This window comes from Schistocerca nitens, chromosome 4 (assembly GCF_023898315.1).
Source record: "Schistocerca nitens isolate TAMUIC-IGC-003100 chromosome 4, iqSchNite1.1, whole genome shotgun sequence".
Taxonomy (NCBI): Eukaryota; Metazoa; Arthropoda; class Insecta; order Orthoptera; family Acrididae; genus Schistocerca; species Schistocerca nitens.
In genome coordinates, this window is record NC_064617.1 from 126,084,787 (window position 1) to 126,156,875 (window position 72,089).

Sequence of the window (72,089 nt, forward strand, 5' to 3'; positions counted from 1 at the left end):
GGCATCCAAAGATTTCTGTCATCCTATCGATTAGTCCCCGTAAGTAACGAAGAGGTTGTTAAAACGTATGAAAGGTGCTACTTTTGTGGTGACCAAAAATAAATAAATAAATAAAACTATTGTGACATGAAACAGTTGCAAAAGATTTGTTTGCAAGCAACACAGCCACAACATTGTGACTTGTAATGACTGCAGAACTTCTCCAGAGGTACAAAGTGTGTGGTTCTTGATGTGTGTCCACGATATTTTTTTCTTAATTGGATGTCTTGTTCCTTATTATGACTATATAGTATTTCCGTTTCTCTTCACTAAACGTTTTTGAAAGACTTGCTTTAATAAAGGCTTATAATAGCACTGAAATCTGTGGTTATAATGATCTTACTTGTAGCTCAAAACCGCTTGTGTAAATTCTACCAGAAAACGAAAAAATTGTCAGTTAAATGGTGTTTGATGTTAGGCGGCGCTGAGTGTCGCACGCGCCCGCTGGTGTAATTATCTTCAGCGCGCCTGCAGCAGGATTAAAGTAAAAAGCTTTGTGTTCGTGGTTCGTGCGCCGTGTGGCACGATTTTGAACTGAATACTTGTACGAGTATTTACAAGCTTGTTTTCTTTTCTGTTGTTGAAATTTCGTAAGTGTCTTCAATATTAATAACAGTAACAAAAACAAGTGTGCAAAATTAAGTGGGGCAGCATTTCGCAAATTAGCTAAGAAAATGCGAGAACGAGAAGCCAACGTCCTAAAAACGCTTGGCAGAGTAGACAAATTTTTCACAAAAAATGTTGCTGCTTCGACTTCGAGTTCCAGCAGTACTCATGATGGGTCTAGCACTACATCTGTAGTGAAAGAAGTTAGGTGTGATTTAAAAATTATATAGTTGGTATGTAAAACATAGTTTTGGAGGGCATGTCTAGGGGAGCAGTTTGGCTTTAGAAAAGGTAAAGGTACGAGAGAGGCAATTCTGACGTTGCGGCTGATAATGGAAGCAAGACTAAAGAAAACGCAAGACACGTTCATAGGATTTCTCGACCTGGGAAAAGCCTTCGACAATGTAAAATGGTGTAAGATGTTCGAGATTCTGAGAAAAATAGGGGTAAGCTATAGGGAAAGGCGCGTAATAGACTATATGTACAAGAGCCAAGAGGGAAGAATAAGAGTGGATGACCAAGAACGAAGTTCTCGGATTAAAAAGGGTGTAAGACGGATGTAGCCTTTCCCCCCAACTGTTCAATTTGTACATCGAAGAAGCAAATAAGAGAAAGGACCAGAAGTTGAATTAAAATTCAAGGTGAAAGGATATCAATGATACGATTCGCTGATGACATTGCTATCCTGAGTGAAAGTGAAGAAGTATTACATGAACTGCTGAACGGAATATGGACTGGCGGTAATTCGAAGAAAGACGAAAGTAATGAGAAGTAGCAGAAATGAGAAAAGCGAGAATCTTAACATGAGAGATAATGGTCATGGAATTCAGCTATCTAGGCAGTAAAATAACCAATGTCGGACGGACCAAGGAGGACATCAAAAGCGGACTAGTAATGGCAAAAAGGCCATTCCTGGCCAAGAGAAGCCTACTAGTATCAAACGCCTTAATTTGAGTAAGAAATTTCTGAGAACGTACGTCTGGAGTACAGCGGTGTATGGTAGAGAAACATGGACTGTGGGAAAACCGGAATACAAGAGAATCGAAGCATTTGAGATGTGGTGCTACAGACGAATGTTGAAAATTAGGTGGACTGATAAGGTAAGGAATGAGGAGGATCTGCGCAGAATCGTAGAGGAAAGGAATATGTGGAAAACACTGATAAAGAGAAGGGACAGGATGACAGTACATCTGCTAAGACATGAGGGACTACCATGGTACTATAGGGAGCTGTAGAGGGCAAAAACTGTAGAGGAAGACAGAGATTGGAATACGTCAAGCAAATAATTGAGGACGTAGGTTGTAAGCGCTACTCTGAGATGAAGACGTTGGCACAGGAGAGGAATATTTGTGGCGGGCCGCATCAAACCAGTCAGAAGACTGATGCTCCCCCCTCCCCCAAATAAAAAAATCTTAGATAGGTCCAAGGAAGGCAATGCTTAATTAATTGCAGAGCTATCAGTTACAAATGTTGACTGTGTAGGACGAGACAGGAATGACAGAGAAAATGTCGAGTTTTAGTATATACTGCATCCAAATAATGTATAGAATAGCACTGCAGTGTGCTGCCGCCTTGCGGGAAAACGTTGTACAAAATAATGAGGACAATGTCAGCCAGCGGGTGCAATAAAAATTATAATATTGTAGCTGTGCTCAAAAATCGAGCAAACACGCATGCGGCGCCCGCGGGCGAACTGGACCTGTTTGACGTTGTGACAGAGGTCTGTCTGTGGCGTATCGAATTAGCGTGTGCAGCAGTCCCGTTGTACTGTACTATAAAGCTTTACTAGATGATCCGAGCCTGTTTGAAACAATTCGTAACTCACTCACGACGACGACACTTGGAAAGCCCCCTTTAACAATTTTGAGTGTACAGTAAATTGTAAACATGTAACTTAATGATGTATTATTTCTTGTTACGGTAGGTCATTGTGTAATCTGAGTCCAAGTAGATGGGAACTTAATCTCAAAGTATGCATTTCAAATGCATTTAAATCACTTGGTGGCTACTTCATTTGGATGGACAAAATATGATATTACGTTTAACTAATTAACGGGTAGTGAAATCACAGCAGCCAAATAGATTGAGTCCTCAAAGAATGTGCTGAAAAAGCTAGCGTACAAGCTGGTTTTGAAAAGAAAGTTCATCGGCATCACATTTAATATTCAGAAATTAAACACTTACTATGGGCAAATCAAAAGAGTCCGACTCTTCAAGTGTCTCAGTGTGATCGTAAAACCAACAGGGGTGGAAAAGGAAGTACAGAGGGTTAGATTACATAATCTGATGACAGCATACAGTCAGACACATGACATCGGCAGCAAAAAGTGCTTAACCGCACATACAAAGATTAAACGTTATAACACATTGATCAAACGTAAAGTTCTGTACGCTAACGAAACTTCTTCACGAGAAAAAGTGATGTGGGAAATATCTTAGAGAAGGAACGGAGGGTTACGAGGCAAATTTTCGACACAGGAAAAAATGACTGACGGATACAGAATGAAACACCTAAAAGCGATAGGGAAAGTGTCAAACACGGCAGCAGATTTTAGAAAATTAAAGGTTGTACTATGGATCCAGAAAGTTATAAAGGAAGTCGAGGAAACTCAGACAGAAATAGTGGACAGGAAATGTTCAGTCAAAAGATAAATCACTGAATAGTACAATCAGAAAATAAGATTTAAAAAAAGAAAAGAAAAACAGGAACCAAGTGGATTGAAAAAAAAAAAATAATAACTCAAGGATGGAGAATGAGACCAATGTGGAAGAAAAGAAGAAAAGTAACAAATGAATCTAAAAGGCACGCGGGATCAAACAGGATCCATGCGCCAATAGTAATAATAATAATAATAATAAATGGGGCAGAGACCGACGAGGAATCATTTTAACGAAGATAGGCCACAAATGGGGAAATACACTGACATAAGCGAATTCCACATGTACAGATTGTCATGGTCCGGGGATTAGGAAAGATCCCGTGGGTAAGTGAGAAGCTCTTCCGACTCTGTAGCTGCTCGATCAGCGCGGAAGATTGCTAAGCGAAGGGGGCCGGTTTCGATTCCCGGCCGGGTCGGAGATGTTCTCCGCTCGGGGACTGGGTGTTTGGTCGTCCTTACTTTCGTGCCGTTATAAGTGACATTAGTACTGAAATTTCTGAATGGGCTCGGCTCGAAAGCCAAAAATGAAAAGAAAAAAAACCGCGAAGCTGGTCAGCTATTCGCGTGCTACGGTCTTGAGGATCTATGGGAAGTGGTTAAAGGAAGGTGATACCACGGCAAGGTGACAAGATGTTGGATGTCCACGCCCCATCATAGGACGCGTATCTTGGAGGCTTGCCCCTTCTGTATGCGGTGGTCTGTGGCAGGTCTGACAACAGAGTACATTGTTGGTGCAGTGCAGGTGATTAGGAGCACACCGTTCAGCGTACATTGTTGAACATTGACCTCCACAGCACACGACCCCTATGTGTTCCTATGTTCACTCAACGGCATCGTAATTTGCGATTGCTAGGGACGGGGGATCATCGAGACTGAACAATGGATCAATGGTATCGTGTCACCTGTAGGATGAATCACGTTCCTTGCTACACCAAGAGGATGATGTGCCAGGATCATCCAGGATTGCGGATGTACGAAACAATCACTGCTTCACAGACAGAGGCCAGTGGAGTCTTTATGTGCTATGGGGTCAGTCACCTGCGTTCCATGGGACCTGTGGTACAGTCAAAGCCACCAGGACAGCTATTGTGCATTAAGTGAATATTACTGCAGACCATCTGCGCCTCATCCAACAGCCGTGCCATGTTGGTAACACTGATTCTCGCCCGATTACCGAGGTTCAGTAACGTTGAGTCAGGCTAGTACTTGGAAGGATTACCATTCAGAGAAAATCAGGTACTTTTGGTTTTAAGGACACGCAAGTCGCCTAAGTGCGGTCCACTAGAAAGACTTACAGGCCGTAGTGCTAAAGATGTTTTTATCTGCATCCCTTCGTAACGCCGGCAATGCATATCCTCCTATTTCCATCTATTGTACTATAAATTTGTTTTTCCTTATTTTGTTATCTGAAGATATAACACTTCTGTGTCTTTATATATTGTAATTGTTTTACTGTTTGTATATATATATTTATGCATTTATGTCGATTTATAATTGGTTTATTTTGTGAATATTATTTGTATTTATACGCTGGGTCTGGCCTAGGGAAAACTATACTATCGAACGAATACATCGATAGGTCGTGTGGAGAACCTAAGTGTTTAGGATCTTTGGTAGTGTTAACTCTGCCGCGTGGAGCGCGGGCAGAGCATGAGAGAGTCTGGCGGGAGTAGTGAGTGGAGTAGGTGTGTTGTGTGACGCTCCCGCGAGTTGCCGCGCTTTCGGGGTTGGGCAGCATGTAATTGCGCTCGACTTGCTATAATAGTTTCTGACACGGTGTCGCGGACGGGAAGCATTAGCTGGCGCACATCAAGAGCCCGTTTCGCCTGGTGACCGTGTCGAGAAGAAGGCGCGCGAACATCCAGCTTCTGCAACAGCGACAGCCGGCAATGAGTGACTGTCGCCACCTCCTCGATCGACGGCTTCAAACCTTCAATCAACCAACAACGAAGACTGGAAGCACGTAAAGTTTTAGAACTGTATGGCAGACCTCAGCTTTTCAAACTGTTCCATTTTCGTAACTGTAATTGCAGCAACTTAGCATGAACATTTGTTGCTCATTGTCCCAATTGCATTACCAAGCAGGGTCCCTTCCTTTTCCGGAATGAACCCGAGTGTCGTTGAAATTCAAATGCCAGCATTAAAATAATATTATTCCATTTCACTGCTTTAATTTCAAAGTTCAGTAAAGTATTCATAGCTGGCTACAATATTTAGATTACACAAGCACAAATTAAGAGTGCGAGTTTTGTTACCATATTTTAGCTTACCTGTGACTGCAGCTCAGCTTGGTACGTACTAAATTTTACTATTGTTAATTGTTCAGAATCATTTAATTCAAGTTCGAAGTTAAATCTCTTATTTCTAAATTGCGTAGATTCAAGTTGCTTTTGAAATGATTGTTGAGGTAGCCCAAGACTAACCGTATTACACTGAATTTCGATGTGCTTCAGAAAGAAAGCTCACTATTAACTTCAGTCACTAAATTAACTTTCGATTTTCCGGTTTTATTAATTCTTTTGCTAAATTAAGTCGGAATGTAGCGAAACTTATTACTTCTGACAGACTTTCAGTTTTCACACTACACGTGTCAACCTTCAGTTGCCACGCTTCTAGTGCTAATTATATGTGTAATAACCTTTCTTTTTCAGTTACTATAGTAATTGTCCTTAGGACTGGCGACCGTAATTTCCCCCAAATCTCAAATATCTAATTACCGCTAGTTAATTGTTAACGTAACGGCCGCACATTTACTTTCTTTATTAACTTTACCCCTTTTCAAAATTAATTTCCACAAGTTTCATTGGCATTTTTCCTTTCATAAAGATGTAACCCTTTCCTCCCTCTTTACCGACAGATTAACTTCGGTGACGATTGCTTTTCCCAAATTTCCATTAGGTACACGCGGTTTAATTTTTCACTGTCATTAAGGTCGATAAGTGAGGGGGAGGTTACACCTTCTTGTCCGGAAACGTGCTCCAGTACTTTGAGGAGCATGATACTGAAATTTGGAAATTTGTGGTAAGTTCCTATAGGACCAAACTGCTGAGGTCAGCGGTCCCTAGGCTTACGCACTACTTAATCTAACTTCAAGTAACTTATGGTAAGAACAACACACACACCCATTCTCGAAGGAGGATTCGAACCTCTGACGTAGGGAGCCGCGCAAAGTGTGGCAAGGAGTCTGAGAACGTGCGTCTTCCCCGCGCGGCATGATACTGATCTGATGTTGGTCCTAGCTACCAAATTTGCCTGGTCTGAACCTTCTAGAACATATCTGGGACGCTATCGGGCGCCAGCTAAGCTCCCGTAAGCCATCGACCCATAATTTACAGGAGCCACATATCGTCAGAAAGCTACGCATAACCGCTGCTGTGTCGTGTTCTATATGTGGAATGTGCGCCAGCACGCTGTTAAGCTGGTGGCGATGAGTCCGTGCTAAAAGTCGTCAGGCGCATTTTCGCGGGTGCTTCTTAAACTCTTGGTTTGTTGTATAAGTTCGTAACGTTCTTCCATACGTTTAATAAACTCAGAAAATACACATAACAGAGACTTTAATCATCAATAAGATATCCTCCTTTACTAATTACAACAGGCTCCAAACGTTGGGATAACTTTCCGATTCCGCGACTGTAGTATTGACATGGTTTCGAGGCGAGGAACTCGTCGAACCAGTTTCCGAGCGCATTTTCATCCGGAAAAGAAGTTCTCTGAAGGCTGTTCCATAGACAGCGGAAAAGGTGAATATGCGATGGTGTAAAAATTAGCATCACTATACGCAGTTTTCCTGGTCTCTGTTCTTGGACTGCTTCTGCAAGACGTCTGAGTTGTTGACAATAAGTGTCAGCAGTGTGGGTTACACCTCGGGGAAGCAATTCGTAGTGCACCATATCGTCCCTGTTCCACTAGATGTATAACATTATGTTTTGTGGGAGCTCCGAGGTCTTCGCACGGGGAGTTGCTGCTTTTCTTTTCCTGATGTTAGCACAAAGACACAATTTTTCGTCACCATTAACGATACAGTAGAGGACTGGTCGGTGTTGTTCACGAGCCAACTCATGACGAGCAAGCAGACACGCGCACGTGGCCAGCAGTTGATTTTTGTGATTGTGACTTAGTGCATGTGGTACCCAAAAGTTCGATTTTCGAACCTTCCCAGTTGGATGCACGAAGGTGGAATGATAACAGGTCATCACGTTTGCCGGTTCTCGAGTGCACTGACATGGGTCATTGTGGATTAACGCGTTTAAATAATCTTCATCAAAAACCTGTAGGTCTTCCTGAACGTGGAGAGTTACTAATGTCAAAACGATCCTCCTTAAAACGAGAAAACCATTTTACTGCTGTACTCTGTCCAGTGGCACTATCCCCATGCGCGGCACAAATGTTTCTGGCCGTCTCCGCTGCTGTCGCCTTTCTATTGAACTCAAACAGAAGAATACGTCGGAAATGTTCCGATTTCTCCACATGGCACTCCATATTCTAGCGCCCACAGCTCCACTCACTATCTCCAAACGACAAAATGACAATATCTAAACTCAAACAGCAACTTTGATTTTATCCATACTGGATGAGAGGTCGTGGTTGTGAACGTCAATGTTAAAAATACATCGGCTCAACCACTTGTTTATAGTGTAAAACACTAAAATTGACGCGTTTCGGAAGTCAAGCTTCCATCATCAGAATAATAATGTTGCAGCCGTGTCTTCCAAGGTTTTGACGACTATGTGGAGATGCACCTTGGAAGACACGGCTGCAACAAGGGAAGTAGCCACGATGTTTTAATTTTATTATCAATTTTATTGTGCCTGGTGCATGTTCAATTTTAGCGAGTTTTAACGGGTTCCTTTACTTTTTATTATTCTGATGATGGAAGCGTGACTTCCGAAACGAGTCAATTTTAGTGTTTTACACTATAAACAAGTGGTTGAGCCGATATATTTTTAACATCCAACAGCAACAGTGGGCTATAAATGAAAAGTGACACTCGATGAATAAACCCATGGCAATCAGAATACCAATATGTAAAAGAAAAACGCTACAAACTTAATACTTGAAACTTTCTTTTGTGCAATGGTGGAGTCAGTCCAAACAAATACTGTTCATCAGGACTGTCATGCGAGTGGTTCCTAATTAGGGAAGTGTGAAATTAGTTTCATCGATATGTTTTGTGAGGAAGTTTGACAGAGAACTCTGACATGTTTTGTGATCCTAGAAGTCCAGGTTCGCCGGAAACCTATTTCCTACTTTCCATAACCTGTTGACAGGTGAATTAGTTACCACCTTGTGTATTAAGCACGAGTACAGTACAGTAAAACACGAAGAATAGCCAGTACTCCAGCAGTGATAGCACCCCATTGGCCTGCGCTTGGTGTCAGCGTATTGCAGCAACGCTGCTCAGTCGCTTCTGGAGTGGTAGTTACTCTTCGTGTTTACTGTGCCTGTTAATATGTAATGATGAAACAAATATCGAACTAGACTACCTTAGGATCGCTCTATGGAATGGGGACGTGAAATTCCGCTTTAAATGCCATTCTGTTTGTAACAGGAAACACACCGATGTTTTCCTGCGACACTGGGCGTCGTTTGAAAGACTTGATGAGCATTATTTGTTTGATCTGACTCCAGTTACACGTTAGAAAAACAAAATTGCAATTAGCTGCCGAAACATCGGAGAAAATGTGCCTGACTACTCTTAAGAGAGACATACGGTATATACCGGTGTGGGTTACTATTTTCGTAACTGGTGTCTCCCCAGGTGGTGGACAGGGGAACGCCCATCAGATATTGTGGGGACAGAGAACATAAAGTAGTCCGTGTGGGCCAAAAAATAGTGCAGCAAATCCAAGCGCTTCGGTATCCAGAATGGATGGCTACCTGGTCAGCGTCTGTCTGCCCAGAGGGAGCACATGCAAAGAAATGCTCCACGAACTAGCAATTCATAGTTCTAGTTCATAGTTCTAATCTCCCTGTGGAACATTAGACGAACGAGATTACGAGCAACCATGACCTTTGTGCTGGGTTTAACAATAAACACGGTGCAACAATGGAAATGTAAATCGAATGAAAATAGCCAATTCCTATCAATTCTAATGTTCTGATCGCGAATATCACAGAGAAAATTCAAAATTAGCTCTAGTTTTCATTTTACACTCTTTTATTAAAGTGAGATAATTATACACGGATTTTTATGTTAAATTTAAAAACAAATATTACAGTGGTTTGTCAAAGTCATAATAACTATTAATAATGGATTACTCGTATTATTGTCCCTGGTCTTATTTGTGTACAATATTTTGGATATAAACATTTTGATACCAATTTTAGTGATATTTTTGTCTTCCTCCTCTTCAACTTCAGTGAATTTCTTAATGCATGTAATAATTTTGGCACATTTGTTTCCAGATTAACTACGTGTTGTTCAAGTTGACTGCTATTGAAGTGAACAAAAATGCCACGAGTTTCTGTTAACAGTGCTGACACATTTTACGATGTGTGTGGAGAAGTAACGTTTGCTTCACAAAAACAGCAAATAACTCCATTGATTAAAAAAGTTTATAGTTGTTATTTTAGTTGTTATTTTGGGTGCAGAATAGATGATCAAGATAAACCCTGGGCTCCACATGTGATATGCAACACTTGTGCCAGCAACATCAGGAATTGGATGCATGGGAAAGGACGTTCAATGCCCTTTGCAGTGCCCGTGATCTGGCGTGAACCAACTAACCATGTCAGTGACTGCTACTTTTGTATGGTTCCTCCTATCAAGAAGGGAATATCTAAGAAGAAGATGCCAACAATGATCTGTTCTTCCATCTTCCATACGTCCAGCTCTACATGGGGAAGGATTGCCAATACCTGAACCACCGACAGAGTACGAGATTACTTCTGATGGGGATTCTGAATGTCCTGAACCATGTACATCACAAGATGCAGAGCTTCTTCCAAATACATCATCAACTGATGATCCACAAAAATTGTCTAAAAATGAGTTAAGTGATCTCATTAGAGATTTAAAGCTCTCTAAAGCTATGGCTGAGATTTTAGCATCAAGATTGCAGCAGCACAAGTTTCCATTACTTAAGTGATGCCTAAGTAAATTAGGGCATCTTTGTAGGCCCACGGATTCGAGAGCTTTTTGGAGACCATACTTTTGATGGAATCATACAAGATGATGAGAAGTTTACAGTTCTTAGGGAACAAACGAGCAATAAATTACAAGGAGATTGTAGACAACATGTTGTCATCTTATGAAAAACTTGGTTGCAACATGTCATTGAAAATGCATTTCTTACACAGTCATCTTGACTTTTTCCCCAAAAATTGTAGTGCAGTAAGTGATGAACATGGAGAGCAATTTCATCAAGATATTGCCATATTTGAGAAGAAGCATGCCGGAAAGAGGAGCCCTACTATTTTAGAAGATTACTGCTGGACTGTCATAAGGGATGTTCTCGAGAATGTGCATAAACGTCAAGCCAAGCGAAGAGCGTCATCTTCTGAATTTATCTCTGAACAAAATTGCATACACTGTACATATGGATATTTAACATTTGTAATCCTTTATATACATTTGTGACCAGTTAATTTATATATTTTCTTTTGTGCTTTACAAAGTTCTTGTATAAAGTAGAATTACAAAGTATTTTCATTCATGTAATATTATCTTCATTTTTTCTTAGTATTTTACTTTTGTACTCCCAGAATGACACTGAAATTCAGAATGACACTGAAATTTATCAATGCATAACATGTAATATAATTCAAGTAATTATTCACTTAAACTTTGTTATGCTAAATCTTGGAACATGAATGTATATTTAGTTAGTAAGTTATTTATACAAAAATTTAGATTACTTAAAAAAAACTAGAGCTAAATATTTATGAAGATGATGATTTTGTATCATTTTACACTGAAATAAACGTAAGTAACTGCAAATCATGGAGTTTACACACTTTCACTACAAATTTGTTGTTCAGTGTAATACCCCACGTGGTAACCAACCCACTCGTCAACAGTCGGCAACTAGGTAGTCGAATTCTGGGAAATCTGGACTTACATGATCACAGAAAATGTTAAAGTTCTTTGGAAAACTTCCTCACGAAACTTCCACATTCTTTGAAACCTCCAACATAAACTAGTTAAACCAGGAAAACTGCGGAATGTAATGAAAGAGCTCAATAAAAAAAGGATAATGACACTTAACCTGCAGGAAACAACCATAACAGATGAAGATATAATGGATTCTGGAAACTACCATATCCTCAAGAACAGGACAAAATAACAGATCGTCAGTGATACTCCATTTCTGAGCATGTTCTTCATGGTACACAAGAGGACAATCAGTTCAGTCAGAGAAATCACCCACGCAAACAACAGGCTAAGGATAATATGGCTACACTGCGAAAACAATAAATACTCCACGATAAACGTGAATGTCCCCAGGAACGAAGATAAAAAGACCCCAAATCAACAGAAAAATTCTGGGCAATATTAGGAAAGGTAAATGGCCAAGATCTCCAAAGATGACATCAAAATTGCATTAGGTGAATTGAGAGCACATGTCGGTAGAAAAAACGCCACCAGAGAACTGTGGAAAAGTTCTCGCACACAAATACAAAAACAAAAACGGCATGAGAATCATCGAGGTATGCCTGCAAAACAATCTGGAGACTATATCAACATCCCTCAGGAAATCGCAACGAAAACGGAAAACATGTAGGTCACTCATACAACAGACGAGAAATTCCATGTAGCTATTTCCTATCCAGTCCCAAATTAGATCCACGACGTTCAAGTCTGAGGGCGTGCGAACATTGTTCCTAACCACTACATAATTCCATTAAAAATAAAACACACAGGAAAATCCGCCAGGAAAGTACACACATAGAATAGCTCGATACGAAAAACCAGGAATGAGAAAGACAACAAGGAATCACATGGGAAGAATTTTATACAAAGATTGTACAAAAAGTGAAAAGGATAATACCACGGACATGTGAAGGGATCCACAAATACTTATGAACACTACACTTAAACTGAAAAAGCAAGAGCGCATCTGATGGAGAATGGACCATGGAGGAACTAAAGTTTCTACAGGAGCTTACACAAATAAACACAGCCATCTGGCAAACTGAAAAAAGTTTGTGACGAATGGAAAAGAGCACCTATCCTTTTGCTGCTCAAGAAAGGAGATAGGGCGAGTGTGAACAACTACGGAGCAGTCTTCCTGCTACATGTCACCAAAATGTTCTCTCAGCATGCTTACTACAGTGAACACAACAACAATTTGAACACGAAATTGGCGAATACCTGGAGTGCTTCCACTCTGCTCGTTCATGCACAGTACAACCTTAAGTCTGAAAATTAATGTAAAATACAAGGCAATCAGGAATGCTCACATTATTTGCATCCTCATAGATTTCAAGAGGGTTCACGATTTCGTTGACTGATAATGCTTGTTTAACATCTTAGAAGAAAAGTAATTCGACCCAAAAATACTGCGACTGATCAGAGATACACAGTTTGACCCAACACCAACAGTTAAATTCATGGGTGAAATCTCTGATCCCTTCATGATCAAAGCTGGATTAAGCAAAGGCGTATAGTTCATCCTATTGCTAGGCACAATAATGAGGGAATGGGAAAATAAAGTGGAAATCCAAAGCCCGCAAAAAGCAGGACAAAATATAAATCTGAAACATAGCTTTTTCAGACGAATTGACCATACTCTCAACAACAGCAACCAAGCAAACAAACACTAAAAGAATATACAGAAAAAGTTGGCATGCAATTCTGTTCCCAGAAGTCTGGACGTAATCTCGTATGACGACAGTTGGAACCGCATACACTGATGAACCAAAACATTATGATCACTTGCTCAGTAGCGTCTTTGCAACGAAATACATCACGGATTCTGCGTATCAGGGCCCGACAGTTTGTTGGTAGGTATGTAGCATTAGATGTGTAATGATTTGCGTACGCGGTTATAGCGCCCAATAACGACCGAGATGGGTTCCGTAGGATTTACATCAGGTGAATTTGGTCGTCGAGACATCAACGTGAGTTCCCTATAGTGCCCCTCAAATGACTGTAGCAAGGATCTGGCTCCGGGCCACGGACAGATATACTGCTGAAAGATGACAGTGCCATCGAGGAAGACATCAAGCATGGAGGGATGCATGTTGTTCATAGTTGTCAGCGTATCTTCGATTATTACCACAGGTTCCATGCAAGCGCAGGCGGATGTCTCGCTTAGGATAATACTGCTCCCACCAGCGTGCGCCCGTGGAGCGTTGCACGTTTCGAGCCGCGGTTCATCTCGATGACGGTGTTTGAGGAGACGACCCAAGACCTAGAACCGACTGGCTTCCATTGATCGACGGTCGTATCTTGATCCCGTGCCCATTGCAATCGTAATTGACGATGTCGTTGGGCGGACATGTGAACAGGGAGGGGTGGTCTACTGCGGTGCGGTGTTCAACAATGTACGATGAACAGTGTGCTCCGTAACACTTGTGCGTGCACCATCATTGTGTTCTTTTGGCCAGAAATGCCACAGATCACAAACTGTCCTACGTTACAAAGGAGACGAGCCTCCGAACCCCGCGTTGTGCGAAGAGTTGTGGACGTCCAACCATTTAGTGCCTAATGGTAGTTTCACTGTCCTACCTCTTTCCACTAACGCTCACGACAGTAGCACGTGAATATTCGACCAGCTTCTCCGTTTGAGGGATATTCGTTCAAAGGATCTGAGTAATAATAAGTCACTTATCTCAATGGATTTCCCAATTTTCAGCCCGTATCTTCACTAGGGCGCTCCCCCGTCCGTGTCTGCACCGATTACATACTTTTGTTACCGCATCACGTGACCGTAACGCCACCTGGCGGCATCCAACGTTGTGGTGGGCAGTACTCGTAATATTTTGGCTCATCAGTGTAATGTACCCAGGAACATTGTCGAACATGATTGTTCTCGTGTTTCAAGTGTTATGGTGTCGGGAGGCTTGATGTTGCATTGGCTTTCTGACCTCCACATCTTTAAATATGGTACATTCACCGGCAAAGGCTATTGTGACTCTGTACTCCTCCACGTGCGTCTTTTCAGAGGTGCACCCGGCTCTGTCTTTATTCGTGTGGATGACAATGCGCAACCGCTTCGAACATAACTGGTGGAGGAACTCTTGGAACGAGAGGATGTACGGCGAATGCTCTGGTCCATCCATTCCACCGATTTACATCCAATCAGACACATGTGGGATGCGTTCGGGAGACGTATTTAAGCACGTACGCATGCACCAACGACGATCGAGCATTTGTCAAGCATTTGTTAAGAACTGCCTGGCAGCCCTGTGGCCAGTACAGGAGCACGTTGCATATCATGCACCGCCGTCTGTGGTGATCCACTCCGTATGAAGAACCATGTCCCGCCGTTTCCAATATCCAGAAGACCGTCATGAATCGCAGGGACTTCATTGTACTTATTGTTTTCGAATAAAAGTGTCATTTCTGTTCTTCCCATTGCGTATTTCGTTCAGTTACCTTCTACGAGGGTTGTCCAGAAAGTAAATTCCGATCGGTCGCGAAACGGGAACCACTGGGAAAATCCGGTAAAGCTTCGCACACATGTGTTGAGTAGTGTCTCTAGTATGCCCATAGATCGTGTCGCGTCGCTCTTTTCGGTTTTGAGTGAACAGTGAGCACGTAAAGATGCGTATTGAATAGCGTCTCCCGCCAACTATGAGGGCCTGGTTAGAGATTTCGCCTGTGTCATGCAGCCCACATAACACAACTGTCGAGCAGTTCCTTCTTCTTTCCAATTGTCAGCCGCACACTGCAGGGGCAATGAAGACGCTCCTGCAGCGTTTCCGATGAGAAGTGTTTGATCACCCACAATACAGCCCGTAGCTGGCTCCCCCTGAGTCTCACCTCTGCTCACAGGAACCGCTGGCTGTGAAGACAAACTTTTTCCACAGACAACGAGCGGCAGGCCAGTGCAGATAACTGGCCGAAAGCACAGGCGGCTGCTTTCTATGACGAGGACATTGGAAAGTTGATACAACACTACGGCAAAACTCGAAGTTGGAGCGGCGACTATGTAGAGAAGTAGGTGGAAGGTGTACCTAACTGTTACAAATAAAACGTTTTTGGTTTTCACTGTGGTTTCCATTTCGCGACCGATCAGAACTTACTTTCTGGACAACCCGCGTATATTTTGACCATTCGTGGAAAGAACTGCTTAGTTCTTTCTTTGTATGGTCCCAGTTTCACCGAGCTATATTACTTGGCACAGTCATTGTTTTGTTTTCTTTTCCCAAACTAGTTTTAGTGACAGCACTGCCATTATCACTGCATTTTTCTTCATTAGCATCGTTACAAACATTACAATACGTTATTGCATACACTCCTGCAAATGGAAAAAAGAACACATTGACACCGGTGTGTCAGACCCACCATACTTGCTCCGGACACTGCAAGAGGGCTGTACAAGCAATGATCACACGCACGGCACAGCGGACACACCAGGAACCGCGGTGTTGGCCGTCGAATGGCGCTAGCTGCGCAGCATTTGTGCACCGCCGCCGTCAGTGTCAGCCAGTTTGCCGTGGCATACGGAGCTCCATCGCAGTCTTTAACACTGGTAGCATGCCGCGACAGCGTGGACGTGAACCGTATGTGCAGTTGACGGACTTTGAGCGAGGGCGTATAGTGGGCATGCGGGAGGCCGGGTGGACGTACCGCCGAATTGCTCAACACGTGGGGCGTGAGGTCTCCACAGTACATCGATGTTGTCGCCAGTGGTCGGCGGAAGGTGCACGTGCCCGTCGACCTGGGACCGGACCGCAGCGACGCACGGATGCACGCCAAGACCGTAGGATCCTACGCAGTGCCGTAGGGGACCGCACCGCCACTTCCCAGCAAATTAGGGACACTGTTGCTCCTGGGGTATCGGCGAGGACCATTCGCAACCGTCTCCATGAAGCTGGGCTACGGTCCCGCACACCGTTAGGCCGTCTTCCGCTCACGCCCCAACATCGTGCAGCCCGCCTCCAGTGGTGTCGCGACAGGCGTGAATGCAGGGACGAATGGAGACGTGTCGTCTTCAGCGATGAGAGTCGCTCCTGCCTTGGTGCCAATGATGGTCGTATGCGTGTTTGGCGCCGTGCAGGTGAGCGCCACAATCAGGACTGCATACGACCGAGGCACACAGGGCCAACACCCGGCATCATGGTGTGGGGAGCGATCTCCTACACTGGCCGTACACCACTGGTGATCGTCGAGGGGACACTGAATAGTGCACGGTACATCCAAACCGTCATCGAACCCATCGTTCTACCATTCCTAGACCGGCAAGGGAACTTGCTGTTCCAACAGGACAATGCACGTCCGCATGTATCCCGTGCCACCCAACGTGCTCTAGAAGGTGTAAGTCAACTACCCTGGCCAGCAATATCTCCGGATCTGTCCCCCATTGAGCATGTTTGGGACTGGATGAAGCGTCGTCTCACGCGGTCTGCACGTCCAGCACGAACGCTGGTCCAACTGACGCGCCAGGTGGAAATGGCATGGCAAGCCGTTCCACAGGACTACATCCAGCATCTCTACGATCGTCTCCATGGGAGAATAGCAGCCTGCATTGCTGCGAAAGGTGGATATACACTGTACGAGTGCCGACATTGTGCATGCTCTGTTGCCTGTGTCTATGTGCTTGTGGTTCTGTCAGTGTGATCATGTGATGTATCTGACCCCAGGAATGTGTCAATAAAGTTTCCCCTTCCTGGGACAATGAATTCACGGTGTTCTTATTTCAATTTCCAGGAGTGTATATTCTGTTTGGTTCCAAATAGCGTATTGAGTGAATAGTTTTATAATACCTTATTTACTTTCAGGTACAGCATGGTTTCTGCTTTTGTTGTAGTTTTGGCTGTCATTAACAAACATGAAAATGTGAACTTACGTACTTCAGTGTGTACTAATGCGAATTGCGGTAATGTTGTTGCAAAAGATTTGCAGGGCGCTGGGTTGTCACATAGCTTGTGATGCACTCACGTTCTTTGGTCAGTCTTCAGTTGGTTTCGCCAGACGGAAAAACGTACCTTGACCGTAATTGAAAACATTACGCCATCTTGCTGCTCGCGTGTGCCGAGGGAATGTACGATCAGACAGATGGAACGTCAGACAAATTCAGCAATGCAAGAATATACCAACTCGCATGCAATTCCTGTCAAGACCAACACGTAGGCAAACAAGCAGAAACTTCCGAACAAGGTACACAGAGCTAATGAGAGTTCTGAAGAGTGACAGTACAGATTCCACATTCGCAGAGTACTTAATAAATAAAAACCATCACCCTACCAAAATCGAAACCGATCTGCCCATCTTGAGACACATCAACAGCTTACACCGAAAACGAACAACAAAGGAAAATTATTAAATGCAAAAGGCTATAAAGCAGTCCGTCTTCAGGCCGTAAGTGGCCCATCGGCACCATCCGACCGCCGTGTCATCCTCAGCTGAGGATGCGGATAGGAGGGGAGCGTGGTCAGCACACCGCTCTCCCGGTCGTTGTAATGGTTTTCTGTGACCGGAGCCGCTACTATTCGGTCGAGTAGCTCCTCAATTAGCATCACGAGGCTGAGTGGACCCTGAAAAATGGCAGCAGCTCATGGCGGCCCGGATGGTCACCCATCCAAGTGCCGGCCACGCCCGACAGCGCCTAACTTCGTTGATCTGACGGGAACCGGCGTGTCCACTGCGGCAAGGCCGTTGTCCCAAAAGGCTATAAGTAAAGGGAAAAGGGAAACACGTAATAAATAAAAACACGGCCTTAAGTGAACTTATACAGGTCGAAGAACACACACACACACACACACACACACACACACACACACACACACACACACGCACGATCACACCCCTATCACTCACGGAGACGTAATAAGGAACAGAAGTCGTCAAACTTTCCGCTACATTTTTCAAAACCCTCTCTCGGTACGCCATACATTCTCTCGACACACGCAAACAGCAAGAAGCGTAAGATTCTTAATTACGGCCAAGGCGCAAAAGTTACGTTTTTCTGTCTTTAAAAAGTAACTGAAAGCTGACAAACGAACGTCAGTACATGACAGATTACGGCGGCCGGAGTAGCCGAGCGGTTCTAGGCGCTACAGTCTGGAACCGCACGAGCGCTACGCTCGCAGGTTCGAATCCTGCCTCGGGCGTGGATGTGTGTGATGTCCTTAGATTAGTTAGGTTTAAGTAGTTCTAAGTTCTAGGGGGCTGATGACCACTGTAGGTAAGTCCCATAGTGCTCAGAGCCATGACAGATTACATAAAGACCACCGAGCGAGGTGGTGCAGTGGTTAGCACACTGGACTCGCATTCGGGAAGACGACGGTTTAAACCTGCGTCCGGCCATTCTGATTTAGGTTTTCCGTGATTTACCTAAATCGCTTCAGACAAATGCCGGGATGGTTCCTTTGAAAGGGCACCGCCAACTTCCTTCTCCATCCTTCCCTAATCCGATGGGACAGATCTCCTCGCTGTTTGGTCCTCTTACCCAAATCAACCAACTAACGTAGCAACCTAGTTTCCACCTAAAATTGTATCCACAACACTACCGCAGTTCCCCGTACTATAACGCTAACGTATGTTAAATTCGTATTTTCATATTTGTTAATAACAGGCGCTCACACAGTCGCAGCTGATACGCTGCATGCCGAAGAAATAGCAACAAAACACGAAAAATATGTCGGAAAACGGCAAAAAACGTAAAAATCATGCTATGACTTAAAAGTAAATAAGGTATTATGACTATTCACACACTAAAAGCTTTGGAATCAAACAGTACACATGCAAGAATAATGAAAAACTCACTAATGATGGCGATATTGTCCCTGAAACTAGTTTCGTGACGAAAATGAAACGAAAGTGTTTTGCATCAAGGGGGACCCACAGTCCCGTATCATTTTGCTTTTGTATGTTCATCCTTTTAGCAGGACGTCTATGGGACAACGGCCGTTTACTATCGTGACAAATAAAAACACCTACAGCCGTCCTTATGATTTTATTTTATTTGGTGTGCTGACCCCACGCCCCTCCCATCCGCATCCTCCTCCTAGGATGACATGGCGGTCGGATGGTCCCGGTAGGCCACTCGTCGCCTGAAGACGGAGTGCTTTTTTTTTTGTTTTTGCTACCAGTTTCGACGCTTCATTGCGTCATCTTCAGGCCGTTTTTATGCGGTACAGGTTGATACGATCCCCATGCATAACCCATCAGTTGCCAGAACTACTGGATGGTTGGAGTGCTGACACGCAAGTTTCAGATTGTCTGCACTGTGTCAGCACTTCAACCATGTTGATGGTTGGAGTGCTGACACTCAAGTTTCAGATTATCTGCGAATCCAGTAGTTCTGGCAACTGATGGGTTATGCATGGGGATCGTATCAACATGTATCGCATCAAAACAGCCTGAACATCACGCAATTAAGCGTCGAAACTGGTAGCGACAAAATAAAATAAAATCATAAGGACGGCTGTAGGTGTTTTTATTTGTCACGTATCATTTTGTGTGGAAACGCGGACCAACGGAAGAGACTCGAGGTACAATGGTATGTAAACACGGTGATTAAAAATATAATGGCCCCAAGTTACGCAGTGTAATACGTCAGGAAAGAAACAGAGTTAATAGCAAATGGGGACAGAAGGATTGTATGTTTTGCAGCGAATAGCGCAGCTCTCCAGAACACGGGTTATGGACTGCCGAGAGATGCTGAGAGACCAGTCAGCGGCCCGTTTGTGGTGGCGTCGTCGCCTGGTAGGAGCGGGCGCTGAGAAGCTGGCGGCCGCGCCGGTTCCTGGGCGCCGAGCTATTTTGCAGGCAAGACGTTTACACGCTGACCGCCGAACATTTGTTTCTGGCGGCGTAAACATTCGGCCGGCCCCGACAGCCGCAACAGCAAACACAGGAAGCGAGCACACACTCCACACTCGGGCGCTTGCTGTGATGGGCTCCAGAGCTGGTCGGAGGCCGACGGCTGCAGTTACGCCTCACCCACTGACTGGCTTTATTGATCTTCGGTCTCCTGACTGTACAGCCACCTTGGCGTCATGTAAGTTTTCAGACGGCTTTGAACCTGGTTGGTGTAAAGATTGGTAACCGAATCGTGAACTGGTCTTCCCGAGAATATTGTTCTAATGGAAAGCCACTTCTCTATATATAACAGGTATCCTGACTCAATGACTAACCGACTGACTCAATCATCGCCCACCGCAACCGCTAAGGATAGAAACTTGAAATTTGGAGAAGGTGTGGGTCTTACATTGTAGGCATCGTTTAAGAAGTGATTGTCCGAAATTCCACTCCTAAGGGGGTGAAATAGGAGATGGAAGGCTTTTCGAAAGTGTGTCACTATTAAGGGAATTTTGAATCTGGAACTACCAAATCAGACAATAAAACATACGTGTTTCAGCATTTTTGGAAATTCAACCACTAAGGAGATAAAATAGTGGGTGAAAGTTTTTTTGAAAATAAATACACTACTGGCCATTAAAATTGCTACACCAAGAAGATATGCAGATGATAAACGGGTATTCACTGGACAAATATATTATACTATAACTGACATGTGATTACATTTTCACGCAATTTGAGTGCATTGATCCTGAGAAATTAGTGCCCAGAACAACCACCTCTGGCCGTAATAAAGGCCTTGATACGCCTGGGCATTGAGTCAAACAGAGCTTGGATGGCGTGTACAGGAAGCAGCTTCAACACGATACCACAGTTCATCAAGAGTAGTCACTGGCGTATTGTGACGAGCCAGTTCCTCTGCCACCATTGACCAGACGTTTTCAATTGGTGAGAGATCTGGAGAATGTGCTGGCCAAGGCACCATACCATCACGCCGGGTGATACGCCTGTATGGAGATGACGAATACACGCTTCGAATGTGATTTCATCGCGATGTCGCCAAACACGGATTGCGACCATCATGATGCAGTAAACAGAACCTGGATTCATCCGAAAAAATGTCGTTTTGCCATTCGTGCACCCACGTTCGTCGTTGAGTACACCATCGCAGGGGCTCCTGTCTGTGATACAGCGTCAAGGGTAACCTCAGCCATGGTCTCCGAGCTGATGGTCCATGCTGCTGCAAACGTCGTCGAACTGTTCGTGCAGATGGTTGTTGTCTTGCAAACGTCCCCATCTGTTGACTCGGGGATCGGGACGTGGCTGCACGATCCGTTACAGTCATGCGGATAAGATGCCTGTCATTTCGACTGCTAGTGATACGAGGCCGTCGGGATCCAGCACGGCGTTCCGTATTACCCTCCTGAACTCACCAATTCCATATTCTGCTAACAGTCATTGGATCTCGACCAACGCGAGCAGCAATGTCGCGTTACGATAAACCACAATCGCGATAGGCTACAATCCGACCTTTATCAAAGTCGGAAACGTGATGGTACTCATTTCTCCTCCTTACACGAGGCATCACAACAACGTTTCACCAGGCAACGCCGGTCAACTGCTGTTTGTGTATGAGAAATCGGTTGGAAACGTTCCTCATGCCAGCGCGTTCTAGGTGTCACCACCGGCGCCAACCATGTGTGAATGCCCTGAAAAGCTAATCATTTGCATATCACAACATCTTCTTCTGTCGGTTAAATTTCGCGTCTGTAGCACGTCATCTTCGTGGTGTAACAATTTTAATGGCCAGTGGTGTAATTACTGAAGAACTACTAATAGATTTTTAAGGCTACATCTATGACAATTATTATTTGACTTCTCGGTTAGAAATAAGAAAAAGGCATTTCTCAGTGTTTCTAGAAATTCAATCGCTAAAGCAGTGCAATAGCGGATGAAATTTTTGAAGGAAAACTTTCGTTACAGTAAAAAAAAAAAAAAAATTGTAAGGCTAATTTTATGAAATTTGGTATCTCACTTCTCCGTTAAATGTAAAGAGACATTTGTTAAAGAATGAAATTTGCTATGGAAATGTCTCCGCAAGAACGCAAAAGGCATGATTAACAACAAGTTTGGACTCCAGCTGTCACAGTCGCTTTTTGGTTAGAAGTCCATTCGGAAAAGGCTACGCTTATATACCCTTAATTATGGCGAAAAGCTTAGGTGTTGCAGTTTGTGAAGAACATAAAAATTCTATTAAATAAAAAAAAAAGTCTCTGCAGACCATACAGTCAACGCGAGCGAAGCAGAGAGCGCTAAGATAGTGTAATTTTAAAGTTACTCTCCCTACTAGGAATCTGTATGTCTACTGCCTGACAAAGAGAGTGAATCATCTAGAAGGGGAGTCGGAAACAAAATGAAACTTTACCGGTTGAGAGTGTATGTGATGTTCTTTCAGTGACTACAAAACCGACTCAAATTTGGAAAGAAGTCGGCAGTATTACGATCGCATTACACCCGCTCTGGCCAGGATTCACGCACTGTTTCCGTTGGGACTGGTGTCATAAAGACTTTGTAGCCTCCCGCGAGGCAAGCTGTCCCACAACTGTTTTAGCTGATCCTTGACATCGTGGATGCTGTCGCCGGGACCGAGTTGATATCGGAGCTTGTCCCACACATTTTATGTCCGAGACAGAACTGGATGCCTCGATAGCCACTAGAGTATCTCAACTTCATGCAGGCACCTCTTAGAGAAACGTGCGACGTGTGGACGAGCGTTGTCGTGTTGAAAAATGGCTCAAGAACACTGTCTCATGAGATGTAACACGCGAGGACGTACGAGGTCCGTAACGTACCGTTGTTCCGTCAGAGTCGCCTCAATCGTTACTACCCGTGACTGCAAGCATACCCGATGGGCTTTCTACAACCTACATCACGACCCCTGTAATAACACTGTTGAGATTTTCCAAGACAATGGAAGAATGGAACGCCTCCCAGGCCCGGCCATACTCGTCGACAATGACCATCGAGGATAATACAGAAACGTGATTCATCGCTGAAGATAATGCGATGTCGTTTATCAGCAGCCCATGCTTCCCGATCACGGCACGAACTGTATTGTGGTGCTAACAGCACCCTACGCACGCTACGGTAAATTCCCTAGTAGAGCTGCGTGAGTCTATTACTCGTTCGCGGATGCCAGGCGCAAGTGAGATGGAGTAATGATGTGCTTGGTCCACAATACGACGATCCTCCCGTGTGGTGATCAGACGACCCGCTTTCGCGTCCCTATGCACTCGAAATCGCAGCGGGATGCCCCACTAATGTGGATAGCGCTCAATTCGACGAGCCTGCCGAATAGTGACGCCCCCCCCCCCCCCCACGTGGGACTCAGTAAGGCGGTGATAAATTAACCAGCATCGCCGTGTCCTTCACAGTAATCGTTCAACAACTGACGTTCGCGGCTACCAGGCCTACTAACAACATTAAACACGAACTCACAGGCAACTGCAACCTCAATAGTTTACGTAACAGCCAGCGGCTATGTACGTGTACAAAGTTTTATTGACATCTGACCACGTCTTCTCGGTGCGTCGCTTTTCTTTCTTTAGTCAGGTAGTTTACGTAAAGGAGATTGAATAGCGTCATTGGCCGGGAGGCCCCTTGCGGGGCAAGTCCGGCCGCCTTGGTGTAGGTGTTATTACATTCGACGCCACATTGGGCGACCTGCGAGCCGGATGGGGGTGAAATGATGATGAAGACAAAACAACACCCAGTCCCTGAGCGGAGAAAATCTCCGACTCAGCTGGGAAGCGAACCCGAGCGCGTTGGCCGGTACGCTGACCACTCAGCTATCGGGGCGGACAACGAACAAAATATCCGAATGGGATGGAGGGAAACAAATGACTACAGTTTCAGAAAAATAGGACGGTTTATTCAGGGGAACGAACTTCGGGAATTGAGCAAGTCAATAACGCTTTCGTCCCATGTCTGACCCTTCCTCATGAGAGGTATCGTGCCAAATTCTGTCCAACTGGCGCGTTACATCGTCAGAATCCCGCGATGGTTGAAAGGCGCTGCCCATAATGCTCCAAAAGTTCTCACTTGGGTTGAGATCCGACAACCTTGCTGGTCAAGGTAGGGTTTGACCAGCACGAAGACAAGCAGTAGAAACTTTCGCTATGTATGGGCGGAGATTATCTTGCTGAAATTTAAGCCCAGGAGGGAAACAAAACAAAGTGTAGAATATCGTGGATTACGCTGATAAGAACCAATGAGGCCCTGCTATGAAGTGAAATCGTAACCCAAACCATGACTACTGGTTGTTGCACCGTATGGCGGGCGACAGCCAGATTCGTATCCGACCAGTGTCCGGGGCGTCCCCAGACAGGTCTTCATCGCTGGTCATCGGGACTCATCACTGAAGACAATTCTGCTCCAGTCAGTAGATTACTTGCCCCGATGACAAGCCTGACTGTCGCCCGCCATTAGGTCGGCAATCAGGAATGATGGTCTGAGGTGCCACGTCTTTATAGCACGACCCTTTGTTATCCGCGGCACCCTCACAGTACAGCGGTACGTCAGTGGTATTGTGCACGCTGTTCTGCTTCTCTTCACAGCAAGCCACCCTGCTCTTATACTTTACCAAGTTAATCCCCGCCCTCAGAGTTCAAATGGCTATGAGCACTATGCGAGTTAACTTCTGAGCTCATCAGTCGCCTAGAACTTAGAACTACTTAAACCTAACTAACCTAAGGACATCACACACATCCATGCCCGAGGCAGGATTCGAACCTGCGACCGTAGCGGTCGCGCGGTTCCAGACTGTACCGCCTAGAACCGCTGGGCCACTCCGGCCGGCCCCGCAGAGTTCAAATGGCTCCAAGCACTATGGGACAACATCTGAGGTCATCAGTCTCCTAGACTTAGAACTACTTAAACCTAACTAGCCTAAGGACATCACACACATCCATGCCCGAGGCAGGATTCGAACCTGCGACCGTAACAGCAGCGCGGTTCCGGAATGAAGAGCCTAGAACCGCTCGGCCTGCCCGCAGAGGGCGAGAGTTCTGTAGAGCTTGTGTTCGCCAAACCCTACATTGGCCAACAAGGTCGCCAGATCTCTCCCCAATTGAGAACCGTGAATCATTATGGGCCGTGCCCTCCAACCAGCTCGGTAATTTGACGATCTGACGCCACAACTGGGCAGAATTTGGCACGATTTCCGTCACGAGGACATCCGACAAATCTGTCAGTAAATGATAAGCTGAATAACTGCTTCCAAAAGGGCCAGAAGTGGACCAATTTGTGAAGCTCTTTCTCTTGAATAAATCACCAAAATTGTCTGAAAGTGTAATAATTTGTTTTTATATACATGTACTTCAGGTCTACCGTTTTCTGTCGCATTCGGATAATTCCTGGGTGGTGTGTCGTTTTTTGTGTTAGAGTGTATATACGAGAATTGGTTCAAATGGCTCTGAGCACTATGGGACTTAACTTCTGAGGTCATCAGTCCCCTAGAACTACTTAAACCTAACTAACCTATGGACATCACACACATCCATGCCCGAGGCAGGATTCGAACCTGCGACCGTAGCGGTCGCGCGGCTCCAGACTGCAGCGCCTAGAACCGCTCGGCCACTCTGACCGGCGTACGAGAATTACTTTGGTTCAATAACGGTGTATTCTACATTATGTAGTAAAGAATATTTTTCTATATGTATCACACTTTCGTTTGGCGTTGCGTCTAGTGCTTAAGACTGTTCACTATAGCTAAACAATTACAAAATACACGGAAGAAGCCTCAAATGGTTCAAATGGCTCTGAGCACTTAACATCTGAGGTCATCAGTCCCCTAGAACTTAGAACTACTTAAACCCAACTAACCTAAGGACATCACACACATCCATACCCTAGGCAGAATTCGAACCTGCGACCGTAGCGGCGCGCGGTTCCAGACTGAAGCGCCTAGACCCGCTCGGCCACAACGGCCGGCAAGAGTCCTTATATCATCAAAATAACATACAACATTCTTGGCCTAACTTTACAGGTACTTAATTCAGACTGAAGTGTCTATTGTTGAACAATTCAAATAACACTTGCGACGCTTGTCGGAGTCCCAACTCGATTACGTCGGGCACCTCTAGAGTCCTTCGCTCCACTACAGAGATTTATATCGTTATAACATAGAACTGCGTTTTTCTGCGTATATTCTCGTGGGTGATAGATTTCACAATGCGATTTGAACTTATTATTACGAAATTCTATTTACTATTAATTTCAATTCACTGTGGTGTCTTTGTTATGATTACTGAGATATTCCGAGAGCTTTGGGTTTCTAAATTAAATGTCCTTGTATTCATATCGCTAGCCGTTGGGAGGCAAAATATATTGCATATGTTACGATCAAACTTGCCTGTCTCAACGTACGCTCCCACGCAGGCCTTGCATTGCAAGAGTCTATGCTGGGGTTTGTCCACTGTTTCTAGCTTACAAAGCAAATGTGATGTCCAAATGCATGTAGTATAATGTATCCAAATCGAAGTAAACAGAATGAAACTTGTATACTTCAGATCTTAGACGCTTTTTACCAGGAGCACCAAGAGGTACACTAACGGAAATTCCCACTTTTAGAATTTTTGTAACATCCTACAGCTACGTCAGCGTAACAGGCAGTACGTAGACAACCTTGATTCATCGTATAATATTCAACATGTCCAGTCCTGCATCTTGATCACATGATTTTATCATATTCATTACTATTTCACTAACCTCAGATGAATCTTCTTCCGATTTGAAGAGGAATACTGTACGGATATAAATTACTGGAAAACATAATGAACTAGATCGAGAGCTTATACAGCGAAAAACGAACTGCTTAATGACAATAAAGTTCAGTAGCAAGGCAATGTTTTTCGGGTGGCGAACACTACCAGAGCACGTACGTGCGATGACGAAGGGATCATACGGGAGAACTGTTTTGCTCCTCCCTACCTCCGGGTAGCGTGGCGCGCGGCACGAGAAACTGTGCCGCAACCACAACGGCACGCGTCCTGGCGCAGGCGCGTGTCGCGTCACCTTCGCGTCGCGTCGCAATTTGCGCGGTCCCACTTGAACCAGTTGTTGTTGTTGTTTTCAGATGCAGCTCTCCATCCATTCTATCCTGTGCAAGCCTCTTCATCCCCGAATAACTACTGCAACCTACATCCTTCTGAATCTGCATAGTGTATTCATCTCTTGGTCTCTCTCTACGATTTCTGTTCCCCACCCCATCCCACTTTCCTCCAAAACTAAATTGGTCATCACTTGATGTCTCAAATGAGTCCTGCCAGTCTATCCATTCGTCTAGTCAGGTTATTCCATAACCTTCGTATCTCCCCAATTCTATTCAGTACCTCATCGTTAGTTATGTGATCTACCCATCTAATCTTCAGTATTCTTCTGTAACATCACTTCCCGAGTTCGAGTCTCGGTCCGGCACACAGTTTTAATCTGCCAGGAAGCTTCATATCAGCGCACACTCCGCTGTAGAGTGAAAATTTCATTCTTTTCAGAAGTTTATATTCTCTTCTTGTTCAAACAGTTTATCGTCCTTGTTTCGCGTCCATACATGGCTACACTCCATACAAATGCTTTCAGAGAAGACTTCCTGAAACTTAAGTCTATATTCGATGTTAACGAATTTTTTTCTCCAGTAACGCTTTTCTTGCCATTGCCAATCTACATTTTATATCCACTCTATTTCGACCATCATCATTTATTTTGCTTCCCAAATAGCAAAACTCAGCCACTATTTTAAGTGTCTTGTTTCCTGATGTTATCCCGTCCTCGTCATCTCATTTAATTCAACTACATTCCATTATTCAGGTTTTGCTTTTGTTGATGTTCGTCTTATACCCAACTTTAAAGACACTATCCATTCCGTTCAATTGCTGTTCCAAGTCGTTTGCTTTCTCTGACAGAATTACAATGTCACTGGCGAAGGTCTCCAAAATTCTTCTTTGGTTTCCTTTACTGCTAGCTTAATGCACAGATTGGACAACGTCGTTGATAAGCTACAATTCTGTCTCACTTCCTTCTCAATCACTCAATTCTCATGCTCCTCGCCGTCTGCTTTCTGTACAAGCTGTAAATAGAATGAGATTTTCACTCTGCAGCGGAGTGTGCGCTGATATGAAACTTCCTGGCAGATGAAAACTGTGTGCCGGACCGAGACTCGAACTCGGGACCTTTGCCTTTCGCGGGCAAGTGCTCTACCAACTGAGGAGCTATCCAAGCACGACTCACGCCCCGTCCTCACAGCTTTACTTCTGCCAGTATATCGCCTCCTACCTTCCAAACTTTACAGAATCTCTCCTGCGAAACCTGCAGAACACTCCGCTGCAGAGTGAAAATCTCATTCTGGAAACATCCCCCAGGCTGTGGCTAAGCCATGTCTCCGCAGTATCCTTTCTTTCAGGAGTGCTAGTTCTGCAGGTTTCGCAGGAGAGCTTCTGTAAGGTTTGGAAGGTAGGAGACGAGATACTGGCAGAAGTAAAGCTGTGAGGACGGGGCGTGAGTCGTGCTTGGGTAGCTCAGTTGCTAGAGCACTTGCCCGCGAAAGGCAAAGGTCCCGAGTTCGAGTCTCGGTCCGGCACACAGTTTCAATCTGCCAGGAAGTTTCAAGCTGTAAATAGTCTTTCGCTCCCTGTATTTTACCGCTGATATCTTCAGAATTTCAGAGAAAATATTAAAGCCAACACTGTCAGAAGCTTTCTCTATACAAATGTTATAAACGTAGGTCTTTCCTTAACTTGTCGTCTAAGGTAAGTCTCAGGGTCAGTACTGCCTCGCGTGTGTACACATCACACCGGAATCCAAACTGATGTTCCCAGAGGTCCGCTTCTATCAGTTTCTTTCCATTATTCTGTGTGTTAGTATTTTGCAACCATGACTTATTAAACTGATAGTTCGATAATGAACCTGTTACGTTACAAAAATGTGCGCCGTCCTGCATCACGCCACTCACGCTATGCGCGCCTCAGTTTACGCCTGTCGAAATGTTACAACCACATAGTCGTTACTAAGGCTAATAACATCATCAGGAAGCTGTTGTGGCTCTCTACAAAGAAATTTACTTCGATTATTTTGCATGCTTGTGCTGACTGTGAGAAGCAACGATATCGAGTTTAAGCATGTTCGTTAGAGGTCACGTGACGTACCAGGGCTGTTCAATAAAGAATGATCACATTTTGTTTTGACAACATGCATTTAAACATAATTTTGATAGTCATTCTCAAAGTATTCTCCCATGAATGCTCTGCACTTGTCTCAGCGTTTCTGCCAGTCTTCAAATACATGCTGGAAACTATTTTTTGAGAGGCCCTTCAATATCGCGTCCGCAGCTTTCACCACTGCTTTTGATGATTGATACTACCTCCCACGAAGGCGTTTCTTCGTGTGAGGCAATAGAGCTAAACCGGTCTATAGGGAGGGTGAGGGATGCACTTGACGTTCATTTTTGTAAGATATTCAGCAACAACATTGTAAATATGCCGCCGCGCATTATCGTGGTGCATCATCCAACCTGCTCCACGGAAATGTGGTCTTTTGCGCCTGATATGGACTTGCAATGTTTTCAGGACATCCCTGTAGTATTGTCCAGTTACTGATGTGAGTGCAGGTACAACATGCTGATAAAACATTCAATGAATATTAAACAACGAGCTGACCGTAACTTTCCCAGCAGAAGTAACCACTTTTGATTTTTGGGGGTGTTGTGATGATGGAGAATTTCACACTGAGCTTTGCTGTTTGCTATCACGATCAAAATGTTGTAGCCAAGTTTCATCAGCAGTGATTGCATTTGAAAGAAACTCCACATCTTCCTCTAACATCAACTTTAACTGCATGCAGACCTGCACGCGAATGTCCTTTTGTTCGGCAATCAACAGCCTTGAACCTATCGCGGACAAACAAGTGTCATGTGTAATTTTTCTGTCACCAACATTTGGGTGGTACCCAATGAAATGTTCAGAATTTCAGAAAGTGATTTTAGTGTAATTCGTCGACCCTCTCTCACAATGACACCAGCAGTTTTGATGTTTTCTTCCTTAAGAGCAGTAACTGGAGCACCGGGTCCACCTTCCGTTGAAATTGATTGTCTCCCCTCTTTAAACATGTTAAACCACCTTCGAGCTGTGCTGTAGGGAATAACAGACACTCAATAGGCCTCCTGTAACTTTGTATAGGCCTCAGCTGAAGATTTGTTGAGACGAAAGCATTTAGTTCCTTGCGTGTTACCTCCATTGCAGCGGTAGGCGATACTGAACTGTCTGACCTTGCCTGCCTCACACAGGCGTGAACCAGGAGTCCCAACAATGAAACTACTACGGCGTGTTTGTTGCACATTAAACTAACAGAATATCGTAAGATTAAATTTTAGCGCGAGAAATTATGACCATAAAAAATTACGACCATTCTTTATTGAACAGCCCTCGTAGTTAGTTTCCTCTATCACAGGCATCATTGTCGGCTTTTTGGAATAACATAAACAGTCTGAAGCTTGTTGGATTCTCTTTAACAAGTGAGGTACAGCGTGCGCGAAAGTATATCGGTTCCCCGGCTCTTTATTTACTCCAACAGTTCGTCGCCAATGGAATCTGGCAAGCAGAGGACGCTTCTATGCCTGACGGCCGGATGGCTGTAGGGAAAGTGAGGACGGGTGGTTCTCCGAGATAAGGCGGGGGGCTGAGCCCGGCTCAGCTCTCACCAGGGCCCGCACGACTGCATCATCCTGCCCAGCAGCTACCGGTGGCGGAAGCCTGGATTCGACGCGGACGTGGCTGATGCGTATCTGGATGAAATTTTACTGTAACCGAGAGCGAAACGCCGCCAGAGACGCAGAGGTAATCTACCCACTTACACCGCTGGTTGATTCTCGCAGGAGCGACAGTGGAAGCAACACACACACTTCGGCCTGTCACGTTGTATCACGTGGCGCGACCCACTAACCTCGGGGCTGTAAGGGAACGAGGCACCGCAATAACGACAGTATCTTTGGCCACACCATCCATTGCCTAGATGTCCACCTACAGCTAACTCATTCCAATGACAGATACCGTGAAACATTTAAGCTTCAATTGTGGAATTGTGGGTTATGGGCGCTCAACGGCGACGTTATGACAGAAGTTGTCAAAAGCTCGTGTATAACTGGAACAGATGGGTCAAGGTGACCTACCTTTTTAATTTTTTCTCCTTAGGCCTTCGTTGCATGTAGTATGTTAAAATATTTTGTTTAAAAGTTGGTTACATTTCGTTACATCTACATCTACATGATTGTTCTGCAATTCACACTTAAGTGCCTGGCAGAGGGGTCATCGAATCATTTTCATACTACTTCTCCACCATTCCACTCTTGAACGGCGCGTGGGAACAAGGAACACCTAAATCTTTCCGTTTGAGCTCTGATTTCTCTTATTTCATTAAGATGATCATTTCTCCCTACGTAGGTGGGTGCCAACAAAATATTTTCGCATTCGGAAGAGAAAGATGGTGACTGAAATTTCGTAAATAGATCTCGCCATAAAAGAAAACCGCCTTTGTTTCAGTGACTGCCACTCCAACTCGCGTGTCATATCAGTGACACTCTCACCCCTATTGCGCGATAACACGAAACGAGCTGCCCTTCTTTGCACTTTTTCTATGTCCTCCGTCAATCCTACCTGGTAAGGATCCCACACCGTGCAGCAATATTCCAGCAGAGGACGGACAAGTGTAATGTAGGCTGTCTCTTTAGTGGGTTTGTCGCATCTTCTAAGTGTTCTGCCAGCAAAGCGCAATCTTTGTTTTGCCTTCCCCACGATATTATCTATGTGGTCTTTCCAATTTAAGTTGCTCGTAATTGTAATTCCTAGGTATTTAGTCGAATTGACAGCCCTTAGATTTGTGCGATTTATCGTATACCCAAAATTTATCGGATTTCTTTTAGTACCCATCTGGATGACCTCGCACTTTTCTTTGATTAGTGCCATTTGCTACTTTTCGCACCATACAGAAATTCTCTGTAGATCATTTTGTAATTGGAACTAATCGTGTGATGATTTTACTAGACGGTAAATTACAGCGTCATCTGCAAACAATCTAAGGGGGCTGCTCAGATTATCACCTAGATTCTATATCGCACTTAGCAAAACATGCGTTTCAAAAATATTTAAAATAGTTACCATATATACTGAATCTCTTTGACGTGTTTCCATTCACAAATGAAATGGCACAACAAGGGACAAAGCACTTTCTTTCTATTCTGTGGAATTTTTGCATATTGTTTGGAGAACTAACTTCAAGCAGGTTTTGATAAACTTCTTATAACATTGTGAAGTTTTCCTGCCTGCTTTCGGTGAGCAAGTGTAACACCTCTTCCTCTAAAGTATTACCAACAAAATCTGTGAAATGAGGATCATTCACTAAAATTTCTCTACGTTCTCCAAATTGGGCATTGTAACCTGCAATAATTTAAAATCAGGCATTAGAGTATACAATTAAGTTGAAACATTCTGGCAGATTAAAACTATGTGCCAGACCAATACTCGAATTCAGGACCTTTGCCTTTCGAGGGCATGTGTTCTGTCAACTGAGCTACCCAAGCACGACTCCCGACCCGTCCTCACAGCTTCATTTCTGGCAGTGCCTCGTCTCCTACCTTCCAAACTACACAGAAGCTCTCCTGCCAACCTTGTACAACTAGCACTCCTGGAAGGAAGGATATTCCAGAGACATGGTATAGTTACAGCCTGGGGGATATTTCCAGAATGAAATTTTCGCTCTGCAGCAGAGTGTACGCTGATATCAAACGTCCAGGCAGATTAAAACAGTTTTAAAACAATTTTAATCTGCCAGGACGTTTCATACCATTGCAAACTCCGCTGCAGAGAGAAAATTTCATTCTGGATATAGTTAAATTATTTAAAACTTTAAATAACCTAAATAATTCATAAGAATGGGTAATTATTAGCAACCTGTATTCATTAAAAATACGGTAACAGAAACCTTACTTCATAGTAGTAGCTCCGTCCTTAGGTACATTTCCACTGACAGTGATGTAACAATCTTCAACAATGAACAACGTACTAGTCTTAATGGTCCACAAAAATAATGAAGCTAGTGATGAACACATGTCGTTAGTAGAACGAGTACCGAGTTTGTGATTTAAAATATGAGCATTATGTCCTCTTGACACAGACTGCTCCAGTTAAAGGTGAAGATAACCCTTGACAAAAAAACTGCTGTGGAATTCACACCTCTTTACCATCCAACACAAATATTGGAACCGACAAAAAGTGCTAACAGTTCTCACTTGCGTCTACATCATTCTAATGCTACAGTCATCTACATCTAGATCTACATACATACTCCGCAATCCACCATACGGTGCGTGGCGGAGGGTACCTCGTACCACAACTAGCATCTTCTCTTCCTGTTCCACTCCCAAACAGAACGAGGGAAAAATGACTGCCCATATGCCTCTGTACGAGCCCTAATCTCTCTTATCTTTGTGGTCTTTCCGCGAAATAGTAGTTGGCAGCAGTAAAATTGTACTGCAGTCAGCCTCAAATGCTGGTTCTCTAAATTTCCTCAGTAGCGATTGACGAAAAGAACGCCTCCTTTCCTCCAGAGACTCACACCCGAGTTCCTGAAGCATTTCCGTAACACTCGCGTGATGATCAAACCTACCAGTAACAAATCTAACAACCCGCCTCTGAATTGCTTCTATGTCCTCCCTCAATCCGACCTGATAGGGATCCCAAACGCTCGAGCAGTACTCAAGAATAAGTCTAGCAATTTTAATGGCCAGTAGTGTAATATGTTGTCTGACTCCACCTGAAAAGTGCTGTCCCGAAATTTCAATAGTAACTCTCTCCGTGATGCACAACGCATCTCTCGTAACGTCTGCCAGTGGAGCTTGTATAGCATCTCCGTAACGCTCTCTCGCCAGCTAAACGATCCCGTGACGAAACGCGCCGCTCTTCGTTGGATCTTCTCTATCTCCTCCATAAGTCCTGTCTTATAGGGATCCCAGATAGATGAACAGTACTCAAGAATCGGGCGAACAAGCGCCTATATAAGCCACTTCTTTCGTGGATGAGTTACATTTCCTTAAGATTCTTCCGATGAATCTGAGTCTGGTGTCTGCTTTATCCCGCTATCTGCTTTATATAGTCATTTCACTTAAGGTCGCTCTGGAAAGTTACGTCTAGATATTTTGCGGCAGACGCTGTCTCCAGCTGTTTGTCATCAATACTGCAGCTCTACAGTAGTCGATTTCTTTTTCTATGTATGCGCAGTGTGTTACGTTTATTTACGTTCGGGTCAACTTCCAGAACATGCGCCTATCATAAATTCTCTGCAGGTCGTTCTGCAAATTCTTACTACCTTCTTGCGTTGCTACTTTGTTATAGACAACTGCATCACCTGCGAATAGCGTTAAACAGCATCCGGCGCTTTCTACTAGATCGTTTGTATATATTGTAAACAGCAACTGTCCTATCACACTTCGCTGTGCTACTCCGGATATTACCTATACATCTGTCGATTTGTTCCGTTAAGAGCGTCGTGTTGAGTTCTATCTGCAAGAAAGTCTTGATCGAATCGCAGGTCTGCTCCGATACTCCGTAAGCTCGTATTTTTTCATTAAACGGCAATGCGGGACGGTGTCAAATACCTTACTGAAATCAAGGAACATAGTATCAACCTGAGCGTCGATGTCCACTGTGCTGTGGATCTCATGGAGGAACAGAACGAGCTGAGTTTCGCAGGATCTCTGTTTGCGAAATCCGTGTTAATTTTTAAAGAGGAGCTGTTCATTTACCAAAAACCTCATAATTCTTGAGCATAAAACATGTTTCATAATTCTACAACAGATTGACGTCAACGATATAGGCCTATAATTGTGTAGACCTGTCTTACGCCCTTTCTTAAAAACGGGAATGACTTGCGCTTTTTTCCAGTCGTTAGGTGCCTTTCGTTGCTCAAGGGATCTACGACAGCTAGTGCTAGCAGGGGAGTAAGTTCTTTCGTATATAGTCTCTTATAGGTATATCATCTGGTCCTGGCGCCACTACTAAGCGATTGTAGCTGCTTTTCAATTCCGCGACCCGTTATCTCAATATCTGTCATTTCGACGTTCGCACGACGAACATTATCATTTTCATCCACCAAGACATCGCCATTATACTATAGCAGCGTTATTATTATCAGTAATTATGTTTTAACTGAAATGTAAAACCATTTAAAAAGTTTGTAATGGCCTGGTATGTTCTCCGTACATTCCCATTTTTATTCCCTGGCAAAGTGTTAGCTCAAAACGTGGTACTCATGCGTTGAAAATATTTGTCTAGCCTCAGGCTAGACTATTGCACTATTATAGAGGAAGGTTCTAGGTGATTTTGAGCCTAATTTTAAACTTCTACGTCGCAGTCGGGGACAATTAAAGCGTTTCGAAAAAGTGATCCTTTAATTGTGTTGCACACTGTATTACCCTGGCTTGGGAGAATAAAAAGAATTACGTCAGTCAGTAACGAACACAAATTAACAATTCGCGTGTACAAAGTCTTAATGAAGTCTTCTTTTGATGTGGCAACAGCATCTGTAGGCTCCGTGCTGTCCGGTTATTTGTTTTCTCCTCTCAATCGCTTGCCCATTCTCCGTCCAGGTACAAAGTCCCCTGAGTTGTGAAGCTGTGTGGCGGCTCATATACTCAGTATGTATCAGACTTTAAAAAAAATTGGTAGCTCGATTTTCCCCGTAACTGCCCTTAGTTTTCGAAAACTTCACACTAGTTAATGCCCGCCGCCCACGTGGAGCACGTATTGGTCTCACCGCGGACTTCTAGTACTCAGCCACACTCAGTTGATATCATCAAAGTGTACGGGCCTGAAGATGACGTTGACGCAACGTCGAAACTAGTAGCCAAATAAATATGAAATATTAAGTACAGTTGGGGGAGTTTCATTTTTAATAAATTGTTGTTAGTGTACGTTCTTTTCTTTGACAAACGAGGGGCGTTCAGTAAATACTGTAACGCATATTTTTCCCAAAAGCAGTTTGGGTTTATTCAAGATACCAGTACACCATACTACTCGTTTTTCCCGCTCTTTGACTACAAAACCTTATTTTTCAACTGTGCAATGGCCTTATTCCACCTGATTGGGATGTTTCGTATGCCCGCATGGTATCACTCTGATGGTTGACGTCGGAGCCAACGTCTTTCTGCATAAATAACCTTCCATTGACCCACCTGCTGCTTTCTGCAGAGTGCATCCTTCATTGATGACACAGATAAAAATAGAAAGGTATGAGATGTGGGGTGACGGCTAGATGAGTAACAGTCCAAAGAAGTTTTGTGAGCTCCTCTCGAGAGCGCAGACTCGTGTGAGGCCTTGCTTTGTCACGAAAAAGAAGTTCGTTTGCACTGTTGTAGCGAAGGACATGCCGAAGTCTCTTCAGTTTCCTAAGGGTCACACAATGCACTTCAGAGCTGATCGTTGCACCATGAGAAAGGACATCAAACAGGATAACACCTTCAGGGTCCCAGAAGGCCTTCGGTATGACTTTACAAGCTGATGGAGCGGATTTGAGCATTTTCTTTGGAGGTGTGGCGCCACTCCATGGATTGCCGTTTGGTTTCTGGTTCGAAGTGTGAACCCATGTTTCATCGCCCTTGATGATGTTCGTCAAAACACTGTCACGGTCAGCGTCGTAACGTGCATGCAACTCTGCACAAATGGTCTTTCGTTGCTCTTTCTGTTAGGCGGCGAAGAACCCAGCAGGCACAAACCTTTAAGTACCCCAGCTGGTGGACGAGTGTGTCAGCACTACCAACAGCGACGTCCAGTCGTGCAGCGAGGTGTTTGATTGCCACCCATCGATCACTTCGGATGAGTGTGTCCGAACGTTCCGCCACTGTAGGAGTCACGCCTGTGAGCAGCCTGCCGGCTCGTAGGAGACCGGACGGGTTTGCGCGATCTTGTTGTGATGATGACAGACTAATCGCCCAATGACTCACCGAGCTTCTGTTCACTGCAAGGTGTCTGTAGACATTCTGCAAGAGCCTAAGAATATCTGCGATGCTGTGGTTTATCGTTAAGGGGAAATCAATTACAGCTCTCTGCCCGGAGTACATCTCAGTTACAGACGCCATTTTGAAGGCTATGAACAGCGTCGTCACCTATCGGAACTTCATGAAATTACAGGGGCTGAAGCGGGAATATTTCACGATGTCCAATAACAAATTCCGTATTTTTTCAACCGAATTTGGGCGAGGAAAAAATGTGTTGCATTACTTATTGAACACCTCTCGTGTAATACAGTCTTTTTTTTTTTTTAAGACACCGAGGCATGCGTGGCTCGTATTCCCGCCATAATGTATTTTACACCCTGTTTTGAACGTACGTCCACCTCACTACTTTAATTTAAATTACTTCTTTCATTGAGTTGCTGCTTTACCTGACCGTGACCGGCGCTAGAAGAGCGTATCGATATATCCCCTATTGTAGTATCTTTGCTCGACTGCTATTACTTCCCGGTCGTTGTCTGTCGTAAGGCAGTTCGGGTTGCGAGTTCGGGTCGGCCAGTCGGTTGAAACGCGTCTGGAGCGCAGTTGGGGGTTGGGTTGTTTTGGGGAAGGAGACCAGACAGCGAGGTCATCGGTCTCATCGGATTAGGGAAGGACGGGGAAGGAAGTCGGCCGTGCCCTTTCAAAGGAACCATCCCGGCATTTGCCTGGAGAGATTTAGGGAAATCACGGAAAACCTAAATCAGGATGGCCGGACGCGGGATTGAATCGTCGTCCTCCCGAATGCGAGTCCAGTGTGCTAACCACTGCGCCACCTCGCTCGGTGGGAGCGCAGTCCCGGCCTGCCAGTCGGGGAGTTGGAATGCGGCACTAGTGCAGTCGGGTTGGAGCAGCGGTGAGGTCTGCGTCGACATGGCTCGCCCGACCATTGCCGCCACGCATCACTTGAGCCGGGCCACGGTCTTGGTGGATCGTCGGTCGGTCGTCCTACCGGACGACGCATTTTGGCTCGCCGATCGTTCATGAGTCAGTTGCGTGTGTGTGTATCGACTCCCGATCTCTCTTCGTGCGTGATTAGTTACTGCTGGGTATCGTTCAGGTCTTCGTGGAAGTGTTTGTTAGGTTGTGTGTGTAGTTGCCGTTATTTCCTTTGACAAGTTATTTTAAATTTTGTCGGCGTTCTGCCTCTGAGAGGTCTGTCCTCTCATCTGGCGACGTGTAACTGGTTCTCCGAGCGCTTCTGGGCCCCTTCAGTTACCATCTTGTGGAACTTGGGTCAGTCCTTTCCTGGTTCAGGGATGTCGTTTAGCCAGTGGGCGTGTTTCCTCTGCATGGATGGGTCCGAGCCAGTATTTCCGCCTTCGTGTGTCTGGAAGTGAGTTGGAGACGCACCAGCAGTGCCGTCGCGACGGAGCAGCAGTTGCGGACGGACCAGCAGGCAGTCGGTCGGTTGGTGCGGACCAGGGAAGTTATCCCCACGCGGCGCAGTAGGCTGGGTCCGCTGCCAGTCCCTGCGCAGTGTCGGAGCGTGTGTGGAGCTGTCCGATCGCTACGAACTTCGTGGGCTCACCGACCCAGGACGTGTAAGATGAGTGGTGTTTTAAGTACCCAAGCCACGTCCATTTATGTTGTGTGGTTCGTTTCGGTGGTTTGCTGTTGGGGAGGTTTACCTGTGAGCAACATAGAGTGTTTGTATTTCTGAAATTTAGCCGCCATGCGGTGGAATTAACTATTTTTGTTGACTGTATTTCACATTCAAGTGTACCAGCGGCATTTTCGGCCTTGTGGCCGTTAGTGTTCCGGTTACCTGCCCTGGCCACTAACGTAATTTCAGGCAGCGTCCTTTCCTCACCTGTTGTCGATGTCAAACATGGTGTGTAATTTTGTCGGCTGATACATACTCCATTGTTGAGTATCACGTTTGTAACCTTTTCCGTTTGAGTTCTCATGTACTGATTAATGGGAAGCAAGTCGTTGTGTCGGTCGGTCCGTGGCTGTCCCCTGGTTGGGTTCCGACGGATCAAGTGTAGTTGGGCTCACCACCTGTCTCACGTAAGAGAACACGGGCAGACCGAGCTTCCAGGAGGCTTCTGAGTGCCACTGGTGTTTAATTATCTGTTTTCATCTACTCAAAATTTAAGGCTTATGGTTATTTTTTCTTTTTTCTTAAAATTTTTGCAAAATTAATTCTTAAATTTATCTTTCAAGCTTATACATTGCAGCCTTCTGCCTTTGAAAGATTATGGTAATATATTTTAAAATTTTGAAACTTAATTGTGGCCTTCAGCCATTGGTATTGCACCTTGAATATGTTTGTTCTATCTGATTTGCCTTGAGGCTTTCCACTTAGCCGTGATAAGATTTTTTAATTTATTTTATTTGCCTCTTTAATTGCATTTTTATCTTGTTGATTTTTAAGATTTCTTGTTTTTAAACATTGTAGCCTTCTGCCTTTAAAAGTCTATGATAATATATTCTAAAATTTTGAAATTTGTGACCTTCAGCCATTTGTATTTCACCTTGCATATGTTTGTTCTACGTATCTACTTTGCTGTCATTTTTTTAAAATTTTTTTATTGCTATCTTAATGTGATTTTTATCTTGTTGATTTGTTAAGATTTCTTGTTTGGAGGCCTTCAACCGTGAAAGAGTTCCATTCGGTAAAGGTCCAGCTATGTGGCGCTTTGGTTGTAAAAGTTATTAAATTATAATAAATTAAATTAGAAGGTGAAACTGACCCCAACCTATTTGGCCCTTTCCACAATCCTAATTATCTGTCCTTCCCAGCGGGTTTAGCGGGCGTATCAGACACCATCGCTTTTGTAGTGATTTTTGCCTAAGATGAAACAGAGTTATACTCAAAGCAGTTGTTGATTTGGGTGGTTTCCTTTGTAGGGCGAGGACAAGCTAAGTTTCGATTATTTCGTCGTCGTTATGGATTTGAAATACCTCGTTCAATAAAACAGAGTGACATTCAGCCGTGGAAGAAATTGCAGTACGAACAGCAATTAATTTATAGATTCCTAGCTCATACATAAAACGGCACACCGTCTGTTGCCAGAAGGGTGAAGCGTCTTTGTTAAAGGAGCAGCACAGATAGACCAAGGACCCACCTGCCACCGGATTACAGAGTAACACGAACAGAATGTGTGTCTCAGTGCACCGGGCCCTGCGACCGAGTGTGACAGCAAGAGAGAGCGCAATTTAATCTCAGTAATGCTCTCAGTCGCCTGCCAGTATCCTGCACACGGTCCTAAATTAAAGGGAACGTACGGCGCAGAGACGTGATCCGAGAGCGCACTTACGAAATGGGATCACGATGTCTTCGTAATGGCTTCGAGCTAGATGGCGTAATGCTGAGAAACCGGAGGACGTCGGTTCAAATACCCGTCTGAGATAGGTGGCGCAGTGCTCAGAAAAGGGAGGATCTCGGTTCTAAAACCCGCCCGGCCATTCAGTTTTAGGTTATCTGTGATTTCCCTAAATCACTTAAGGCGAATGCAGTGACGATTCCATTTGAAGGACAAAGTCGGTTTACTTATTCATACTTCTTCAGTTCGAATTTATGCCCCGTCTCTAATGAATAAGTCGTCGATGAGACGTGAAATCCTTATCTTTCTTCTTGACTTCCTCCAGTTGATGTGGAAGATTGAATTTTTAACATATGTTTTAAGTAATTTTTCAAAACTAGTCAAATACGCAAAAGAATATATTTTTAAAATGGGGGTCCAATACTTTGGTATTTATTTTCTGATAGCGGCTATCGAGGCGAGTCCAGTGATGTGTAACAGTAAGTTCTTTGAAGGTCAACGAAGGTCACAAAGGCGGCATGAATGTCCATTCACGGAAGGTGTTCGAAGAGATGACCATTGGTATCAATGCAGTGCTGCAATCTTCTTATCATGGATTGAGTGGTATTCCTTATCACATCGGCACTTATCGAAGCACATGCTCTGACAATTCTCTCTCGCATATCTTCAGATATAGTTGGAACGTCTTTATAACCAATGTCTTTTACCAAACCCCACAAGAAAAAATTCAGAGTCGTCAATTCTGGCGAACGAGCCGGCCACGACATATCTCCTCCGCGTCCAATCCAATGATATGGGAATTGTCTCTGTAACTCATTTCTAGCCATCAGCGAATAATGTGGCGGACACCTATCCTGTTGATACCTTGTTCCTAAAGGTATTTCTTCCACTAACCGACCTAATGTTTCTTACAGGAATGTGATGTACTTCCTGCCATTAAGGTTTCCTTCGATGAAGTAGGGGCTTATAATTCTGACCTCCAGAATCCCACATTATACATTCACCGACCACGGGTTTTGGTGTGCAACGTGCCGCAGCCAACATGGATTTTTCACTTGCCCAATAATGCATGTTATGCAAATTAACATTTCCATGGTTCGGTGAATGTAGCCTCGCCAGTAAATAAAATAAAATTAATAAATGTGTTATACCTCTGAATCTGAAGTTGAGCCCATCGGCAGAATTCAATGCGATGCATACAATCCATACCAGTTAATTCTTGCCGGCCGCTGTGGTCGAGCGGTTCTAGGCGCTTCTGTCCGGAACCACGCGGCTGCTACAGTCGCAGGTTCGAATCCTGCCTCGGGCATGGATGTGTGTGATGTCCTTAGTTAGGTTTAAGTAGATGCTAAGTCCCATAGTGCTTAGAGCCATTTGAACAGTTAATTCTTGGCGGCGACTGAAGTGGTAAGGATGATATTTATGGCGATGCAGAACACAAACAACACTACGCTGGCTCATACCAGATTACCTTGCGATTTCACGCGAACTAACACAAGGATCTCGAACCACAGTGGGAAGTGTACCAACTTCCGTTTCCTCGTTAGTAAATTTCGTTTGCCGGATATGTTTCCGATGCGTTAAAGATCCAGTTTTTCTGAATTTATCATATACATGTTTAAATGTACGATGTGTAGGGTGAGTGCGTTGAGGATATCTTTCAGCGTATAAGTCTCTAGCTCTCACTGAATTTCGTTGGCATTCTCCGTAAATGAGCAGGATATCGACTTGTTCTTCGAAGGAATACATCATTCACGTTCGTTTGATTCGGCGATACTAATCTTACCGTTCCTATTAGTGTTTTATTGTGTAACCTTCGAGTGGTGTTTACATGTCAATGGCACGTTGGATGGATACGCCATATCCGACGAATGTTAACTATTTGCACGATATGCGAGAGAGAATTGTCAGAGCATGTGCTTCGATAAGTGCCGAAGTGATAAAGAATACCACTCAATCCATGATAAGAAGATTGCAGCACTGCACTGATACCAATGGTCATCACTTCGAACACCTTCTGTAAATTGACGTCCATGCCACTTTTTTGACCTTCGTTGACGTTCTAAGACCTTACTGTTACATATCATTGGATTCGTCTCGATAGCTGCTATCAGGAAATAAGTACCAATCTATAGCATTTCATTAAAAAAAAACAAAGTTGATCTTCATATCTCTTAAGCGACCCCACCTAGCAACAAAAAACCAACATCATATTATGGCCCCCTTTGCCTATGCAACATTTGTCCCACAAACTTTTCAGCTACTATCATACTTTCGGAGTTATTCTAGGTGGCAATAGTTAGTGGCTTATCCTGTATAGGTCCATATTCTGAGATCAGGACTGGAAGCTCTAAAGGTCTGGTGGTAGTATTTGTGGTTTTTAAGAAACATGTAACCAGTAGTTTTTGCATTATTATTTATTTACATATCATATGGTTTAACAAGCACAGAAAAGTATCTACAGTCATATGGAAATGTCCAAATGTGACGACAAGTCAAGAGAACTTTGATTAGTTTGATGTAAACTCTTCAGATCACCGGCAAATGCTAGAAGTGGGGACTCCTTAACAATGTGATCTATCGTTTGCTCCTCTGCTCCGCAGTCGCAGCCGGCTGATGGATGGCACTTCTTCATGGTGTAACCACATTTTTTGGAAATTTGTGGTAAGTTCCTATGGGACCAAACTGCTGAGGTCATCTGACCCTAGGCTTACTCACTACTTAATCTAATTCAAGCTAACTTACGCTAAGGACAACATACACACAACCATGCCCGAGGGAGGACTCGAATCTCCGATGGGGTGAGCCGTGCGAACCGTGGCAAGGCGCCCAGACAACGCGGCTACGCCGCGCGGCCTGTAACCACATCTTCCTTGGCCACTCCTAATGCGGTTCAACCTCCATCAGATTTGACCTGGCACTTCCAATCCCTTGACCTCCTCAGATGGATCTTGAACCAGGTGAGCGTTGCTGGGTGCATATCCGTTCCAGCGCTATCGCCGGGGACGTCACGTCAAAAGAAGCCATACTTCCTAAACCAACCGAGGGTGCGTTGCGTGATTTCAGACGAGTTGTTGGTGGATTTTATAGGGTATCACACAAGGGGAGTTCCTATGAGGCGTAATATTTTTCTTAGCTGTTTTCCTCCTCATATCTTGCGGAGCAATATTAACTAAGACAGGTAGCCATTGACTGGGAGTAGATCTAACAGTATCAGTGATAAGTCTCTTGGCTTAAGCAAGCTGCACATCAATCTTGGCGGTGTGGAAACTGCTTTTCCACACAGAAGCGCAATTTCTTGAGCAGGATACACAATAGCGAGTGTAGCAGAGTGTACAGTGTTGGCGTCCAAGATTGCCTGAAGCAGCTGGTGTGCGATGAAGATTTACTTTTGAGCCAAGTTTATTAGACAACTTGATACACTGTTGTTTGACTGTCAACATCGGATCCAAAGTTGCATGAAATTGTGACGGATTTAGGAATGGACGTCAAAGCAGCAGAAATCAATAACCAAACATAGAAGTACACACACTTCAAGAGAAAGTTAACACGCTAGGTATCCGAATAATTTGTAACAAAAATGGGAGTCGGACTAGACAATCAATTATCGCAATTAAACAATGCAAAATCCGGCATAGAATAATGACAATATTATGAAGAGGATAGATTGGTGCTCAGCAGATAGTGGAGATGCTCGGTCGTGGAAAGGCGTATCAAAAAGACTACTAAACAAATAAGCTTTCGGCCAAAAGGCTTTCTTCTGAATTAGAAAACAGACACACATACATTCACGCAAACGCAACTCACACACACTTGATCACTGTCATGTGGTGTCATGTGGTCATGTACGTGTGAACTATGTTTGCGTGAAAGTGTGTATGTGTATGTTTTCTAATTCAGAAGGACTTTTGGCCGAAGCTTACTTGTTTAGCAGTCTTTTTATCAGCCTGTCTACGACTCAACTGTCCACTATATGGTTACAATCTATCCTGTCCATAATATTATCAATTATCACAATTTCTGTTTAACTGTATACTGGACAAATTAATCCAAGCCTATGAACTTTTCAGGAGACGTGTTTGAACGCAATAGATACGGAGAATTAAGGCATGTTGTCTTGCTTTTTGTGATTTCTGGTATTTCCAACTAGACTCGGGCAAACGAAAAAAAAATAGTTCAAATGGCTCTGAGCACTATGGGACTCAACTGCTGAGGTCATTAGTCCCCTTAGAACTAGTTAAACCTAACTAACCTAAGGACATCACAAACATCCATGCCCGAGGCAGGATTCGAACCTGCGACCGTAGCGGTCTTGCGGTTCCAGACTGCAGCGCCTCTAACCGCACGGCCACTTCGGCCGGCGGGCAAACGAAACTAGATGTTAATTGGACAAATAAATGAAAAAGCTGAGTGTTTTATAGCAACGGATTAATCGACAGCTTGAAATCACTTGACGAGTAGTTGAAAACTAAAGTAAGTCAACGTTGGCCGATAAAAGACGGTGGATGCATTTGGCAGAACGTGCACCTTCAAACAATGAAATCCATCAAATACCGGGCTCAAGTCGGGCATTATAGTGCAGTTATCAGAACAGTGTGTGTACGGTGGGGTGAGAGAAAGGGGAGTGGGGGTTGGGGAAGGGGGGGCGGAAGGGGGGCATCGTGCGTGAGTTCTTGTGAAACCGTCCAAATGATACAAAAGACAGCGTTAATGGAAGTAGAAAGCTATGAGAGGGAGATTCTTCCTAAAAAATAATGTCTCGAGTATTGTAGAAAGCTTATATAGATTAATATGGAGAAAATGAGGCATGATAATAATAGAGAAACGGAATGAGTCAAAGAACTAAATTCTACAGACACTAGTATAGAAAGGGTGGCAAGTGTACAACAAAACAATTTTTGAAAATTGTTGTTAGGTGGGTCTAAGGTTCCAGGCAACTGGTTCCCAGAGATCAGATCAGACTAAAATGAAAATAAATCTCAAAAAGAAAGACATATGTGTTCGCAGTATAAGATTACCTACAATTATATTGCAGTCTGTAACTTACGATTAAAAGGTGCCCTGAATTGCAGCAATGGTTAGCTGCACACAGGTAGTACCTAAATACCACCATGTACCCACAGGTTTACAAGGGGTTTTCTATACTGTTTAAATTTAAACCGGAAATGTCTGTAATAATGGTGCATGCATCGCTGTATCATCTTGTACTGTTGCCTCCGTGCGCAGACTTGTGTGAGGCCTTGTGCTGTCATGGAGAAGGAGAAGTTCGTTTGCGTTTTTGTGGCAGCAAGCCCGATGAATTTGTTTCTGCAATTTCCTAAGGGCAGCACAATACCCTTAAGAGCTGATCGTTGAACCATTAAGGAGGGCGCCAAACAGAATAACCCCTTCAGCGCCGGCATTACTTTACAGGCTTTTTCTTCAGAGGAGAGGTGGTGTGGCGCCATTCCATGGATTGCCGTGTTGTTTCAGGTTCGAAGAGGTAAACCTATGTTTCGTCGCCTGTGACGTTCGATAAAAATTTGTCACGATCAGTCTCGTAACGCGCAAGCAATTCCGCACTGACGGTGCTTCGTTGCACTTTGTGGCCTTCTGTTAAGCTGTGAGGATCCCAGCGGTCACACATCTCTGAGTACCTAAACTAGTGGACGAGTGTGTCACCACTACCAGCGAGACGTCCAACTGTGCAGCGAGTTGTTTGACTGGGATCCGTCCATTACCTCGAAGGAGTGAGTCAGCACGTTCCAAAATTGCAGGAGTCACAGCTGTGTGCGACCGGGTGGCAGACGGGAGATCCGACAGGCTTGCACGAACTTGTTGCGATAACGACAGACACCCCGCACAACGACTCTCCTTGCTTTCGTTCACTCCCATGTGTCCGTAGACATTCTGCAAGTGCCTATGAATATATGCGATGCTTTGGTTTTCTTCCAAAGGGAACTCAATTGGAGCTCTCTGCTTGGACCGCTCCTCCGCCACAGACGCCATTTTGGAGGCCAAGTACAGCGCCGCCATCTATTGCAACTTCGTGAAACCATAGGGGCTGAACCGGGGATATTCCACGACGTTCCACAACCTACTCCGTATTATTAACGAAATAGGCCGAGAATGTGTTGCGTTACATGTTTAACGCCTTCGTATAAAGCTTCCAGAAATGGCTCTGAAACACAGATTATCAAATTACTCAAATAATGAACGATATTAATATACCAGAGATACACTGCAACGTAATAAAACTGGAAATACAATAAATAAAAGCTCATCCGATTCTGACAAGTGAATCACGTCTACTGCCAAACGGAACTGATGACAGCTTACGTAGAAGAGAACAAGCGGATACTGAAAGAGTATTGTTACACGGCGGGTCGAATTCCCGTGTGCACATATAAATGATCAAAGTTATTACTTGGCACAGAGAATTGAGAACCAAAGCGGCTCATACCGCGTGTCACAATCGTAATCTGGAACACGCAGAGAGCGCCAATGTTGCAGAAAGCAGGGCGCCGCTCGCAACTAGAGTTACTCTCTACCAAACCTACAGTTCGTTAGTTTTGGTACGCCACACAAATGACATAGTAAATGGTACGATTACAGGTAGTATTTGTAGGGACGGAAACATAAATGAAAATGTGAGAATGAAACTGGGAATGGATGACTTATCTTTGTCTTTTGTTTGTTGGTTTTGTACACAATTAGAACCGCACATCATTCACTGTTAGCCACCCTGTATTCCACATCCTTATAGAATATAAACCGCAATTTATAATAAAGATTAGATGATCTCGTGACTTCTGCGCCTTTATGTAACTACAGCAACTACTTTTGATAAAAGTACAGTTTGCATGCAGTAACATAAAAAAATATGTGATTACACAGCTCTACAAAATAAAATTTTTTTTTCGTTGCCAGGGAAGTTTGAACGAAAATGGGATATTATGATACTCATTCCGAGTATATTTGAACTTTTTCCAAATTGGCTCTGGTTTTTGAGATATAGGTTATTTGTGGAAATGAGAGTTTCATGTAGATAATATCGACTGCAGGGTCCATATATGGTGTAATGTATTTGCTACCTGTTTTTTAATTAGTGATATTGTACTATCTTTATTAAACAATTGTGCTCAGGGAGTGCATCTGTGTGGTTGAGGATTACATCATGCAAACATCACACTGTCAGCATGTGTTCAGTCCTGTTGTGCAGTGCGTGTGTTTGAAGATATTGAGGGTTGGGCAGATTTGAATTCGGCGGTACTCGACATTTATTTGTTGGCCGAGGTAATCCCCGCAACAGCCGATAGGTAGCGTTCAGTGCAAACATGAAAAATGGCGATGGTCGAAAGTCACACACATGTGCAGTGCAGCTTCAAGGAGATAGAACCTTTTCATCGTGACGTAGCAAATAAGAGGTGAGTATTCATTTCACACAAAACAATTAATGATGTTTGTTGGATGTGATTGACATGCAAATACAAGAAAGTTCTGCATAATATGTAGTATTTGTGCAATTTTGTTTTAGGAAAACATGAGTTCTTCACGCCGTCTTTGCGTGAACCATCCAGATGAGTTCTGCTACATTTGTGGTGAATACGTTCTTCAAAAGAACAGGAAGAATATCACTCCTTTTGTGAAGGAAGCGTATCTGGCATATTTCGGAATTAAACTTGGAGATCAAGACAAGGCGTGGGCACCCCATAAAGTTTGTAAATGCTGTGTGGAGTGCTTACGGCAGTGGACAAAACGAAAAAGGAAAAGCTTAAACTTCGGAGTGCCTATGGTATGGCGAGAGCAGAAGAACCATACAGATGATTGCTATTTTTGCATTGTTAATGTGAAAGGTTTTAATAGGTTCAAAAAACGAAAGTGGGAATATCCCGATTTGGAGTCTGCAAGAAGACCGGTGGTGCACAGCAACGATGTTCCTGTACCAACCTTCACAACATTACCCACGCTAACATCATCAGATGACGATGTGCACGGCGAGGAATGTACAAGTAGTGGTTCGGAATACGAAGGACGTGAGACACAACCCCAGCAGTTCGACCAGAAGGAGCTCAGTGACTTGATACGAGAACTCAATCTTTCAAAGCAAGCATCAGAACTCTTAGCATCCAGGCTTCAGGAAAAGAACTGTCTTCATCCAAGTGTTAAAATAACAGCTTACCGGACGAGAGAAGAAAACCTTCTTCCATACTTCAACCAAGAAGAGGTTATAGTGTATTGCAGCAATATACCTGGACTTTTACTTGAATTGGGGCTGCCGGAATATAGACCAGAGGACTGGCGTCTCTTCATAGACAGTTCCACTAGAAGTTTAAAATGTGTTCTCCTACACAATGGTAATCGTTACGCATCTATTCCAATTGCCCACTCAACAAAACTTTGTGAAGCATATGCTAACATCAAGATGGTTCTGCAGAAAATTCAGTATATGCAGCACCAGTGGTTGATTTGTGTTGATTTGAAAATGGTGAACTTCTTGCTTGGACAACAAAGTGGATACACAAAGCACCCATGTTTTATCTGCATGTGGGATAGTAGGGCAAAGCACGAACATTGGAAGCAGAAAACATGGCCTCCAAGGGAACATATGGCTGTTGGTGAAGCAAACATCATTAATGAACCTCTGGTTAGTAGGGACAAGATTGTTCTTCCACCATTACATATTAAGTTAGGACTAATGAAGCAATTCACCAAAGCTTTAGACAGAAATGGTAATTGCTTCACATACATCTGCAATACGTTCCCTGGACTCAGTAGTGAAAAACTTAAGGCAGGAATATTTGATGGTCCTCAAATTCGCAGGCTCATCAACGGTACCAATTTTACAAGTGTCATGACTGTCACTGAAGCATCGGCCTGGAACAGTTTTGTCGCTGTTGTAAAATGTTTTTTGGGCAATCATAAAGCTCCCAATTACGAGGAACTGGTCAAAAACATGCTCACTAACTTTCAAACTTAGGAGCTAACATGAGCATAAAATTGCACTTCCTTCACAGCCACTTGGATCGATTTCCTCGTAATCTAGGTGATTTCAGTGAGGAACAAGGAGAGCGTTTCCATCAAGATATGAAAGGAATAGAGGAAAGATATAAAGGAAGATGGGACAGGCATATGATGGCAGATTATTGCTGGAATCTGCAACGTGACTGTTCTGAAGAGACCTATAAAAGGAAAGCGTGCAGGAAGCGGTTCGTCATGGACGGAAAATGATATAGAGAAACTTTTCAATTATGTTTTATACGTGGACAAATGCCTATCAGGTTTTCATAGAAGCGATTTATAAAGATTATTTTCTTTTTCATTGTAGTTTGTAGCGATCGAGTTCAGTATTAGCAATTTTTTCTAATTTTTTGAATAAATCATGCATTATCTCAAAAACTAGAGCCAAACTGCATAAATGGTTGCTATATTCGTCCTCAGCATCACTAACCCATCCTAAAGCCACTCAAATATCCTTGGCAAGAAAATGAGTGTTGACCAGTGTCATTTATTATTATTTTGTACTCAACAGGATGGTCTTCATCGCAACCAAAGCAAGTGTTCCCTGTCGTTATTGACAAATGGAAATGTTGTTCATGGCTAACAAATATATATGTCTGAGGCAGTATTGAAGCGATGTCTGAAATACTGTTGTTTTGTGGTTGTACCTTTTTGTCGCGGAAAGTGCGTTTTCTGGCAGTATGTGATAAATCTGTATTGTTCCCTTTATTGTCACTACAAAATCCCTTTGTTTGACATTACAAAGCGACAATTTTCCATTAACACCGGAATAAAACATTGACAGTTTGAATTTCGCTATGAACACTGTTGATGTACCAGTACGTAGAACAAAAATGTTCTGTAGATTAACCAGCCCTTTACATATCCTCACTATTTTCCAGATGGTTCACGGCTTCTGGTTTGTAGGGGAATATGTTAAGACACTGATAGCATACGAGAAGAAAGCCATAGTTCTCAGGTAACCCTCGACCGTTTCACAATACACCAGAGGTACAGATAACGCGTGTACGTCCTTCACTGACCGAACCAAATAGAAAAAACTCCCGCAGTCTACGCTTGCTTTCGAGACCCTACGGTAGTTTGAGAACTCTACTCGCAACGCATTACCGTAACAAGCCAAGCTGTAACCAAGGAATGCAAATGGCGCATGACGACAGCACCTAATACGAAACTTCCTGGCAGATTAAAACTGTGTACAGGACCAAGACTCTAACTCGGGACCTTTGCCTTTTGCAGGCAAGTGCTCTACAACTGTGTTACTCAAGCACGACTCACGCCCCCTCCTCACAGGTTTACTTCTGCCAGTACCTCGTCTCCTACCTTCCAAACTTCACAGAAGCTCTCCTGCTAACCTTGCAGATCTCCTGAAAGAAAGGTTCACCTACAAGGTTCGCAGGAGAGCTTCTGTAAAGTTTGGAAGGTAGGAGACGAGGTACTGGTAGAAGTAAAACTGTGAGGACGGGGCGTGAGTCGTGCTTGGGTAGCTTATTTGGTAGAGCACTTGCCCGCGAAAGGCAAAATTCCCGAGTTCGAGTCTCGGTCCGGCACACAGTTTTAATCTGCCAGGAAGTTTCATATCAGCGCACACTCCGCTACAGAGTGGAAATCTCATTCTGGTGTATCCTGTGGTCTACCAGTCAGAAGTGTGGTGAGGATAACTGGTCAACGATTTATACTACCCTCCATATGCGTGGAAACAGCAAGTGATTATGGAAAATGGATAGGATTACAATTGTTTTCTAAATGTTAATCAAGCTCAAACAATACATAAGTAAATGCGAATTAAAAATTTTAGATCCTTCAAAATAGCCACCCTTTGCTTTAATCATTGCCTTGCACACTCTAGACATACGATGGTTCAATTTTGCCAGTGTTTCGCTTGGAATTAGTTTCCATTCTTGCTGGAGAAGCTCCCACTAGTGTGCCCCTCTCATGGTACCCCGTTTTCTGATCCTCCTGTCCAACTCATGCCATAGTAGCTCGATTGGTTTAGCGTCAGGGGACTGGGGAGGCAATTCCATGTTTTTCAAAATTTTCTGACCCTCTGGAGTCTTCAAATAGTTCTGACACAAGCGAGATGTATCTTTCGGGTCGTCGTCTTGCTGAAACACAAACCCTTTCCCAATCAGAAGCAAACCATACGTCTTGGCATGTCGCGGGAGAATGATATAATAATTCTTTTCGTTCATTTTTCCATCTGCTTTCAACAAATCTCCGATTTTATTCCCTCAAAAAGGTCCCCATACTATCACAGAACCCGCTCTGTACTTCACAGCTGGAATTACACACTTAGGATTCAAACGTTCTGGGTGAACGGCGTAAGAATTGACTGTGCTTATTTCCAAATATTGCGAACTTGGATTCATCAATGAATACGATTCTTTCACAATCCCCTGCTGTGCAATGTTGGTGTATCGTAGCCCAATAAAGCCTTTCCTTCATGTTAATAGGGCGTAGGAATGGGTTCCTTGCTGCTACGTAACTTTTTTTCAGGCACCGTCCCTAGTCGTGTTCAGTTCAGCAGTCTGTTCACGGATAGTGTTGAATCTATCATGTTCTCTCTGCTGGTGTAAATCTTCAATTTCTTTTATGTTGGACACTATTGCCGTCTTGGCGCAAGGTAGTTACGTTTACCTGTGAAACATAACGAATCTGGGACTGTGGGGCCATTTTCAGTTACTTTCGCTGCAGGTACTTTGTTCTTTCACGGCTTGTCCTACCTTTATACAAACTGAGCTACAACTGAACAGGACTGTAAAAAACGTACTTCTCTACAGTCGTGCCGTCTGCTGGTGCCACATGACGTTTTTAGTGGAACTGTTTCGACAGGTAAAGTCAGTTTATGTAAAACTGGGCAATACCAATATGTATGTATAGGCAGAATAATTATTTACTTTACTGTGTCGTTCTTGATCGTTAGTTGAGCATATTATTTTATCTTTTAACCAGTAACTCGCATCCCTCCCATCTTCCGCCATTTGCAATACGCAGCATGGTGTTTCCAAAGTTATGGAGGGTAGTGTAGCTCAAAACATTCTAGAGCTATTCACAATTCAGTTTTGAATTTCCAAGCTGTAACCTGCAAGCGTGGTTCAATAACAATATTTATCGTGTTTATGAAGGTGTTAGTGCAACAGATGAGTACTGAGATGGAGACGAGTATCATGAAATAGCTTTAAGTAATCGCGGAATGATTTCGTGCAATAAAATTACGTTTATGGATAACGTGGTTTGTTAACCCGCCCAGCAACCTCATAATAACATCACGTTGTTGCATATTGTTGCAGTACGCCACATAACGTGAAAAAATAATATTGAAGAACTTCGCAAATATAACAAAACTGACGTCGTAATGAAATAAATATTATCGCAGAAAAATCACAAAGACTCTATAATCAATCAATATGGACTGCGAACATAACTGTAATCTCTGTTCCCTTTGAAAAATTATCGCAATCACTTCCCTTGTGTTTCTTGGTAATGTAAGAAGCCATTTTGTGATGACGCACGAAAACGGGTAAGTTTCATGTAATATTGAGTCTAAATATAATCAAATATTGCTTAAGAGTATCGCTAATGTTTTACTTTAGCAAATCCTATATTCGTGAAGTGAATGACTTGAATGCTTTATGAAAATTTTATAGGGGAACATTGATGTAGGGGTCAACGCCATTGTTGTAAATGATAACGGCCCAGAGTCGTAATAAATATTTTAATATTTGCTGATTTTGACAAATAAAAATAAATGTAAATATAGGAGGATTCTCTTGATTAGCGGTTCTCCCTTCGAAACAGTAAAAGTAATTTTTTTCCATTATTGATTCATAGTGACTTCAGTACATCATTTACATTCCCACTTAACGAAAATTGCGAGAATCTCATCAGCATTGGAATTACACTACGTAAAACAAAAATTAATAAAAGTCAACTGTAATAAAATAAGGATCTGTATATTTACCATTTACTGTGTTGGTGGTGTCTTTTAATATAAAAACATCATTTACGGCAAACTAACTGGGAGAAGGACCACAACTGAGTCAGTAACGTAAATACTTTTCCAGTTGTGAAGTAGGCAGATTAATACTAACTCCAACTTTTCATAACATATCAATACCAATACATAAAAAAGAACCACCATAATATGGCAGGCTATATAATAACGTGAAGAAGATCGTACAGAACATAATATTCTACAGAATAAGCTAATAACACGGACATGAAATGTGTGTAAGCCTCATACTTACTTCCGAATAATGTTTGCCGGCCGGAGTGGCCGTGCGGTTCTAGGCGCTACAGTCTGGAACCGAGCGACCGCTACGGTCGCAGGTTCGAATCCTGACTCGGGCATGGATGTGTGTGATGTCCTTAGGTTAGTTAGGTTTCATTAGTTCTAAGTTCTAGGCGACTGATGACCTCAGAAGTTAAGTCGCATAGTGCTCAGAGCCATTTGAACCATTTGAACCAATAATTTTTGCTAGAAACATGTTTACGTTTTACGAAACTGAATAAAAGTACCCTCTATTAATGACAACCATGTACCTAAAAATATTTTGGCATTGAATAAAATACTGGTTTGCACAACAGGTGGATCTGAATTACAGTAATAATTAGGTCTAGTTTTTTGCTTGAGAATATCCTTATTAAACTTAATCAAAAATGGCAAGCACACTTGATCTTGACCATAACCTATAGAATAAAGGTCGTAGAAAGAAAACAGTTGCGCCAAAATTTAGAGAAATCCTCTTTTGAAAAATACTCTTTTTATTACACGCCATTTGTGATGAAATGGCTAAGATTGTGTAACTGCTCGTTGACGTTGTTGTTTCGCTCCCTATAGTCACGCATCTCAATTCCTGTGCGCCACAGTCACAAACATACGCATACCTGAAACTTGTCTCCGTCAGACCACTCTGCGAGGTTCGATATCGACGCAGCCACTACCTCTCCCGACAAGAGCGTACAGGCTTTTAACGGCTCCTCAAGGACCCACGTTTTACGACAGCAAGTTATCTTACGTACCAGCTAATGGGAGGTCTAATCTAAAGCCTACAAAAGGATTTTCTGGGTAAGGAGCACTCAAAGAACTGTGTAAGTCGCTGATGGTGTTCTATTTTTAGATCGAAACTGTAGCTTCAGATATGAGTCGTACTTCAACAAGGTTCTTTTGTGTGTGCCAGCGCATTTTATCTATACATATTATGTATTAAAGATCCCTGGCGCATTTTCTTATCTGTAAGTGAAGGTTAATCTCAGGAACTACTGTTTCTAATGGATAGATTGGTTCACAATCTAGGTTTGCGTATGTTGCTTACTGCAGCTACATCGGACAAGTTATCCGGCTGTAGAGTTTCGGCTGATACAACATGCAGGGTGATTCTGATTAAGGCTGCCTGCAATACGATGAAACGTCGGTAGCTTTATTATATAACAGGGTAGCTTTTATTTATTTATTTATTTATTTATTTTTTAGCTTGAAACAACTAAATACATCGAAAACGATGCATTTTACGAAAATATATATTATAGGTGAAAAGTTAATACTAGTGAAGGGGACACCTCCTAACCATCCTTCCTGCATAGTCGGGGTCAAATTTGTATTTTCCAATGGGAACCTCTCACTTTTACTGCACATTGAAATTCTAGGCCAAAAAATACATACGGTTTACTCAACCCATTGTTTCCCATGCGTGGTAGATAGTGCTGTAATCGACACATATCAAGTGTGCCTACATTAAGAAGTGACGCATTTAATTCTACATTTCATTTACGATGTTAATGTGAATGTTAATGTGACCCTTTGTGCTCTAACGGTTGATACTGAAGTTCAAACGTGACCTGAGTGTTGCAAATGTGGTTTTACAGTACAAATTATATGGCTAGGCAATGAAATTTCTGGCAAATAAGCTGCTTGTATGGTAATATAATTTTCTTAACCGTATGGGGTTGATTGTGGTGAGTCCCCAAAACCATCGGAAGGCTTGATTTCGGTGGCCGCCCTCCATCCTCGCCACCAGGTTGAGTGCTTTGGTCCGACAGGAGAAATACATCTGTAAATTTTTATTAAGAGGGAAGCGACATATGAAGACGAAAAGTTGAAGAAGAAAGACGGACGGAACTGATGTATCGGTTTACTAGTGTGTTGTCATCCTACCGCCGTGACTCCCGCGCTGGCCGCTACGGGGCTACCGGCAGAATAAAAACAAGAGCGACTGTAACAAGGTAAAATGTCCATCTCAAAAGACGTCTGAATCTGTCTGGATGATCGGCAGCGAAAACAATTGGCAGACTTATTGCCGCAGAATATCGATGTCTTTAGTGAAAAACCGAGTATAATGAAAGGCGATGTGTATAATTTAGAAGTGTACCCACATAGTATACATTGCCAAAGTTTTCATCCTGTACCTTGGCGACTTCGACGATCTGTCGATGAACAATTGCAACAAATGTTGGACTGGAAGTTGATTGACCTATCCACAATCCCATACTGTAGTCCTTTACAGTATTGGTTGTCCCTAAACCAGGGGGATAAGTTTGACTAGTTTTGGGCGCAAGACAGATGAATAAGATTATAGTTCCTATCCGCACTCATCCAGAAAATATAGATGAGCTTATACAGAAGTTTCATGGCAAGAAATTCCTTTCAACTTGTGATCTCAGAAGTTCTGGCAGATAATGCTAAGTCCTGAGTCGAGGAAGTACACAGCATTTGTTTATGCAGGGAGAAGCTACTTTTTAAGGTTCTTCCATTTGGCCTAAATGTTAGCTCTGGTGTGTTTATCCAGGCACTGGATGCTGTTTTAGGACCTGAACTGCGTAGTCAACTTACGCTTTTTGTCGATGATATTCTCATTGCTACATCGTCTTTGCAAGAACACATTAACCTCTTGGCCAGAGTCATAAATGCATTTAGTAAAGCAGGCATGACAGCTAACCTGCAAAAATCTCATTTTTCACTCGAACGGATCCATTTCCTCGGGCATATAATAGACAATAAGGGCATAATGCCGGCTTCAGCAAAGGTGAGCGCCACCAAGAATTTTCCCACGCCATCAAACAAGAAGCAGTTAAAAATCTTTCATAAGAATGACGACCTTCTATAGGCGATTTTTAAACAAACAGGTGATGAATGCAGAGCCCTTACACCAGCCTCTACGAAAAAACGTACCGTGGAGGTGGACAAATCACTGTGAAGTTGCATTCCAGCTTATCAGAGACACTCTTATGCAAAATTGTTACACCGCCCCGATATGACTTTGGAGTTTGGTTTGATGACTGATTCATCGAGCGTTGGTTTAGGTTGTTTTTTGTTTCAAATCAAGGAAATCAATAATCAGCCAACGTTCTGTCCCATAGCTTAAGCAGGTCGCGTGTTATCATGTTGCGAGCACACCTACACAATCACAGAATTGGAAGCTCTGGGCGTTTCAAAAATTCCACGATTACTTGTTTGGAGCAAGCACTACCGTGTACTGCGATCATCAAGCTCTCACATTGTTTCAACAATGCAAACTACTTCACGCTCGTCTACCACGCTGGACCTTGGCTTTACAAGAGTATAATTTCAGTGTTGTATACATAAAGGGACAACATAACCAGATCGCAAATGTTTTATGTAGACTACCTGAAGGTTTGGAGAACATTACCACTGTGGAAGATGAGGAGAAGCAACATAGGATCTTGTTGATGAAAAGTTTGGAACCCAGGAGATATTATTTATACATATTATAGATATTATTTATACATCTGTCCTCCAGCAACGAGGTGGTCATTGGTCTTTAATTTTGAATAAACTGAGTCAGCCAGACCAAGAGCAGCTTCGAATATTTTTCAAAGTAGTTGATAATGTTTTGCTCTACGGAAGGTCTGATACTTCAGGTAAGTGGTGTCTATGTATACCAGAAGATTACGTGGAAAACTCGCTATGTTTGGGGACATTTTAGCGTACTTGAATGTGCAAGATAAATAGGTAGCTACTGTTACTTTCTGAATGTCAGGAGAAGAGTACAGCAGATTTTATAGAAATGCAACGTTTGTCAGCTGACTAAGCCACGTAACAAAGATACAAAAGATGAGATGCACTCAATCATTCCACATAATCCCTTAGATCTGATCTCTGTAGACATACGTGGGCCAGTTCCGAGGACAAGAGGAGGAAATTAATACGTAGTTGTGTTTTTGGATATGTTTTCTAAGTATGTAATGTAGTACCCAATTCGATCAGTCATCAGCAAATCCGTTATCAAGAAATTGTTTTCTGATTTTATTCCATCTGTTGGGAAGATACGAATGATTCTGACAGACAATGCAACGATTTTCACTTGTTATACTTGGAAGAAGGCTTTACGGGAAGCAAATATTACACATGTCAAAACTTTATGTTACAATTCCGGAACGAGACTTACATCGTTTTATGAGAACCTACTGCTGAACGAAGCAAACTGATTGATCTGTTGCAAGACTTCACTACAATCGTAAATAGCCTACCCCATACAACTACTGGTTATACTCCGGAAGAATTACTCCTAAATACCGAAGAAAATAAGGAGTGGGTGCAGGCATTTCTGAAGATACCCCGAAATAGGATCTCGTGGGAAAAAAAGGTCGTGATGCTTACCTCAACATGAAAGAGAAAGCTCTAATGAGAAAGAGGAGACACGACGAGGGATTATGATGTTGGAGATTTGGTACTGTTGAGATCTCAAGATCTTCACGTCTGGGGAAGAGGGCCAGGAAGTGGCAAAGAATATACCATGGACCTCATGTTATTATAAAACTGCCACATACAGGTGCATATCTGTTGGCATATCCAAAGATATTGAAAATAAACGGTGTGTACCCCAATAAGGACTTAAAATGTTCTATAAATAATTCTGTGTATTATTTTACATGTATGTTACTATCTGATCTGTAAATAGCAGTTATTTATGTAATTTGTTTCCTATGATATGTGTTGGTAATATGCCACCATTGTGTGCCATGAACTGGTGTTTTAAAATGAGTGAACTTTCAGTCCAGATATAGGAATATAACTATGTGGTTTAGTTATTGTTACTTTCACCATGCTTGATTTTATTGCCGGTGTTAGTACTTGTAGGATAATCTGCATATTGTTTTTTTTTTAATTTTTTATTCTGTAGCTTAAGCCATTATCTTCAAATTTCTGATTTTGTGTCTCGCGTTAAGTGAGTTTCGTGGAATGGGTATCCTATCCATTTTGCTGTTCTTTTGTCCTTTATTAGTCTAGTTTTCTAATGTTTTTTGAACCTTCAAATGGTTAGACAATTTTTTCCGTGCTGCTAAGGTTATCACAAACGGAGGATTGTTGCAAAGGTAAAATTTGAAAACGTATTGTAACAATGTGTGTTGTATTTTGTCGCGATTACTGTGTCTCAGGCTAACTAGTGACTGTTCTGGACAGTATTCTTCGGAATTGTGTGAAATCGCCTTCAGCGATATAAAGACAGTGAACTTTGTTCCTGTGAGTTGTTTTAGGCCTGTGTCCTGTCTGGCAATGAAACTTCAATGGAAGTGTTGTAAATTGATAGTGATGTTATTGTTTTTGTGATGTTAGGAGGACTAGTGTTACAATGCACAAGACAGTGATCCATCCTGCTCACTCGCTAGTACACATGTAACTGTTTGTACCAATCTTCTCTGAAGAGTTCTAGTGTCATTTTTTAATTTAACTATGGATACTCTAGACAACGTATCTGGTGTTGCGAAGGTATCTCAGTGTACATTATTTTCACCGTGCTGTGTTTTACTGGACACTCTAGAGTGCAAGTACAAACACGAACCGAAGTGGACTGTTTATTCACAGGAGCGAGTTGAACGCTAACCAGTTTTATTTCAGATAAGTGCTGTAGTTCGCCTTTTTGTCCTTGCTCGTACCTTGTTGCATATCGCGAGAACTTCTATCCTGGCGCTGAGAGGCCTCAGTGGTTCCACCCCAGTCTCCACTAACAGCTTCGCATCTAACCACCTGACCAGACATCACCACCGACTACCATTCCATTCTGATGTATTGTAGCTTCTCACCGTGTGCTGTACCATCGGCATCGCAACGTCGACATCGTGCTATTATCACCGCATCGTCGTCATAACATCCATGATCTTGTGTTGTATGAATAACTCCGTTTTCAAAGACACTAAACAATTCTGTGACCATTTAAACGATTTTCTGTATTTTTTTTGTTTCCCTTACTACGTAACATTTTTTATTCATGCTGAAAGCCAACATGTTCGATTCAGAATTAATCTGTTTTGCTAATTATGAAAATTACAACCGGTCTGGCGAAGCCCATTACGAAGTTTTGATCTAGCGTTTTTTTCGCCAATCGCACCTGGATGGTTGGGCATCATTGTCATTATAAAATCCATTCGCGAGCAATTTGTACGATTATTGGTGCCAACCAGTGGTAAGAGTCAACAACTACCTGAAGCTCGAAGATCCTATTTAGACACTAAATTGTTTTGTAATGTCCCTATGTAATGTAATATGATTGTAATATTCCGGCTGCGAGTACCTGCGATGATGTACTACCGTAATTTAATACGACAACGCTCTTTGCTCTGACGACAACGCTCTTTGCTGAAAAAAGAGGAGCATCTATGTTTTCTTGTAATTGTTGGAGATGAGAAATGCCGATTGGACATCGTGCCTTTTTGAGGTTAGAAAGGTTTCCATATTAAAGTAATTTGAAGTTCAGAGGCCAACACGTAATCGCGATTATCAAGCATAAAAATAGAATTTGTGGAAAAAAGGAAGGTAAATATTTTTACGAACCTTTATTCGATGTTGGATCCTCGGACCTTCATAATAGCTATTAGTGTGTTTAGGAATACAGTGCATATAGATTTATTCGCGAATTAACAATACTGAGCGAATCTGCTACTATCACAGTCCGAACGACGCGCAATATTTCGCCGTCAGCTTGTATGTTCAACACGTTCCCTAAGGGACCAGTTTGTTAGTCAGAAGATATCATACCGCCACTGTCGTTCAACATTATCATTCTGAAAGTGTTTCCAGAAAAGAAAATCTTACGGCGACTGTGAATGTTATAGCTGCAAAGAGAGACGGCGTCTTCATCGCGAGTTGTAGCAGTTTTCTCCGACTTTGCCGGGCGTTCTCTCAGGACCGGAGAAGCAGAAACCTCCGACCGCCAACTCATCCTATACCTAACCCATTCTCTTTTTACAGCAGCCACGAAGAAAACACATTAATCCAATATTTTTTCACACATTGTTTGTGTTAGACAGCTAAAATTTTTTGATGTATGCATCTAGGAAAAAAAAATCAAAAGAGAGTTTCTTTAATGCATGACCTGTGTTATCTTTGTCAAAGACAAAAGTCAAACAGCAAGTTCATTAATTAATAATTTTTGTTTTGACGTAGCAGTTACACTTTTCTCACCAATAAAAATATCCTCAAAGTCGGTCTGTGGAACAAACACCGCATCTAATCTGCTTTAATCTAAACATATCCACGTCGAGAAAAGCACGGCGTTGTGTAATGATCACCATTGTGTGACTTTACATACAGCGCTCTTGAGTAACAAAATAGCACAAGAAATAAAATTTGAGACCGAAAAGCAATGTATAGTAGAAAAAGCTACCATTTAATAATGCCATACGGTGTTTGCCACAGCTGGAGAGTGAAAAAACTGCCGGCCGGAGTGGCCGAGCGGTTCTAGGCGCTACAGTCTGGAACCACGTGACCGCTACGGTCGCAGGTTCGAATCCTGTCTCGGGCATGGATGTGTATGATGTCCTTAGGTTAGTTAGGTTTAAGTAGTTCTAAGTTCTAGGGGACTGATGACCTCAGAAGTTAAGTCCCGTAGTGCTCAGAGCCATTTGAACCACTCGAAAAAAAAAAAAAATAAATAAATAAATAAAAATAGGTTAGCTGTTGTAACTGTCCATTTAGGTCTCTGGTATTTCTCCTAAACCTACGTTTTGAAATGTATTTAGTCAATTCTCTTTCCTTTCACGATCTCACACAACTTCCAAGTACTACTCCTTGTTTTTGCTCCGTGTTAAGCTATGTGGTAAACACAGTACCAGAAAAAAAAAATAGTACACCTGGAAAGACGACATCGATTTTGATCCGATGACGACATGTGCCACCTAGAATGTTGTAGAGGTACTGGTAACGATTTCAAAGTCGCCCGCCAACCGATATGGTAGTGGCATAACTACAGGTGTCAGACCGCCAACTGTGTTAACCAATTAACAGGAAATGCTCACAGCCAGAGGGCTCACTGTGGTGCACATGTGTGGAGCAAGCATGCAACCATGCCACCGGAGACTCACTCGTTCTGCTACAGCCAACTGAGCGACTGTGAAAGGGGTCAGATTGCCGTTTTCCGAGCGGCGGGATGGTCGTTTCGGAGAAATGCCACATACGTTGGTCGTGCTGCCTCATTTTTGCAACAATGCTGGAATAAGTGATCATGTGAACGTCTTCACACCTGCAGACGAGGTTCTGGAAGTCCATGCAACCCAGGATAGTCGTATTGTAAGGGCAGCAGTGGCATATCGTACAGCTAGCAGAGCACATATAAGAGGACTCGTGAGCCTAGACATGTCAACACGAACTGTTGCAAACAGGTTATTAGCGGTGGCTCTACGGGCACCCACACCTCTAGCCCGTCTTTTACTCACAATACAGCATCGACGTGCAAGACTCGAATGGTGCCTTCACAGGGTCAATTGGAAGATAGAATTGCGCACTGTGGTCTTCCAGCGATGAAAGCACATTCCGCCTGCACAGAAGCAATGGTCGTTCGCATTTAAGATGTAGACCTGTAAGCGATGTCCCGTAGAGAGCGTTCGTCCAAAACACACTGGGCCGTCCCTGGTCTTATGGCCTCAGGTGCGATAACCTACAGCTCTCGCTCACCTTCGGTGTTTCTAGAGGGGGCGCTAATCACCTCTCGGTACATGCAAAATGTTGTTAGTCCCGTTCTTTTGCCATTCTTCAACAGGAAGGTAACGCGTTGCTCCAACAGGATAATGCTTGCCCACACACTGCTCTGCAAGAAGTGCAGCAACTTTCCTGGCCAGCACGATTTCCGGACCTCTCCAATCGAGAACGAGTGGGATATGTTAAGTGCTCTTGACAAGGGATTTCAGATCGATTCCGTATTTCTGGATTTCCGGAAGGCTTTTTAGACTGTACCACACAAGCCGCTTGTAATGAAATTGCGTGCTTATGGAATATCGTCTCAGTTATTTGTGATTTCCTGTCAGAGATGTCACAGTTCATAGTAACCGACGGAAAGTCATCGAGCAAAACAGAAGTGATTTCTGGCGTTCCCCAAGCTAGTGTTATAGGCCCTTTGTTGTTCCTTATCTATATAAACAGTTTGTGAGACACTCTGAGCACCCGTCTTAGGTTGTTTGCAGAGACGCTGTCGTTTATCGACTAATAAAGTCATCAGAATACCAAAACAAATTGCAAAACAATTTAGAAAAGATATCTAAATGGTGCGAAAGTTGTCAGTTGACTCTAAATAACTAAAAGTGTGAGATCATCAACATGAGTGCTAAAAGGAATTCGTTAAACTTCGGTTACACGATAAATCAGTCTAATATAGAATACGTAAATTCAACTACATACCTAGGTATTACAATTATGAACAACTTAAATTGGAAGGAACACATAGAAAATGTTGTGGGGAAGGCTAACCAAAGACTGCGTTTTATTGGCCGGACACTTAGAAAATGTAACAGATCTACTAAGGAGACGGCCTACACTACGCTTGTCCGTCCTCTTTTAGAATACTGCTGCGCGGTGTGGTATCCTTACTAGATAGGACTGGCGGAGTACATCGAAAAAGTTCAAACAAGAGCAGCACATATTGTATTATACCGAAATATGGGAGAGAGTGTCACAGAAATGATACAGGATTTGGGTTGGACATCATTAAAAGAACAGCGTTTTTCGTTGCGACGGAATCGTCTCGCGAAATTCAAATCACCAATTTTCTCAAATGGTTCTGAGCACTATGGGACTTAACATCTGAGGTCATCAGTCCCCTAGAACTTAGAACTACTTAACTAACTAACCTAAGGACATCACACACATCCATGCCCAAGGCAGGATTCGAACATGCGACCGTAGCGGTCCCAATTTTCTCCTCCGAATGTGAAAATATTTTGTTGACCTACATAGGGAGAAACGATCACCACGATAAAATAAGGGAAATCAGAGCCCATACGGAAAGATATAGTGCAGATGTTCCTTCTTTCCGCGTGCTATACGAGATTGGAATAATAGACAATTGTGAAGGTGATTCGATGAACCCTCTGGCAGCACTAAATGTGATTTGCAGAGTATCCATGTAGATGTAGATGTAGACGAGAAATTCTCATGCGACTCGTCAACCAACAACTCTTACAGAGCTACATGAACAAGTAGAGCAGGTGTGTCATAATGCATCTCAGGACACTATTCGCCATCTGTACGATCGATTGGCTGCCAGAGTCAGTGGCTATGTTGCCACCTGTGGAGGCTACACTAATATGGGTGTTTCAGCATGGGTCAATACCTGGTACTTCAGAACCGCTTGTGCTGTTGATGTGTAAATGTAATCATTTCATGTGCTCCACATGCACTGTTGCAACAGTAAAGCTTGTGTGAAATGGAAACATCTAAAAGGATGTACCATCTTTTTATACAGTGAAGTGTATCGTTGGTGATTTGGATGCATTAACTTCATACAGTGAGGTATGGCTGAATGGGAAAATTAGGGGACTTCACGCCCTAGAACCCTTGTAGCTGGTTGGTGGGTTCTACACACGATGCGCAGTAGCAGAACGCAATGGAAGTGCAAGTAATGCACATGGAGTAGCTTTGATTAGTTCGTTTTGGAGTTTGATGGTGGGACTAGTGGAGATACATACTGGTCTGAAGATGGTCTTTCTGTAACTAACGGTTACCAGGAAAATAAACACTTATATTTTAACTAAAGTTCAGTCTTGATCACAACACTTACGTCTCAACAACATAGGTGATCGGTTGCGGTTATATTTATATAACCATCTTCAGACCTGTGAATTAATTTTAGAAAATACTAGAGACAAATCTTAAAATAAAATGAAAAGTGTCTAATGATGACAAAATTTTAACAAGATCAAATAAAACTTTTTATACCCATGGCTTCCTTGGCGGATGGTAGGTGATCAAGACTGAAGTTTAGTTAAAATATAATACTTTATTGATCATTGTTCCGAAAATGTTTACCAAAATTGTAAATAAACACTTGTTGCGCTCTAGATTAACCTTATTTTCTAACTTATGCTTGGATTTCAGCTGTTGTCATCCGTATGTCCGCCAGAGCCAGTCGAACAATCTTTCTATTCTCGTGTTGTAGTCATCCTGGAAAGACTTCTGCCGACTCTTCGTGCCACATTGCTGCTCTGAAACCATCTCATCATGACACATTTAGCTGTCATTGTACTGGAGCCAGTGTCGTGTATGATCTGTCAGTATGACGCTCCCGTGTCGCTAGTGCCAATGACTCGATCTTGCGCAAAGTCAGAAAGATTGGTACAAGGTGCAGGCCCACCTCATCTGGGTATGCTGTAGCGACCTCCAGTAACATTAGACACTCCCAATAACAAGTATGTACACACTCCATTCTTCATCATCAGGAAAATCTTTCTCGAGTACTGAAAATAAGTTCGCATGAGGACAAAATTTTAATCACCGCATCCCACACTAAAAGCATGGTGACAGTCAAGTAAGAGCGAACATTAAGATGTATATTAAAATACTAACGGAAGTAAACGAATGTTGCTATTTGAGCAATATTATAAAGTCGTACAGTCAAATCATGTTCAAAAAGGCCAAATAGCGGAATATTTTGCAGTAGATTTTCGACAAGGTTTCTACATGTTTTAGAGTGTGCTGCATGCGAATTTTCGAAGTCTCACAAAAATTTCGACTCACAAATGGGGAAAAAAGAAAAAAATCTTGAAAGATGGGAACTTTTTTGGATTTTTTACTTCTAACACGGGTCCGCAGCTCGTGGTCGTGCGGTAGCGTTCTCGCTTCCCGCGCCCGGGTTCGATTCCCGGCGGGGCCAGGGATTTTCTCTGCCTCGTGATGACTGGGTGTTGTGTGATGTCCTTAGGTTAGTTAGGTTTAAGTAGCTCTAAGTTCTAGGGGACTGATGACCATAGATGTTAAGTCCCATAGTGCTCAGAGCCATTTGAACCATTTTGAACCATTCTAACACGGAAACGACGCAGTTTTCGGCAACATTGACTATTTATGAAAACAAAGACGATAAAATTTTCCACAAAACAGGTCTGAGTGAGGTTCTTCCTCACACTAAACGTACGGCGTGTAGCGTGTGTTGAAGATAGCCGCATTTCAAAGCTGCCGTTGAGGCGGGGTAAGATGTTTGTGAGATACCAATGACCTCCCCCTTCTGACAGGAGACAGCTGGTCCTTTGTGTTGGTCTCCTGCACTGGCAGGTGTTTATATTTCGCCCCCGGATGGTTGCTCAGAAGGTATTTTCGGTCGACAAATTCAGTTTAAATGTATAAAATGGTTGTAAATAAAGAGTTCATGTGAGATCTACGTGATGATATAATGGATGATGGGACAAAAAAAGTCGTCAGTTAGGCCCGAAGTGGGCTTGAAGACTGTTCATGAGACAAGTAAGGATAGGATGGAAGTGATAGTTATCTTCTGAAGAGAAAAATTGTGGTAAAATACGTGAACCATGTCGAAGAAAGCACACTAACGAAAAACTAATTGCTGCGGAAATTAAGTGGATGTGTGCAGCCAAAATCAAAACTCTATCTGCTTGACTGGATTTTTATTTCAAAATGTACATTTTGTGTGCATCGTCTATTACGTCAGGATTTGTGGCTCAACAAAACAAGCCTCCAACCAGTCGACGGAAGTGCATTGTGTGCGTAAGCTTGGATACGAAAGACTGTTCTGAACCTTGCTGAATCAAAATCTGGACGCTCAGTAATACGTCGGTGAGGACCAGTTCCTGACTCGGCTGCAGCTGATGTCCGGTACGACATCAAACGCATAAAGGCCCTGCTCGGTAATCCAAACCATTCAGAAAAAAAATAACGAGGTTTATATTCCACAAAACTGATGGTAGTATGCAGAAAATTTTCAGCTCAGTGAAAATGATGAGGGGTGTCAGTTTTCCCTTCAGCAGTTAACAGACCAGACCCACAATGACTAACATCCTAATGCCAAAAAACAGTGAAAGGTCGACTGTTGGAGATCTACGGAAGTTATGTTGTGACTGCTTCATCTGTGAAGAGATCAGCTGTTGTTTGTTACAAAATCACGGGGTACAACATTCTTACAGATATTTAGTGTTCGTCAAAACGTTCATCTCCAGAGGAAGAGTGTCGAAATGTGATTGAAACAGGAGCATACATATTTGTTGACAGCACAACCAAATATTTCCCTTCCAGACCAGTTTCTTGAAGAGAATGGGGTCCTCATCCCTGATACGCCCAAAATTTCGTTAATCGAATAGCGATGAAGAAGAAGTGAGGAAACTTGAATAAATGGAAGACCAAACGTACGGCCGTAGCATACAGCATAGTGGCAACTGTTGTACTCGGCTCTTTCTTGTCAGCATTGAAAGTTGGCCTGGCCGCATTCATATACAAGAAGTAATATACCGTCTGCTTGAGGATACAGTGCCCCTACACAGAAGCATTACATACTGAGGTGTCAGCAATGATGACCAAGTGATCGGAATTCGATCCATCTGCGTCATATCAACGGTGACTACAACATCCAAATTCTTGAAGGAAACAACAGTTTCCATGTAATGGGCGGGATCCAATGTAACGCATCACACGAAGGTAAGCCATGTTTCATATTGCTGTTATTACAATTTCCCATTGCAAAATCTCACGATCTCACTATTGTAACAAACACTGTACATTGTTTTCAACCCTACTTATTTATAAGTTATCTGGTAAGAACTGAAATAAGTCACATATTATATATATTCTCAGTTTCCTGATGAATCAAGTGAAGAGGGGGCTAGTGGTGCACGAAGCGCGAAGATGAAACTGCTTCGAAATTTCTTTTAAATTGTTGTATTAATAATATGATATTATGATGATGATTATTTTTGTTACAGTGGAAACTAAAACATAATTATAATGTGTTTTAAATAAGTTATTTGATCACCTTTTAATTGTAGGCTACGCCAAAGCTTTCATTTTGCTGTTTGAATGAAAATCTTAGCGCACGGAGAGATGGGTAGTTGAGTTTTAGTGCTGGCGCCTGAAATTACTAACAACATGCGCAACGCACTATGTGGCTGGTCTGACGAAAAGAGACATTAGAACCTATTTTGAGAGAAATTTTAGATTCTTTATTTTCATAAATAGTCCACCTTCCCGGAAATTGCGTCATTTCCGAGTTGTACGCTAAAAAGCGAAGAAAGTGCTATTTTTCGTGTATTTTCCATTTTTGATTCAGTCCCGGGCCGAATTTTTGGTAGTGCTTCGAAAATTCTGATTCAGCACCCTCGAAGCATATAAAAAGCTTGTACAAAAAGTTTTACAATACTTTTCTCTAAGAATCACTATCTCACCGGACTAAAAAATGACAACAGAAATATAATGGCTATTAAAAGAAGTTGGCAGTGCTTCGAAAATTCTGATTCAGCACCCTCGAAGCATATAAAAATTTCGTACAAAAAAATTTTACAACACTTTTCTCTAAGAATCACTATCTGACTGGACTTAAAAGTGACAACAGAAATGTAATGGCTATTAAAAGAATAACTACAACGGCCAAGCAAGGTTTCAGAAAGAATAATTAACAAAAAGAACTTTAATATAGAAGCAAGAAAGAAATTAATCATCATATTGATCTGGATCGGATTAAGTTATCGCTTCGAAGGATGGATTCTGATGGAACAGGGAAAAAGTGTTAGAAGGAATACAGATGTGAATTTGGAGAAGAGCTACAAAATGTTCTCATCTCAAAGAAAATCCTGTGAACAAATAATAAAAGAATTAAAGAGAAAAATACGAGGGGCGTTCAGAAAGTAAGCTCCGATCGGTCGCGAAATGGAAACGACTATGAAAATCCGATAAAGCTTTGCACAGATGTGTTGGGTAGTGTCTCTAGTATAACCCCAGTTAGCATCACGTCGCTCTTCTCATTTCTGAGCTCGCAGTGAGTGCGTAAAGATGTCTAGAAAATAGTGTCTGCCGCCAAGTACGAGGGCCTGGTGAGAAATTTCGCCTGAAGCTATGCAGCTAACATTACATAACTGTCGTGCTGTTTCGTCTTCAAGACAATTCTCAGCCGCATTCTGCAGGGGCAATGAAGATGCTCCTGCATCGTTTTCAAATGGAAATGTTAGATTACCCACAATACAGTCCGCAATTGTCTCCCCCTGAGTTTCATCTCTGGTCACATGAACCGCTGTCTTTGAAGACAACATTTTGACACAGACAACGAGGTGTAGGCCAGCGTGGAGAATTGGCGGAAAGCACTGGCGGCTGCCTTCTATGATGAGGCTATTGAAAAGTTGGTACAACGCTATGACAAAAGTCTAAGTCAGAACGGCGACTACGTAGAGAAGTAGCTGAAAGGTGTAGCTAATTGTTACAAGTAAAACATTTCTGATGTTCACTGTGGTTTCAATTTGGCAATCAATCGGAGCTTACTTTCTGAACAGGCCTCGTACATTAATAAACGTGATACAGAGAAGAAAGTTTTAAATTAATTGGCACCTAAATCGACGGAATAGCAACAGAAAAAATAACTTTTAGGGAAAATTCTGGGGAAAAAAAATCAAGGGGCAGGCTCTGAAAATCTGTATTAAAAAGTATTAGTGGTATGAACTGTACCAAACAAGCCAAAGGGCAGAGAAGGTGAGGGACAGGAAGGCTACACCAACAAAGTGTTTTCTTTAGAATCTGACGATGATTACCCCACAGGAACGGTAATTCTGGGGTATAAGTTGGGTAGCGCTCAGTCAAGGTGCTGGGGGTCTACTGTTTCCCATTTCCGTCAGTGTATGTTGGAAACACGGTGATCGGCCAAAACCCTAAGAGCGCAGCCCACCGCGAGATTGAATGCCTCCTAGTGGCTTTGTGCTCATATAAAGTGGCAAGCAAAATACTGTTTTTCTTTTTTTTCATAAGTGTCTTCAGGATTTAAAAAGATGACTGCGTGGAAACAGGAAAGAGACACAGTGTCATCGGATAGAGCGTCTCTCTAGGTTTAGATTCGTAATACACGCTGTCGCATAGCTGCAGAGCACGCATATCAGAACATACAGACAAATCGTGCGATCCGTATTGTCGCCGGCAACCAAGTCAACAGATATGCAAAGCAAGGTGTTACCATTTCAACTTTCGAGGTACCATTGAGTTACACACACACATGCCCTTCCACCCGTACCCGTGCCCATATGGTACACCTTTAATGAGTATCAAAACTGAAGAGGTGTTTTTCACACTGATACGTGTCTATTTTCTGTTTGTCTTGTAGTCTCCATGCAGTTGCCTTCTGGAGAACTGGATGTAGTTATAAATACCCCACATACAGGCGGAGAAGAGGGGAAAGGCGATTCGTCAGAGGCCAGTGCATGCCGAAAATTGGGAAATCCAGTGCCATAAGCGACTTGGACGAAGGGAGACTGCCATAGCTTAGCCCCAAGGGGTCAAGCATCTCGGAAACAGCGAAGCTGGTTGGATGTCAACGTGCTACAGTCGTGACCACCTGTGGAAAGCAGTTGAAGGACGGTGAATCCATTAATAGGCGACGTCCACGCCTCATTACAGCAGGTAGATGTCGAAGGCCTGCCCGCTCCGTAAAGCTGGATAAACGGCGATCTGTGGTACTAGAGCGTCCTGAAAAGTAATGTCTCAGAATTTTTTACATGAAAATCCTTAAAGTATTTATACAAAACAAATCTTATTAACAACGTGCATCTTTATTTTTCATGTATTTATTTCTCAGCATAGTCACCCTGGTTACCAACACATTTCTCCGAACGAGAGATCAAATACTGTCACTGTTTGTTGATGGAGCCACAACCTCACCTCTCATTGCACCGCTCCATCACTGTCATCTTCACTTTTTGTAAATATACTCCTGGAAATGGAAAAAAGAACACATTGACACCGGTGTGTCAGACCCACCATACTTGCTCCGGACACTGCGAGAGGGCTGTACAAGCAATGATCACACGCACGGCACAGCGGACACACCAGGAACCGCGGTGTTGGCCGTCGAATGGCGCTAGCTGCGCAGCATTTGTGCACCGCCGCCGTCAGTGTCAGCCAGTTTGCCGTGGCATACGGAGCTCCATCGCAGTCTTTAACACTGGTAGCATGCCGCGACAGCGTGGACGTGAAGCGTATGTGCAGTTGACGGACTTTGAGCGAGGGCGTATAGTGGGCATGCGGGAGGCCGGGTGGACGTACCGCCGAATTGCTCAACACGTGGGGCGTGAGGTCTCCACAGTACATCGATGTTGTCGCCAGTGGTCGGCGGAAGGTGCACGTGCCCGTCGACCTGGGACCGGACCGCAGCGACGCACGGATGCACGCCAAGACCGTAGGATCCTACGCAGTGCCGTAGGGGACCGCACCGCCACTTCCCAGCAAATTAGGGACACTGTTGCTCCTGGGGTATCGGCGAGGACCATTCGCAACCGTCTCCATGAAGCTGGGCTACGGTCCCGCACACCGTTAGGCCGTCTTCCGCTCACGCCCCAACATCGTGCAGCCCGCCTCCAGTGGTGTCGCGACAGGCGTGAATGGAGGGACGAATGGAGACGTGTCGTCTTCAGCGATGAGAGTCGCTTCTGCCTTGGTGCCAATGATGGTCGTATGCGTGTTTGGCGCCGTGCAGGTGAGCGCCACAATCAGGACTGCATACGACCGAGGCACACAGGGCCAACACCCGGCATCATGGTGTGGGGAGCGATCTCCTACACTGGCCGTACACCACTGGTGATCGTCGAGGGGACACTGAATAGTGCACGGTACATCCAAACCGTCATCGAACCCATCGTTCTACCATTCCTAGACCGGCAAGGGAACTTGCTGTTCCAACAGGACAATGCACGTCCGCATGTATCCCGTGCCACCCAACGTGCTCTAGAAGGTGTAAGTCAACTACCCTGGCCAGCAAGATCTCCGGATCTGTCCCCCATTGAGCATGTTTGGGACTGGATGAAGCGTCGTCTCACGCGGTCTGCACGTCCAGCACGAACGCTGGTCCAACTGAGGCGCCAGGTGGAAATGGCATGGCAAGCCGTTCCACAGGACTACATCCAGAATCTCTACGATCGTCTCCATGGGAGAATAGCAGCCTCCATTGCTGCGAAAGGTGGATATACACTGTACTAGTGCCGACATTGTACATGCTCTGTTGCCTGTGTCTATGTGCCTGTGGTTCTGTCAGTGTGATCATGTGATGTATCTGACCCCAGGAATGTGTCCATAAAGTTTCCCCTTCCTGGGACAATGAATT